The sequence below is a fragment of the Paralichthys olivaceus genome, chromosome 10, assembly GCF_024713975.1.
Source record: "Paralichthys olivaceus isolate ysfri-2021 chromosome 10, ASM2471397v2, whole genome shotgun sequence".
NCBI lineage: Eukaryota > Metazoa > Chordata > Actinopteri > Pleuronectiformes > Paralichthyidae > Paralichthys > Paralichthys olivaceus.
The window spans coordinates 3,531,446-3,598,627 of record NC_091102.1 but is presented as its reverse complement, the minus strand read 5'-3'; the positions used below and the strand labels follow the sequence as shown (position 1 = coordinate 3,598,627).

The 67,182-nt window shown below is 43.2% G+C and overlaps 4 protein-coding genes across 4 annotated transcripts; 3 read left to right on the top strand and 1 right to left on the bottom strand.

Moving 5' to 3' along the window:
• Window positions 1–6,755: 6,755 nt before the first annotated feature.
• On the bottom strand, window positions 6,756–19,711 carry fhip1b (FHF complex subunit HOOK interacting protein 1B). Its single transcript, XM_020105107.2, has 12 exons — window positions 19,384–19,711; window positions 16,692–17,155; window positions 14,936–15,340; window positions 14,434–14,664; window positions 12,877–13,122; window positions 12,506–12,673; window positions 11,808–11,887; window positions 11,521–11,690; window positions 9,958–11,355; window positions 9,487–9,665; window positions 8,960–9,122; window positions 6,756–8,719 (listed from the first exon to the last, which is right to left on the bottom strand). Exons 2-12 carry the CDS (start codon window positions 16,818–16,820, stop codon window positions 8,415–8,417), a joined length of 3,474 nt encoding a protein of 1,157 aa, XP_019960666.2. The 5' UTR covers window positions 16,821–17,155; window positions 19,384–19,711; the 3' UTR covers window positions 6,756–8,414.
• A 695-nt stretch (window positions 19,712–20,406) lies between these two features.
• cnga4 (cyclic nucleotide gated channel subunit alpha 4) lies at window positions 20,407–24,433 on the top strand. Its single transcript, XM_020105103.2, has 7 exons — window positions 20,407–20,709; window positions 21,105–21,206; window positions 21,291–21,397; window positions 21,550–22,133; window positions 22,234–22,479; window positions 22,565–22,730; window positions 23,419–24,433. The coding sequence occupies exons 1-7, from the start codon at window positions 20,558–20,560 to the stop codon at window positions 24,228–24,230; spliced, it is 2,169 nt and encodes a 722-aa protein (XP_019960662.2). The 5' UTR covers window positions 20,407–20,557; the 3' UTR covers window positions 24,231–24,433.
• Window positions 24,434–26,062: 1,629 nt separating this feature from the next.
• Window positions 26,063–42,911, top strand: trappc10 (trafficking protein particle complex subunit 10). The gene is made up of 23 exons (XM_020105102.2): window positions 26,063–26,253; window positions 29,742–29,823; window positions 29,963–30,098; window positions 32,372–32,571; window positions 32,668–32,863; window positions 33,054–33,165; window positions 33,312–33,559; window positions 33,745–33,891; window positions 34,133–34,247; window positions 35,217–35,293; window positions 35,522–35,613; window positions 36,033–36,173; window positions 36,520–36,629; window positions 36,774–37,306; window positions 37,418–37,559; window positions 37,835–37,993; window positions 38,240–38,469; window positions 38,752–38,852; window positions 39,036–39,159; window positions 39,610–39,774; window positions 39,903–40,077; window positions 40,277–40,471; window positions 41,042–42,911. Exons 1-23 carry the CDS (start codon window positions 26,193–26,195, stop codon window positions 41,287–41,289), a joined length of 3,789 nt encoding a protein of 1,262 aa, XP_019960661.2. The 5' UTR covers window positions 26,063–26,192; the 3' UTR covers window positions 41,290–42,911.
• A 1,503-nt stretch (window positions 42,912–44,414) lies between these two features.
• On the top strand, window positions 44,415–46,284 carry gdf3 (growth differentiation factor 3). The gene is made up of 2 exons (XM_020105095.2): window positions 44,415–44,844; window positions 45,280–46,284. Exons 1-2 carry the CDS (start codon window positions 44,550–44,552, stop codon window positions 46,131–46,133), a joined length of 1,149 nt encoding a protein of 382 aa, XP_019960654.1. The 5' UTR covers window positions 44,415–44,549; the 3' UTR covers window positions 46,134–46,284.
• Window positions 46,285–67,182: the final 20,898 nt, after the last annotated feature.

Genomic DNA, 67,182 nt, shown 5'->3' with positions numbered 1-67,182 from the left:
CTGTGGGCTGGGTTCGGGGAGTTGGGGTCGCAACCCAAAGAAGTTCCCACAAACATAATCACGGACAGATGGATGGATCTTTACTTCCTTCTAGCATTCAGTTTGAGTTCCTGCAGATGAAGGGGAAGAAGAAAAAAAGGATAAATGAACACAATTGTTAACATATCAAATACTTTGTTTTTATGCTGTTGTTTAACACTCAGTTGTACCAATACAGAGATATTTTAACCAAAGTTATTTCTCCTCCGACAATTTGAATGACTGAGCCACATCGTCTCAATGAATCGCAGAACTTTCAGTTTTCTTACTGACTCACGACATCAGTGTTAGATGAACCTCAGCTTTAAGCACTGGTGTTACTTGGCAACACCGGCTCAGCACCCTTATAAAAGGAATTCAAACCTTAACATGACTCACGTCCGACAATTACTCAGTAAATTATGAATTAATTATAATTTTGAAGTCGGTAGAATGGTACAGTATTCTTATATTCGTCACAGACGTGTTTAATCAGCTGGTTAATGTGAAGTGAACTCATCTAGTCTAAAATTAATTCAGTGCTCTAGTGATTTTATTCTCTCTCTCTCTCTCTCTATATATATATATACATATATATATATATATATATATGTATATATATGGTTTGCAGTAGCTTGAAATATCAGTTATTTCTATTGTTTTTAAAGTGTGAGGTCCTCAAATTACAGTCGCCAGCTGTGGGCCGATATATCAAGAGTGGCTCATTTGAATACTACAGTTAAATATCTTTGGTCTCATTTGAGGAACATTTTCAGACTGTATCTCGCGGTGTTGTAGTACAGGAGAAGTACAGTATGCAGTATTAATCTCAAGTGGCAGCGACATAAAATATGAAACATTTGAATACATCACAATAAAAAATACTTTGATCAGACTTTATTTCCTTCACGTGGAAATGTGTGACAGACACTTGAACAAAGAATGAAGCTTGATCAAACTCGACACGCTCGACTCGAGCCAGGCAAAGGTGATGGAGTTACAACATTTCTCTAACCAGATGGGTCTTTTATTAGAGCTACTGTTCCGCTGCCAAGTGAACAGATGCTTATGGAAAGGTGACAGAGCGATGAAGGAAGGTCACGAGAGGGACAAGTGTGTGGGCAGGACCAACCAGCACAGAGGAGGATGAAAGTTTTGGGTTTTGCACTGAGAGGCCATTAGCATTTCAAATGGTGGCGGACAGCCAGCAGCGTCCAGAGCGAAGGCTGGAGTGGGAGGTAAAGACGCAGCCCGAGTGTCAACACAACAATACTTCTCGACTCCCCACTTCTGGGAGTAGACGGCACTTTGATATTTTATTCATACGCGGTACAAAGTAGAGAAACCGCAGTGATAGAAGTCTCTGTGTGATTTATTGTGATAACACCGGAGCCCCAGGGCGACGTCACAAAATGAATACTAAGTGATTTACTGACGGGGAATACATTAAGAAATTTATGGCACCAAACCATTCACGCAGCTCCACCGAGGCCCCTCAGACCAAATCATGAGCCCCAAGTGGAACCACGTTTAAATCCACGATGTCCAGAATTTGATCAAGTCCCTTATGTTTTTAATTGTTTATTATTCCTAATAAATCAGGTCATTGTTAAAGAAAGTGATAAAACGTTCTGGCCTCCTCATTCAGATCCAGGAAATGTGATGGCTCCTTTCTGACCCCGACCACCGAGTTTGGTGGAAATCCTTCACAAACAACAACCAGGCCCCAATAAGAATGTATTTATTACCTCCTCCGAGAGGGTTATGTTTTCACCCCCGTCTGTTTGTTTGTCCACAGGATCACACACGAAACATGGGCCGAGGAAGAACTCATTTGATTTTGGAGTGTTTGTATGAATAGTGTAAGAATTTCTGTAGCCTTGTGTGAGTCTATGATACAGTTTAAGTTACCAAACACATTAATAATTAAGCTTAATGCGAAATAATCTATTCTTCATGTGTGGAAGTTCTGTAAACTTGCACTGAAGTAAAAAACACGAATGCAGAACTTTTCATTCTGATGGATTTCTTGTTTTATTCTTGTGTCAAAAGAATCTTGAAGAATTCTTCCAGCGTCACCGGCAGTGAAGTTATTTACGATGAGAGGAGGCGACAGGTGTTTCTGAGGCAGCGTTCCAGCCCCTTCTCTGTGTCACAGACCAGGTTTCCACTCAAATTACCAAACTACATTATAGATGAGGACGGCCCGGTGGCTCGGGACGACTGGGTCGGATCAAGAAGACGGTCAATTATCAATTATCAGCTCAGTGTGATAACTCTGAGTTTTCAAATGATGAAACTCACAAAACTAATTTAAAATGGCTGTTGACAATTACTCTTGTTATGTTTGAATTCTTCTTACAAAATACTCATGAAATCAAGATCGTTCACTAATAAAATCTACTTTATAGTAAATCTGTGATAATCGAATTTTGTCGAAAGCCGTAAAAACCAAAGTCCAGCTCTGTCTTACCTGTCGTCAGGTACGAGCTGCCACTGCCACGACCCCATCGCTCCACTCGTCTTCACCTCTTCTCATCACCGTCCACTTTTACCATCAAGCTCTCTCTCTTTCCTCTCCGATTGGCTGTTGCTAGGAGACGGACAAGCAGTCTCCGGTTTCCTCTTTGTGCAAACGCAGAAGCGTGTGCATCCACTCCTGACACTTTCCTCGGCCTTAGATCTGTGTGCTTTACACTTGACTCAACACTCGCTGTGTTTCACACGTCTGAGTTAATAAAGGAGGAAGACACGTAAATAAAAACTCTGTGTTTCACCCACGTCTCTGTGTGACCTCAGTTCTGCCTTTAATGAGCTGACAGCTGCAACTAACAGTTATTTACATGATTAGTTTAAATGAAGGATATTTTCTCAATTGATGAATTAAAGATTTAATTGCTAGAATATGTGAAAATGTTTAGTCTTGTAGTTTCATTTAATGTTTCAATTTGAGAAGCTTCTTTGTCAGTTCTTCTTTAAAAACATTTATCGACCGATTATCAGAAATGTTGCTGATTCATTTTTATGTTGATGGTCTAATTGATTAGCAGAATAATTATTTCTTACTTTAAATATCCCTTCATACGAGACTCTAACTCTACAGGAGCTGCAGCTCATGATATTAGTATCAACTGAATCTCTTAATTATTCATTCTTATGTTTTTATTCTCTTTAATATTAGAGTGAAAGTGAAAAATCTTTTTGTCCAGCCAATGGTTCAAAAGCCAAACAGTTTAATTTATATTATATATTAAAAAAAAAATCATCACCATCTGTCCTGAGAGAGCTGCTGATAAACTGATCTAAGATCAGACCCCTGGGTCAAAGGTGTACATGGCGCAGTAGCTTGGTTTCCATCAGATATTTTTCTTTCTCAAAATCAATTTTTACAGGAATCTGAAACCAGGATATTCAGTTTTATAAGCAGGAAACTTAAAAAACTGGAAACTGAGATCAGTGAGCAGGCAAACGTTCACTGGGCTCCAGCCTCCAGCCCCTAAAAGCATAAATAATAAACGAACACTGCTCAGTGTTTTTGCAGAGAGCATGCTAACGTGCTTACTAGTAACTGGGATCAGGCACAAGGTGTTTAAAAAGATTTAAATGTGTAACTGGATTTTTCTATTTCACAAAAAGTAAGATTATGTAATGTTCTAACTGCGTCTTACAGTTTTTTTTAAATACTGGAGATTAATTAATTAATTAATTCAAATGAAACAGCTGAAGGAGAAAACAGGAAAGAAAGGACACAGACACATGCGATATTGCTAGGCAAAGAATTTATAAATTAATAAAAACATTCCCTTTGTAGTGTTCTTCTGACAGCTTTTTCCCACTTTGTATTTTGTCCTTTTTTCTAATGATTTCAAAATATAGAAAAATATTTCTGACAACATTCAACATCATTACATTATTTTATCGTGATTTTCATTCTGACCCGTTGATTATTTCTCACACCTCGGCATTTCTGACCCATTGCTTTTTTCTTTCTTTCTTTTTTTTCATTTTTATAGTATTTACACATTAAATCAGTCCACATCATCTTCTCAGATTCAACCAGGGGACATTAGAGCATGTTTGCATAGATCACAGGGGAGAAATGTTAGTGGAAAGTCAAAGCTTTCCAAAGAAAGAAAGGAGGGAAGAAAGAAAAACGAGTGAAGATGCAGTACATCCCATGATAAGCAATACAAATCCTTGAATTGAAATAAAAATCTAAAAACATGGCACGAAGTGTTTCTGACATTGAGAGATCAGGAGTGAGAAGAGATTCTAGTGAATCGGTGAGTTGCTGAACTGAACGATATGTGCATTTAAAGTTTAGTGGCCTCACAACTTCGCCACATGAAGCTCAGCTGCTTTTAAGTTTTCAAAATGTGAGTTGTTTTTACGTCTGTGTGTTTCCATGTACCCTTGAATAAACAAAACACTGCAACTCAAAATTAAAATGCTCTGGATGAAAGAGCAACTAAAAAAAAAAAATGATAATTTTATATTCATCTGAAAAACTGTAGCGTTCAAGTAAATCCGTGTGAAGAGAGCGAGAAAGGTTTTTCTGAAGCGTAGCTTTGGGTTGAACTCTCAGCACCATCTTTGTCAGTTTATACAGTCGAAACACAATGAAACAAAAAGATTCAACAAATCAACAGTTTTATCAAAAGGATCATTTGGAGTCTTGAGTGAAGCTGAGGTGAGGAAACAAGGAAACTACTGAGGAACATCAAAACTGCCAAAATGTAAAATAAACATAGAAAAAAAAGTTGAAAAAACACAAATAAGTGATTAAAAAATAAATGATGGAAAATGTTGAAGCGTCTTTTCTCTTGAAAACTGAATTTCTGAATTAATTGAACTTCAGTTCTCTTCTGAAGAAAAAAGCTATTTATGTTTTCATGCCTTTCTTTCTTTCTTTATGCTTTTCTTTACTTATCAATTCATTTATAAATGTTCCTACATTAGATTTATGAATTACAATACTATTATTATTATTTAGTCATTTATTTATTTTGAATTTTGGCAGTTTAGTTCTTCAATAAACAGCAACCACCATGACTGAGATGCCCGTTAATCAAATCAACGTGTTCAAACTATGACTGTGCTCATCTCGAGGCCCTGTCTTGTTATGGTCCTCAGGCTTTATATTACAGACAACCTTTTTGTATTGAGTTCATAATTAGTTTCTGTGTCACTTCACTACAGTCAGATTTTTCTTCCGTGACAGTTTCTATTGGGGCCATTAGAGGAACAGCAGCTAGAAACTTCTGCTCTGGCTTCAGCGTCCAACTGTGATAGTTGCTGCTTTGTTTAAAATGTAAATCCCTTTGTCAAATGCAAATTTAAAACCGTTTCAGTTACTGTATTTCAAACAGGCTTTATTTCACTGTGTGAAGTTTGATTTTCTATTTTACTCTTCGCTTTCATCCGACAGCTCAAGTCCCAGGTAGAAATAATCCCTCGTAGAAAAATCACCCCGCTACAAACATGGTCACAATTATGTCTTTTCTTTTTTTTATCATGAAAAACAAGTGAATGATAAAAAATAAATAAATACAAAGAGTTCACAGTGAGAAATGACTGTGGAAAGTGTTGACATGCAAATGGACTAAAAACCAGAGAGATGTTCTTTCACACGGGATCAATGCCGACAATTGAACTTCTGAGAATCAGGGTCGCTGAGCAAAAACAAAAAGATTCCCTGTCCGAGCTTCACCTGGGAAAAATAATAATAAATCTGGATTTTCACAGATGTTCAGGGGATCCAAATCAAAATCCAGATTCATCTGATTTAAGTGTTTTCATTAGGGGGCTGTTGGGCCTTTGGCGGAAGTTTACGATCTACGAGGTGCAACGTATGAAACATAAACTGAATAAGATGAATAACTGTCAAGACCATGTCCCAAGAAACTGTCTGCGACGGGTTTTAAAGACACAGGGAGATTCCGATGTTGTCACAGAACATTGTCTTTGGCGTCTACACATGTGTACGAGTTACATACAAACCACTGACAGTGTGACCGAGCCACATTCACCAAGATGCTTCAAATACAAACTTTAACAGAACTCTCAGAGAAAAGAAAACACAATCTGGAGTGTGAAGACAGGGGGAAACTTTGATTACTGCGCCACCTGCTGGCCTTTTTTTTTTGTCCCTCCCCACGGACCGAGGGGGAAATGAATCTCGTTCTGAACACGTGGATGTACATCAGACTCGGTGAACAGATGGACGGACAGAAGGCAGCGGGTAAAACACAGAAGCGATTTCTCTACCGATTTGATTAGAGAGCAAACATTCAGTGTGAAACATGTTCATCGCCGTTGATCTCTGCAGGCGACCGGATGACTCACTGAAGAAACTACTGCATGGAAGCTAACGTTACCTCGGCGCTATTGCACAAACCAAAGAAAACTTACCCTACGCTATTTAATCCATTATTCAATCCTAAACCTGATCTTAACGGGCATGCAGAGACTCCCAACTCACTTATGGAAACAAACGCGGGGGTGTTACAAAATGTGTCTAGAAATCGTGTAGAAAAGTGATGAAGGACTACGTGTACAAACAGGATGATCACGGCTATGGCTTTGACAAGTCGAGGCGGCTTCAACTTGTTGAGAAAGAGGAAAGCTGTCAACAAATGATGTGGTAGTCAGTTTCAGAGATTAAGACCGAGCGGGCAGTTTCTCCGCTGCTGAGCGTTGAGAGAGGATGTGCAAAAAAACAAGTTACTTCACAAAAAGCTGGGTCATGGGCAGTCGGATTCAAACAACGCACTCACTCCGGTGTCGTGCTTCATTTCACAGGTTGCTTTCCGAATAATCTTCTAGAAAAATTACAGACCTGTAAAAATGAAGAATCACCGTCTCTTACAAACCCCCCCCCCCCCCCCCCCCCCCACACGCAACATTTTCCGAGCCTCGGCGTCGAACGAGGATATTTGAACTTGGCAAATTGTTTTTTCTCACTGTGACTGCAACTTCATTCAATCTCTGACACAAGATAATAAATTAAAAAAGCCGCTCACAATCACAGGCACGGACTCCTCCACATCCTCTACATGCATTTAATACTTGGTACCTAACAACGACACGAAGAGAAAGAATGATTCGAACAAAACTGGGTGTTAGTGTTTAAAAAAAGAAAAAGAAAAATAGCAGCATGTTAAATTTCAAGATGAACGTTTGGCCCGTCTCACCCGAAGAGACAAAACATTTTGAAGCAGATTAAAACCTTAACCTGAAAACCGACATTATAAATCGCTTCTTACGGAGCCTAATTCTTCGCTCAACTGTTTAAAGAAAAGTCAGTGAATGCCTCAGTAGGACCTTTTTCCGTCAGTTCAAAGTAAATGGAAATCATCAAAAATAAAAAAACGTAATCTTTCCCTTCTCGCCTTTTTTCCCTCCGCGACTCTAAAGTCTTTTGAAAAGACTAAACGACACATTAAAAAGGTAGAAACTGTAAAGCTGCGCTGCCTTTTCAATCCCGCTGACTTTGTTCATGGCAACAGGTGAATGGCTTCGCGACGGCCTGAAGACTCAGCGTCACCTTCCGGGGAGAAGAGGAGTCGCTTTACAAAACCACCACGGTCACGCCTGCTCCCACGTGCTGCTGATATGTCTAGAGAATGGTGCAAATGTAAAAAAAACGAAAAAACATTTCAAACAAAAAAAAGAACTTTTCCAGTACATTTGTGATGGTCGTGCTGATTCACAGGAAAGAAAGTGGCACTCTCGCCTCAGCTCTTCCAGTTCTCATCTCGCTCACTGAGTCTTTGCAGCCTTTTAGAAACAAAATGGACACTTGAGGTTCTTCAGAGTTGCGTCTTCTCTGCGATCGTTCTCTATTGGCCCGTCCTTGATGGAGGACGAGAAGCTGAGTGGATCACTTTGTATTTCACCGTCTAGCTCACACTTTCTGCAATTGCCGTTTTTTTTGGTGTTTGGTATAATTTCGTTGAGGATAAAACCCTCGTCTCCTCTGTGCCGCCTGAAAGCACCTTTCATCTTAAAATATAGAGTACTGACTAGCACCAGTATGTGCACCTATTTCTTTATCTGAGGCTTTTATACCAGGACATGGTATGTGTATGTACAAGCTCCCAAATCTCTAGAGACTTTGTGTGTATAGAATGTAAATATAATACATGATATGCACACTATCGTTAGTTTACAGGTGAGGACAGTACTTCTAGTCCTATAGGTTTCCTATAATGATTTTGGTACAAAATTTGCCACTGTTTTCCTCTGTGACTTTGCACACGACCTCATCAGTGACAGTCTCAGTGCTCCAGTCCGTCCCCTGGTGATGGATGAATCCTATGCGACTCTTATTTTACAGCCTAAACAAAAAGAAAATGGAGGCTAAGAGCTAGATTGGAGGAGTCTGTGTTTACCCTCTACTCCTCTGCCTCCTGACTCTGGGGGAAGGGCAGGGTGACGGCGTGCTCTTGAGCCAGGGCAGCCAGCTCCTTGAGGAACTCGCAGAAGATGACGGCACAGTAGACGGCGTTCTTCACTCGCAGTGCCTCGGCTTGCTTCTCCAGGCCAGATGCCCCCCCGCTGCCCCGGAACAGCGCGCTGGTCAGTGATTGGCCGCCGTCCCGTACGTGTGCTAGGGCCAGCTGAGCGGCGTGCCGGGCCCGAGTCGGGCTGTTGGTGTGACGAAGGATCAGGTCTCCGAGAGATGGCTTACGACTCTTCACTGGGAAAACAAAAACATTAGAGCCACACTTAGTAACTTTTGCTGAGCGGCAGCGACCTCTGTGGTCACAGGTGGGATTTATTTCTGTTCATAATTCAAGCAATGTAGTGGTTTTCAGAAACAGAAACAAAAATCGATCAAACATCGTTTAACTGACCTAAAGTTCGGCTTGACTCTGTGACTGACCAGATTCCAAACCTTTGCATGCGTAAGTGCAGTTGCTCTGGTTTCTGTTCTCACCTAATGAATCCGAGCGCCGCAGGGGGGGAACAGCTGCAGGCGAGTCGGTCCAGTCCACTTTGCCTCGGGCCACGAGGTACTGCTGGGCTTTCTTCAGCATGGCAGGGAAGTCCTCATGGGAGGCTGCGAACGCCTCGATGCGATTCTTCACAGAACCGAGAACCTGACGTGAATCAGGAAACAAAGCTTCAGACTTTTGATTGATCTTCAATGAACAGTTTTTTTTTTACTGATTACTGTATCTGAATATTTCATTTCTGACTTCACAGATTCTGGCAGAGATGTCCAGTCCAGTACTAGGTTACCATTTACAGTATCTTAGAATAGAACATGGAAAGAAACTCTATGCAAATGTGCCTGTGGGCCTGGTGCTTCTGGAACTGGAGCTTGCACAGAAGTGATGTGGGCTGGAAAACTACGCCTAAAAACAGGAACCTAAGAACTGTCATCACTTCAAGAGCAAACACAGACACTGTTCTCTCCAGTTTGTACTGAATACTTGCTACTGAACTGTAGTGCCTGCGTACCTGGATCAGTGACTTGACACTGGGCTGGAAGACCATGTTGGTGTTGAGCAGGAAGGACCTCAGGAGGGGCTGAGGGTAGCAGGCCAGCTGGGCCACGATGCCGGTGAGCAGGATGTTGACATACAGTGAGTTTTGGAGCATGTTCTCCAGCTTGGCAAACAGAACCACCATAAATGGACCTGCAGAGGGAAAGAGGAATGCGTCACTGGATGAAAGTGGACGGCTTGTGTTGAACCTGACTGAAGTCAGTATAAAATCCACGTCAAAAATTTTTGGAAGTGGTGAATAAATGAATTTCTCAAGTGGAAAAACTAACTTTGCCTCAGGTTTGTATCCTGTTAACACAGGGTCAGTATGTGAGCCTGGTGATCAGTGCGGTAGATTACACAGTGTATTGGTTTGTACGCACTAATGTGGACACTGCTGAGATCAATGAAACTATAACTTGTTTATCAACCGTGTGAGTCTCACCTGTGTATGGCTGCGAGGCCGGCTGGTTTAGTGGTCTGGCAGGACTACAGAGGCCCACCACGTTCCCTTCTGCTTTTGTGTCGCTGATCAGCTTTGGCTCCAGGGCCGAGGGCGGCTGCTGTTCCTCCTCCTGCCGCTCAGCTGTCAGGGACTCTCTGTTTGCTCCCTCCTGCAGACAGGCTGTTCTGCAGCGTTCCTTCACCCTGTCCTCCAGCTCCCTCAGTTCCTGCGTGAAGGCTTCGATGCTGATGCCCTGACCATTGGTGTCTGCGGGGACCTGGGGGTCCCCCGGCGCCTGCTCTAGCAGCTCCTCGATGAGGCTCTCGACAGACTGCTGTGTCTGGTTGGCTTCTGGAAGATCTGAGGTGACGCTGTGCGGGTTTGATGTGTCGCTGGTCAGCAGTTTGGTGTCAGACGTCTGTTGGGAGATTGAGCTCTGTGAGGGAATCTGTTTAGGGCACAGGGATTTTGCATCACTGATGTCACTGCTGTTGAAAATGGATTGGGGGAGACTGCTGTGGCTTTGTGAGGGACGTGTGACGAGGGATCCGTTTTGATTTGAATTTTCATCCAAATACTGCTGCTCCCCTAAATCTCTCTTCACTTTCTTTACCTCCAGACCTCGGTCACGACTGTCTGAGCATCCGTCCCCCTGTCCCATTGTTCCGTTATACATGGCCTGGTAGCTAACAGTGATGGCTGAGGTGGGAAGGTGAGGAGCTGGGGACGAGGCGCCGTGGGAACTTGTTAGAGGGGCGGCTGAAGACGAGGAAGACGGGACGAGAGGAGGTACTGGTTTCGGCAAGAGCTCCTCCCTCTGCAGGCTGCGTTTCTTGGAGCGAGGCGTGAGGCTGATGCAGCTGTTTTTGCCGATCGTAATGTCCCACTCTCCGCTGTCCCGCTCCGAGCTGCTCCACTCTGACCGTGCAGCAGCCACAATGGCTGCCCTCTGCTGGACCGGAGGGGTGTTACTGCTTCCTCCCTGATGAAAAGAGAAGTGCTCAGGCAACATGGCCATGGAGGGATTGGAGGTAGGGGGAGGTGGGGGTGGAGGGGCTGTGATTGAGGAGGGGTTTTCTCCATCATAGGGTGCTGACCAGTCTCTGCAGGCCCAGGAGCAGAGCTCGATGCCTCGTCGAGCGTCTCTGAGGTACTCCAGGTAACCCGAGTCCCAGTCCAGACACTCGGTGTGTGTCTGCAGCTGGTGCATCGGGCTTTCTGGGGACAAAGGGTGAGAGCTGGCAGGACCCGACTGCAGCGGCTCCATGCTGGTGGGCGTAGAGGGACCACCTCCTCCTGATCCTCCTCCACTGCTCTGTTGGCGGATGAAGAAGGCTAAGCGGGACGGGGTGCTGGGTCTTGGCGGGGCAGGAGACTCTGTAGTTGGGCTGTTCAGCACTGTACGATGGCAAAATACATTTTTAAAAAGTTATTTACTCTTTAACATCATTAGTAAGATTACATCATATAAAATTTACCAACTTTACAACATAAAGTGTATAAAGAAATTGATCTGAGCCGTCGTTGTTCTCTTCATATTTTCCTCTGGTGTTTGTCGCTCACCTTTGCCCCAGAATGCATTGTCCTCGTCTCGCTCTGCAGAGGGCGTCGCATCCAGCCGACAGCACTCAGGGATGAGCGAGAGGAACTTGTCTGCCGACTTTCCGTAAATGTCAGTCTCCCTGATGGCGCGACGCTGACTCAGCATAACATGGGTACAGGGCAGTAAATACCTGAGAACACGCACACACACAAAAACCACTGAGTACAAGGAACAATATTTACTACCCACTCTGTGTTTTGCATATTGAATGAGCCGAGGGAAGAGATGCTGAGATGTGCAAACGTACCTGAGAACAAGCTGCAGCATGATGTCTTCACAGTGCAGAGAGAGCAGAGTCCTGAAGAGGCTCAGTGAGACCATGCACAGCTGCAACACACACGTCAGAAATAATGGTGAGACAGTTAAATATCACTGACAAATTACATATGACAGGAAAAGAAAAATACCATAATTAGCTCAAAATTTTAAATCGCAAGGGTTTGATTTTTGAAACTTTTACCTTTAATGATGTCATAAAACTTTAACCAGCAGGTATGAAGGTATCCTTCATGACCCGGGGCTCAACTGTTGTAATTTTCTAAACAAATCATAATTCGTCAGTCGTGTTGCCACAGGGGTAATGGTATCATGCAAATTATGGCCAATGGAGTTTTTCTTTTCTTTTTCTGAAACACGACAGTATGATTGACTCAGAGAACAGAATGTTTTTATTTTGGAGGATCAGAAAGTATGAACCTGAAGATTTATTCATTTTCGATGTGTTTACAAAAATACAACAATGAGCAGCGCAGACTTGACATTTTCTATTGTTTGTTCTGAAAAAAAATAATGGATGCAGTCATTTTCAATCAACTTCTGTTCACAGCCCACTCACCACCCACACTACTGGGTTCATATGAGGGACTCGAGGCTCTATCACACACACACACACACACACACACACACACACACACACACACACACACACAGTATATACATACGGACCCTTGAATTGCTGCTGATGCGTGTGAGCAGTGTGTCCAGGATGGTGTCGTTGTCGTGGCAATGGAGCAGGATGAAGCGCAGGAAGGTTTTGAGGAGGGAAGTCTCTGTCACACTACGCAGGAATAGGTCCAGGTAGGCGGTGCTGGCAATCATCTCATCCACCGACGACTGGAAAAAAAAACATTCACATGGATGCTCATGATTTGATTCATCTATTACAATCCTCCCACAAACTCGGAGGGGGATTTAGTCATGCAGATAGTTTGTGGTGCTCAATGCGTCGTAAAATCTTGGGAAGAGTTTTTTTAACATAAAAATACTTCCAGAAAAACTGCTGACTGGTGGTCTGCAACTTTGATCTGATAATCTACCTTGTGAAGGGCGGGGCCCATGACAGGTACGAGGAAGCCATTGTGGAGGTAGTCCAGGAGCTGGTAGCGGACCAGGGGGTGAGCGACTTGCACCACAGCGTTGCAGAACTCCAGCGAGTTCATGAACAGTACGATTGACGACACGCCGATCCAGTCCTCCCGCCGCAGGGCGTGCCAGTCGTCTCCCCGAACCTCAATCTTTCTGGGCAGAGAGGAGTAGAGAGCGCTGAGGCCCGTTGCTAACACCTGAAGAGAGACAGAGAGGCATCAGATAGAACTCGTGATTCTCAGTAGCCACAGTGGCGCAAAAACTCAAAGTTTTAGCTCTTTTATATTAGTGTAAGTGGGTTCATAGAAAATGTTGTTCATTATGAAACTATGGCGAGACAAAGCGGATTTTCGCGTGATTTAAAACGATGGTCACATCATCTCTCATCAGTTCGTTGGTTAACAAAGGTGCAACCCTGTTCAGTGAATACACAGTTTAAAGTGCAATGAGTGAAATATGACATCTAGTGGCAGCTGTGGGGAACTACAACAACAAAGATCAACATGGCTCAATGATCTCGCTTAATAAACTCCCCTCACTTATTTACACTTCACAAATATGCATTACATTAAAAAAATGTTTCTGTGTTTTAGAAGAAAAAATCCATCGCCAAAAAAAAACTTGATTCAGTTTTAATTTAAAATGATCTTTGATTTCCACCAGGAAGTTTAGACATTATGGATTTGTGTTAATCAGCAGCGTCTGGGTGATACAGAGGGTTTTACATGCATGTGTTTATCTTATAGATTGTAAATGTGTGATGTTGACTGAGGTAGTTATTTTTTTTAAGACGTTCACAGGAAGAACACTAAGCTGAAGCTGAAAGATGCAGATAAGGATGGATGGTTTGTCAAAATGCAAAGTCATCTACTTCCTCATCCATTATCACACAGCATCACTGATGCATCAGAGTGAGATAGAGGAACATGAACACACACACACACACACACACACACACACACACACACACACACACACACACACACACACACACACACACACACACACTCTTTCTTAAAAGCAGTGTTGAAATGAAGCCAGAGTCCCACATTATAAGCTGTCCTCAGCTCACATCATTCTGTGAGGGTCAAAATCAACAATAAATAATAGAGTAAGTTAATTCAGATTATTCCAAAGTAGCAGTGAAGTAGTCGGTTGATGCACCAGTGGGATAAAACCAACATAGCATCAAAGAAAAATAAAAGGACGGAGATTTCCTTTTGAAAAACGCTCAGAGGGAATTATCTTAAAAACTTGACAGTAACTGGGGACGTTTTAAACCAAATGCTTAGATCTCTATTTTTCTTCCGAGTTGTAAGTAAGATGATTAATTGATACTTGAATAAGAGTAAAGAATTCAGTAGCTTTTCTAAGGCTTCTGATCCAAGTATGATTTCGACCAAACAGGTAGTTTGGCTCTACTAGTGTGTACTGGTGGGGGAAAAGAAGAATAAGACCAAGCTTGAGCTGGAGAAGTCACAAAACATATGAGATCTGGACTCACTCACCGGACAGAAATAGGAGTTCTCAGCGATGTAGCGTGCCACAGCCTCGTGGCTGGCCGAGGCCGCCATCACCAGCAACAGCGCATCTCTGGCCTGCTGTCCGATCGCTCCGTCGCGGTGGATGAATGGCACGAGGAGAGAGAAGATCAGCAGGTTGGTGGAGCCCTGCTGAGCTGGTGCTGCCCGGAACAACATCTCTAGAACCACTGGCTGCCGGGCCATGGTCACGCACACCTGGAGGATTCAATGAGTGGTGTGGTGAAAAAATAATACAATGTGCAAAATACGGAAATCTATCAAAGTAAGACTGATATAAGTTCAGTAAACAGCCCCTCTGTTAATTCCCCAGAGTTCAGTGCATGTCTGAAAGCAGGTTAAGATTGTAGCTTCAAGTTGGGACACTCTCGTCACGCTGCTGTGACACAATTAATCTACGAATGCGTCCAAAGAAGGATGCGGCCCCTAAACTGAGCTACAGCTTGATGTAAACTGGAGGTGACTTTACCTGGTTGAGCAGAAGTACCAGGCTGTTCTCCAGGACCAGAGGACAACCAAGATCTGGGTCAGCACAAGCTCCCAGCAGCCTCAGCAAGGGGTGGAGAACGCCTGTGTGCTGTAGCAGAGGCTGCTGGGACTGGCCGATGAGCATCTCAAACAGCTTGAGCAGCGCCCCCTGGCTGTCGGGATCCAAGCCGCGGCGAAGGTGCCACTTAACCAGGCACTCCAGAATATTCTCAGTGACGACCAGCTCCAGTATGGGGCCCATGGGGGGCACACTGGGGCCGCCCTCCGGGCTCTCAGCCGGCCTCTCCTCTGCCAGCAGACACAACATCTGGTCTGTGTGATTCCTCACTGCTGTCAGGTCGTCGCTGGACGATGAAGGCTCGTGCTGCTCCAGCACCCAAGAGACCTGAGTACAGGACGAGTATTATCAGTGTTTAACTCTTAGCATCATTGTCTTGATGAGGAGTTAAAAAACCAACGTGTGTGGCTTCTGATGAGCATTTAATTGTATTTCATCTGGGTGAAATTAAATGTTTTTTGATGAAGCGGGGTAACGAGCCTTGTTTCCTCACAGCAGACATGTTGATGACACAGTAGGTAAAGCATATGATTACACTAAACGGTGGCTGAATGTCTTTTGGCAGCTCTGGTCAAGGTCCTGGCATTGTCTGAGGCTCACTCCCAGAGTGGCTGTGTCCAAAATCAATATGGGGAGTGATGAATGAGTGAACAAGGGGATGATTCAGGCCAACACTTAATACTGGGGCACTTAAATAAAACCCAATGAGACTGTCCAATTAAATAAAACTAAATATAAACATAACAAGTGTGAATGTACACGATGAAAAAATCTGTTATTGTGAAAATATCATTTGACAAAATTCCTTTTGAGTTATTCACTGACTTATAAAAGGTACTGACAGATAAGAAGCTATCAGTGACAATGCAAGATGAGTTTTTAAGATAGAATTAAATGAATTGTGTCATAAGTGAGTAAAAAAACTGAACAAATAGAGAAGCCAGGGTTTTATCAACACCTAACAAGTGGTTCTGCAGTCAGCACGATGAATCTGCAGATCTGACAACAGGCTGTGGAGATAAGAGATGTTCTTCTTTGTGTTTTAGGTAATTAATCATCTTGTTGGGGCCACTGTCAGTTATAATCAGCTTCTTTTATAAAAAAACTTCTTCATGAACAATTAGTGGGAATCCAGGCAGAATCCAGAATCCGGTCAGAAACAGTTCCAAAGCTTCCACATTGTAAGAATCAGTCACACATCTTTTATTGTGTCAGAGCAAACTGACCAGAGAGACAGTGCCAAGGCTCTGTGACCTACAAACCTGCTGTCAGTGATTGGATAGACTCAGTCACACTGTTAAAGTCGACCAGATGAATGTGTGTGTAGTTCTTCTCTGGGTGTCAGGTAATCATTCACCGAAGGAGCATTCAAATTCTAACTGATCTCCACCCACGGAAACTCTGAGCTGTGTCACATCCACTGTGGACACAATAATCAACAATTCCCTTTCCTAGTTTTTTTATCTCCGTCTGCTTGTTTGTCAGTAGCATTGTGAAAACTTGGTGGAAGGAAGGGAGACGTTCCAAGATTTCTCCACCAATTTCTTAGGATGTGATTTATGAATTTAGATCAGTTTGTAAAAAAAAAAGGTTGAGTCGACAATAAGTACAACAGTTTAATGCAATAAAAAACTGAATTTGATTAAAATTCAAGCGATGAGGTTTGTCTTCGGCTCACCTGTCTCCAGTGGTTCTCAAACACCATGAGGCAGGTCTCTGGGTCAGCGGTGCAGGGGCTGGAGGGGGCGGCGCTCTGGCCAGACCGACTGCCAGAGCCCCGCGGGTTCAACCTGCTCAGCCAGCTCATATCGGAGCCAGCAGGTCAGAACTCAAAGAAGAAGGAAGGTGGTTCAGTAAATGGTCAAAGTATAACCGAAATTAGGAGGGAGAAAAAACAAAAGATGACAGAGGAGGGAGAATAAGAAGGGGAGGGGAGGTGGGAGGGGGGGGTGAAGAGGAAGGAAAGTGTATCCAGAGAGAAGGCGGCAAAGGAGGTCGACTTTATGGGCTGTCACTGCCAGTCACTGTGCGTCCAAGAGAAGCCCGCTGCTGCTTTAGAAACTGTGTGACCCTGTCCTCCCTGTAGACCCTGTCATCCAGTCTGAAGCCAACACCACTCCATAGCCGGTCAGGACGGGCACTCTGAGTAGACCAACAAAAAAACAAAACATAAACATGCAAACTTTATATTTCTATTAAAAAAAAAAACATTTTAAAATCAGTACAAGCACCGGCCTCCAAAACTCCACATCGGTCAGGCTCTAACCTAAAACAAGATGATTCACCACATGAATGGAAAAAATATGAATCCATTATTTCTTCCAGTTACCATTTCTACAAATTTGAAAAAGTGTGAAAGAGGTCGCTACACAAACTGGATGAGTAAATCTCCTCATCCTCCTCACATCCATCCCTTCAAAACAGCCATTTATTCACAAAGGAATTATTTTGGCTGAAGAGCTTTGACATTTTTTCCTCCGTGTTCTCCTAAACAACCACAACTGAAGTGTGAACCTCTACAGTATGTTGTTTCCAGGGAAACCATTCAGTCCACCTCCAGTTAGTCCACCTTCTGCTCATCATGGAAGTCACTGTCTATTAGGGATGCTCATTTCAGCCAATTCTGCTATTCTACCCATCTGCCGAGTTAATGACTGTTTCATATTTGAAAGCATTAGTGTCCCAGGATGACACGTCAGTTGTTTAATCTTTGGATGTGTGTTAGTTTTACACCGCTCAGTATTTGAGAGCACATGAGGTTCATAAGTTCAGTGTCACAGTGTTAATGGACATTATAAAGTAGTTGAAATAAATGTTTAAATGTAAATAAAAACTCTGTCCATTCCTTGCAATTAGGAAAACAAACTGTTCCTTCTGTTCTACTGTAGAAACATCGCAGTGCAACATGTCTGTAGATATGTATGGCTCATTCCAAGGTAACACAACAACGTGATCCCAGTTTAGGTCGTTATAAACTCATCAAAACATGATAATTAATATTCTATTACTTTTTCACAATTGAAAAATCCTTACACTGGTCCTTTAAGTCATGTATTTGTTAGTATTTGTGACTGCGTCTTGTGGACTGAAGTCATGAGACAGGAGTAACACATTTAATGACATCTGGTCCGACTTCCCAAAATCAATACGTGCTTTTCTTCACTGGATTTCTTAAACAGCAGCTGACAAAGTGATTCACCAGCTGACATTAGGTCAGACAAAGGTAAAAATAACATTATTTAGAGAAGATTCAGTCTTTTAAACTTTAAAAGACTGAATCTTCTGTTTAAAATTTAAAGCACTAAATAAATCCAGAGTTTAACCAACAAAGAGTCAAAGCAGATTAACTTAAACGCATGATAATAAGTAATAAGAGCTGTGCCACATATGGAAATTCAAATGAGCTTCATTTTCCAGTCACATAGAGCCTCATTAAAACAGCCATAAAGTGAGTTCAAAGTTCAACAGCAGATTCCACCGCAGGGAAGGTAAAGTTTGTCAAAGGTAAGCGCTCAAAACACAGCTCAGTAAGACTGTAAAATCTCAGAGCACAAAGTCTACAGGCCAAGAAATGAATACTGTCTCTGAAGTTCAGACACACGCAAAGTTTCTCCAAAAGGTTTGTGCGATTTCCTGCAACGTGCACAAGCTGAAGACCACACCTGCTCTCTGTGGGACATGTCCTGGTGTGCACGAGTTAAAACAGGCAGGGCAGCTCTGAAGTCTAATGTCGTCCATCACATTTTCTATTTCACTATTTATCTTTTGTTTTTGTTGTTTCCGTTTCTTTCAAACGCCACGTGTATCTACAGTGTTTATCAAGCACTTGGAGCTGCACCAACAATGTTTATTATTTATGGTCTGTTTCAGTTCAATGCACTTCATGTAGTGTGACTGATCTCCTCTATGTGAGTTCACTGAGATTGACTTTGACTTCACGTGAGCTCCAGGAACAACAGCATCCACGTATCTAAAGACTCCAGCATCCACACACACACACACACAATCAGGCCGGAGACAGCCATCAGTCACCGCGGTGCTGTGGGTCATGTGTCCCCCCCCTCAGTCTGACAGGCTGATCGAACAACACGAGCTTGGTTTAAAAACCCTCGGTTTTGTTGACACCGTGTCCTGAACATCAGCTCTTCACCTGTGATCACCTGTGATCGTCCTGCACTGGATCTCACGTTAGCCGCTCCTCCGCCCGAAAACAACAATCAATGCATTTCAATGGCGAGGTGATGTAGCGGGCTACGGAGCGGCGGACCCTGCGCGGATGACCCGCTGGCTCCGGGACGTCAGCCATGTGTGTGTGTGTGTGTACCCAGCTGGAGGTGTCTAACGCCGGGGTCGACGCAGGAGTCACTCACCTCGGGTTGTTCGTGTTTGTTGTGAACGGGGTGTCCACAGAAAACCTGCTAGCTGCCTGCTAGCGAGTTAGCGCTGCTCGGAGGCTAGCGGCTAGCTGCTAACGAATTCCACAATGTCAGCGCAGTGAAGGGGCGAGCGGCGACGCAAGGACCCGGGGACAACCGCTGGGTTTGACCGCACTGAGCCGGGGCAGCTGACGAATGAAGCGGGGCTGCTCTCGGGCCGCCGTGCATCCTGTTAGCGAGAGATAAACATCCCATCAGATGATTCCTCAGACACTCTCCTCTCTCCCGCAGCCATCTTGCTTTGACTCCGCCTACACGGCCCTGACTTCACGCGTCCACACCGCGGCTCCACGGAGCTCCGTGAGCGGCGCGAGGAGCCGGAGGTGAGCCGCCCCGCACCGCGACCCGCTTCCACAACCGAGTCACTGAACAGTCAGAGGAACGTTTACTCATAATACTCATAATTAAAAATAATAAATACTATATCAATGCCACGTTTCTCTTCCAATTAAAACAAAAAGTCAACAGGTTCCATTATTTATTGGTTTGTACCAAGTTTTTTGCTGTTCACTTAACTCTAGGATGCACTTACAGACTTGAGCATTTGTATATTAATGTTATGAAATGTGAGAGAGAGAGAGAGAACAAGCTCAGCGAGATGAAAGTCTCTCATTCAATTAGCTTAATATGAAGAAGCATGGGAAACCAGATAGCAGGATGCAGCTCACTCCATCAGACACAATGCTGCACTCCTCCTCTCTCGAAGAAAAACACATGGAAAGATGACAACCCGCTCTTTTAAATTGGGACTCCACTGCACAGGATTTATTTTTCATTGTGTAACTTTAACAACAACAGATGATTCATACTTCAGATTCTCTGGATGTGCAGAGGACCTCTCTGGTTCCCTCACAGGGAGGAAAGAACTCCCAGAGGACACATGACATCTGTTGTGCTTTTCCTTCCATAGTGACCAGCATCACCAGGCAGAGTGCACCTGGTTTGTTGTTAGGTGAACCACACAGTGCTGCCTTATGCACGTCTTGGTTGTTGTTATTATTATTATATGTCCAAGAAAGTGTGACACTCATGCAGGAGGGAAGAAGATCAACAGCAGCACTCAGCCTCATTCAGAAGCATGTGTTAGTCTCTTGCTAAACTTTGGAGAATGGATAAAACAGGTGATGTTAACGTTAGAGGGAACAAATGGCAGAGACTCGCCCGGTGGCATCATGGGCAGACAGTGAACGAGGAAGGAGAAGATGCAGCCAAAGATGAAGGGAAACGTAACATCATCCTGGATCTGAAGTTGAAAGTTAAGTGAGTAACTAATAATTTGATTGGATGATGTTGCAAAAAATATTTTAATTTTTGATGAACAGTCTTTATCTTTATATAAACGTCCCAGCTAATGCAATCTACGTAAACACTTCCCTTTTCCATAACTAGAACATTTCATCCATTGTATAATCATAGGCTTTTATAAATGAATAACCTCATTATTACCACAGAATAATATTGATATTGTGATATTGCTTTATTAGGTAAAAAAAACACTCAGAACTAATCTTTGAAGTATTTGCAATATTCTATAGATTCCAAATATATACACAGGTTTTCATATTTATATTTGCACATTTTGGTGAATTTAAATAATTCATTGTGATGTGAATGTACCTTGGGTGTGACTGATTAAGCTCTATTTTTCTTTTCAGTTGGGGAGAGTGGGTGGTTGATCCGGCAGAACGGTTTTATTACGTCTGGCTACAGGTCATGATCTTCCCCATTGTCTACAACTGGGTGATCATTATTTTGAGGTAAAAGCATGGGATGTGGTAAATATCATATATCTTTGCATGTTGCCTATAATCATTTGAAACTCAGTCTTTTGGTTTTCTCAGAACATGCTTCACAGGAATTGCACTGAGCTACCTGCCTGTGTGGCTGACACTGGACTATCTGTCAGACCTCATGTATATTCTTGACATGGTCATCACTGTTCACACAGGTAAATGTTCTTTTTGAATTCAATATTTGAAATAGAACAGAACTTAATAGAGGTCAGGTACATTTACTATTCTTAAAAAGTTAGAGCCAATTCAAAATTCAGTTTATGAAGTGTGCTGTGGGTCTTACTAAGTCTTGCTCTCCCCACTCCAGGTTACTTGGATCAGGGTATCCTGATAAAAGATCTAAATCAACTGAAGAAGCAGTACCTGCACTCTAAACGTTTTTTGCGGGACTTGACTTCCCTGCTTCCCACTGACCTTCTCTACTTTGTGTTTGGCATCCAAACACCGATGGTGAGGATCAACCGCCTTCTGCGCATGCCACGACTCAACGAGGCCTTGGATCGCATGGAGACAAGAACCTCCTACCCCAACACCTTTCGCATCACCAAGCTCATGATCTACATCTTCGTGTTGATCCACTGGAATGCCTGTCTCTACTTTGCGCTTTCCAACTACATTGGTTTCGGAAGTGATCTGTGGGTCTACCCAAACATCTCTAAAGCAGAGTTTGCCTCCATGCGCCGTCAATACTTTTACTGCTTTTGGTTCTCTGCCCAGATTTTCACCACAGTAGGAGACACCCCCCTGCCAAAAAGGGAAGAGGAGTACTTGTTTATGATTGCAGACCTGCTCATTGCTGTGCTAGTATTTGCATCCATTGTTGGCAATGTTGGTAATGTCATCTCAAGCCTACGAGACCGTGATAATGTATTTTTCCCCAACCATGAGCTGGTAAGTTGTTTCTGAATTTGGTATTACAGTCTTGTTTTAATATATGACCCCAAACGAATATAAAATGAAGATGGATGATGATTACACGATTTAATTTCAGGTGAAGGCATATCTACGTAGCCATCACATTAGCAAGGAGCTTCGTCAGCGGATCGACAACTGGTACCAGCATCTGCACATAAACAAGAAGATCATGCGAGAGAATGAAATCCTGCAGCAGCTGCCCGTGCACCTGAGGACAGAGATCGCAGTCAGCGTTCACCTGCCCACGCTTTCCAAAGTCACCATCTTCCAGAGCTGTGAGAAAAGTCTGCTGGAGGAGCTGGTGCTTAAGCTAACACCTCAGGTCAGGAAAAACATTGGCTCAAGTAGTTAGGGTAGAAAAGAATTGTTCAGGGATAAAAAACATTTCTAATGCCTCTCTCACGCAGGTGTTCAGTCCAGGAGAATATGTCTGCAGAAAGGGAGATGTGGGCCACGAGATGTACATCATAAAAGAGGGGAAACTTGCAGTAGTAGCAGATGATGGGGTCACAGAGTTTGCTGTGTTGACTGAAGGGAATTTCTTCGGAGAAATTAGTATCCTCAACATCAAAGGTGAGATAAGTACAATTCCTTGTACATTATTAATTAATGAAAGAGGTAAAGAGACTCAGAACTGTGCTAAAATGCAGAATATCACAATATTTCAAATGCATCAAGCAGACAAACACAGTTTGGTAATGAGAGAAGGGACATATTACTTTAGTGCTTTTGGTCGATGCAGTTACATTGAGTACAAATCAAGTAAATAAAGTACCAAGCCTGGTGCTCAGACCGATCAGGACTGGGAACTGTGACCCAGAGAATGGGCATGAGAAGGCAAATGAAGATAGTACTTTGGGGTGGGATAGTGAAACTAGAAAGCCAGAATGCAGAAGAAATGTATGTTTACATTGTGAGAAGGCATGATTTAAAAATAAGGAGTGATGTATGTGAAGTAAAGAAACGTAACATTAGTTCACTGTGTTGGCTTGGCTGTTATAAAGTTGACAATCGGAGTCCCACAGGGTTCACTGTTTGATCCTTTAACCTTTTGATTTGCTACAAAACAAGCTAGTTAGCTTATTAGTGCTATCAGTAACAATTGAATCAGTCTTTGTTCAGATTTGTTCATTCATTTGTATCAGCTAGCTAACAAAACCAGCATTGTGAGCATCTATATAGAAACAACAGTTAGATAGGAATACTTAAATATTACTACTAATAACCTTTGGGATTAAAGACAACTACTATTTCCTTTCAGGTAACAAGTCAGGCAACCGTCGCACTGCCAACATCCGAAGCATCGGCTACTCTGACCTGTTTAGCTTGTCCAAGGAAGATCTAACTGATGTGTTATCTGAGTTCCCTGCAGCCAAACATCACTTGGAGGAGAAAGGAAGACAGATCCTCACCAAGATGGGCATGTTGGAGCAGAGTGGGGAGGGAGAGCCGCGGGAGGAAGAGAAAGTGGAAACCAAGATTAAAAGGCTGGAGAGCAACTTGGAGGTGCTGCAAACCAAACTAGCTCGACTGATGGTGGAACTAGAGTCAAGCAGCCGCAAGATGAAGGCCAGGGTCGAGCAGCTGGAGAGGGAGGTGGCAGCACTGGAGACTCAGCTGCCTGAAGACGGGGAAGAGGCAGAAATAGCAGAGGGAAGAGGTGAAGGGGTGGGAGGGGAGTTTCAGTGGGAGCGAGAAGAGGCAGAAGGTAAAGAAGATGAGGGTTCAGATCCAAAGGTGAAAAAACAGGGACAGGGAGAAGATGGTAATGATGTGACGAAGGAGGGAGACGGAGAGAGCACGAAAAGCACAAAAGAAGATGTAAAGAGGCCGGTTGAGGGAGATAAATCTGGGCTGAAGGACCCAGATGACAAGGAAAAGAAAAAACATGATGATGGAGACATAACCATAGAAAAAGGAGATGATAGGCCCGGGAAGGGAGACGGAGCTGAGATCATACCTGAAGAAAAGAAAGAGGATAAAAGCGGAGAAAGAGAATCTGAAGTGGAGAGAGAAAAGGCTGAAGAAGATAAAAGAGGAAAGGGGCAGAAAGATGAAGACAAGAAAAAATAAATCTAAAATCAAAGGATCTCAGGATTGGTTGACATGACACGGTGTGTTTTTTAAAGATTGGTTTGAGACGACAGGTACACAGGGAAGGAAAAGGACGACTGATGACACCAGGATGAAGGAGACGAGGGATCGAACTTTTTTTTTTTTACCCGTGGTGAATCATTTGTTACCAGTGAAATTCACTTTTGTTGCTGGTGATATAGAAAAAGAACCTCACACACTTGTGTGACAAATTATTTGCATTTTACAACATCGGACTGACAGACAGTCACGGTTGTAATGGGTGCTGATGTTGCTCATAGCAACAACATTCATAAAATCTTTTCCTGTTTGGCAATTTGTTTTTAAAGTAAATTGTTTTAAGTTATTAAACAAGGGGAATTGGTGGAAGGGTTTCTTCTTTGTAAATTGTAAAAAAAATAAAAAAATAAAAAATCTATTTTATTCACATGACAAGATCCACAAATCCTGACATGATACTCTGAACTCCTGATTTCTTCAATGTTACATCTTGATAACAGTTCAAGTACAGCATCTCACTTTACCCGATGCAACAACTCCTGCTGTGAGTAAGCTGTAAACTTTCATCACATGAGTAGGAATAATAAGATGATAGGGGTCAGGAGCTACAGTCTGGTTAATTCATACTTAGGTTAATAAGTCTTTGAATCAATATCTAGAATATTGTTAAACAGATGAGGGTTATTTATTCTGAACACTTCCTGTGTGATGTGATCTGCTTCAGGGATCCTTTATGTGGCAGAATAGAGTGGAGTTTAGGGAGAAACGCTGACAACTGGTGGCAGCGCGGAGAAAAAGCATGTTGGATTTTATACAGTAGTTGCAGAGATGGAGGTGAGTTGCCTGTATGTGAGAGAGTTCCATTCAAGTATCACAGTGTCTATTTTCCTTGTAGAAAAAAGGTTTTATTTCAATTCTGTGTCAACTATAGTGAGGATATCCCTCAGGAAGCCGTCTTTGAATATTCCTCAAGATACCCCTTCCAAGAGGAGGCCACAAAAGAATCCTTAATATTTACAGAGGTGCACTTAAATCCACAAAGTTGGACATTTGTTCAATGTTCTACCTTTTTTCCCTTCTCAAAAATGAAATGAAGGACAGACTTTGTCAGAAGAAAGTTAGTAGAACCATGCACATAGAGAATTAAGTCTCTGCACTGGAACGTCGATTGACCCCAAACAGACTTTCTGGACCACGAGCGCTAAAGCTTAGACCCTCGCCTTTTTACGAGTTACTGAGTATTTATACTTTTATTGTATTGGAGTATTCTGTATGGTGCGGTGATGTGTTTAAGCCACATTGTGAATGCAGGTCTTTGACAAGTAATTTGGTATTTTTATAGTCTGATTGTACTTTTACTTGTAATTGAGTATTTTCATGGGGTGTTGACTACAATTTTCTTTGTACACTGTGATAATTATACTTAACAGTGTTAGACTTTTACCAGTTTAATTTATTGTTTATATATATATAGTGTGCTATTTGTACTTTACATGATTTTTAGTATAATAATGGTCGTTTTTTTAACAGTGTAATATTTGTGATTTCATCTGTAATCAAATATTTTTCACTGTGTGGTATTTATACTTTTATTGTATTGTGGAGTGATTGTGTTAACGCCGCATTGTGAATGCAGGTCTTTAACAAGTAATTTGGTATTTCTATAGTCTGATAATTGTACTTAACAGTGAAACACTTTTACCAGTAATTTATTGTTTATATATTTATTTATATATTTGTTCCTTGAAGACCTTGTCCGTTTAAAGGTAGGACTCCGGAAAAGCACGGGTCGGTCCTTTAATGACGCACAGACGACGTACTTCCCGGAAGTGCAGTGGGGACACGGGCCCCAGCGGTTGAACGCCAGTGCTCACATAAGCACTTACTAATAATAAAGCTGTGTTTGTATGTCCTCTTCATGGAGTCCCGCCGCTGACACATATGGAGAGTCAAGAGGAAAAACCCATCATCTATACTATGGAAAACAAGCCGATCGTGACATGTGAGTGCTGATGAGAAACAGACTCTTTATTTTCTCTGTGACAGTTAGCCTGCTAGCTGGTGTCATTAGCTTGTTTTAGCTAAGCTAGCAGGCACACTCACACCAGCCGGGTGGAGAGCACCGCCTGTGTGTCTGTGTGTGTGTGTGTGTGTGTGTTGGGACTGGAGGTTTATTTTAATTTTTTTACTTTTTAAAGATGAGATGTTTTCACGCTTCATCGCTGTGCAGCTGTCTGTGCTAAGTGTTAGCACGCAGAGCGGTGTCGCCGTCAGCTAGCTTTCTGCTACATTGATTAACAGGCCGAGCTAACGATGTAACGTCACGGACAGTTGCTGCAGTTTTTTTGGGGGGGAAGGACTTCACCTCGTCGTCGTCGTCCCCCGCCCCCATGTGGACAGACACCGTGTCTGTGGTCCGGCAGCACAGACAGTGGTCGCCACATGATGCTCGGGGCGGTGGGGTCGGTTTTCCATTCACAAATCCCCTGGAAGCGTCTCGGTGCAGGGTGTTTATTTTAGGATCCGGGTGACAGCTTGTCCTCCCTCCGCAGGCTGCTCCTTTTTTTAGGTCACACTGGTCCTGAGTGGCTCCGGAGCAGTCAGAACCATAAACATGGCTGTGACACCATCGGTAGATAGTCCCATGTGTTTGCACCTGAGGTCATCTCTGCGATAGGGTTGGAAAATCAGCAACTCGAGGCTTGTGTCACAAACAGTATTCATTATTATCTGTTGCCACACTCATCAGCGAAGCATCCTCTGGCTTCAGGTTTTCAAACGTCGTGTGTTTGCTGCCTGAGAAGTAGGAAAGGGCACCTGCAAATCAGAATATGTAATGAAACTGACAGTCTACGTTTGACAGTGTTTGTTATTTGTTGCACTGTGTTGTTGGATGCAGGAAACAGTGTTGTGTGAGAGGTGGGCTGCAGATCTTGGAAACCCTCGATCCACGATCTGTACCACTTGTCCATTGAGGGTCTCAGGAGGGCTAGAGCAAGAGGCATGGTACATCCTGGACAGGTCACCAGTGTATGGCAGGGCCCACCATTACCTCGTTATGCGCTCATTCATTAAAATGACATGTTTGTCTTAAACAAAGCATAATTATACTGAAGCTTTTTCGAACCTGAAAGTCTGAAGCAAGGTTCATTCCTTTCTTACATTGTTTGCATTCCATCTGGTTAGTTTTGGTTTCACATCGTAAGGACACAAGATTTTTTTCATGACATTCGTAGGTCGTGTCGTCATCACCTATCAAACTCCTCCATGCAATCCTGTGAGCCACTGTCTTTTTCTTCCATTGTTAAATGCTGCCTCACCTTCCTGCCATTGTTCAGAAAATCCAAACAATTAAAAAAATAGTTTCCACGCTGCAAATGAAACAAACCCTGGTTCTGATTGATCCTGACCGATGCCACCTCTTTTGGTTGGATTAAATTTTGGTCCGTTGGTCTGAACCGTGGTCTGAGGCACCTTTCACACCTGATGTTTAACAGCATCATTCAGCTGACAGTTTCACATGAAGTCACACCGGTTCATGCCAAATTAAACAGACCAAGAAACATTTTGTCACAATGTTGATTGGTCATGTGATGCAAAAGTTAAAATTCCACATTCCGGGATGTGTTTTTTATGTGTCCATGTTTTTATACAACGAGCAACAAGACTAATTGATTCACAGTGCAGTCAGGCTGTCAGCACAGGGAGCTGTTTTGGCTCAGCTTCACCACGCTGGGTTCAAAAAGAACTGACTGTGAAGTTTAAGTGCTGACTTTCCTTTTGCAGGATGTTTGAAGGTGTTTACATCCACACTGGCTGAACAGTGACAGACCAGCGTCCCTGTTTACCCTCAGGCGGTACTTACCAAAAGGGATTTTTACATGGTTTGTTCATTGCATGTGGTGAGGTTTGGGGAAGATTTAGAGGATGGATCAACCGTGGAAAGATGGATGGAGGGGTGGGTGAAGAGTTTGAGTCCACAAAAACTTCAGGAGTCTCGGGGTAAACAGAGTTTCAGCCAAGGTGACGTCTTTTTCAGATCTAATGAAACAACAGAAAAACTACAACATGCCTCCATACTGCTTGTGCGGTGTAATCCAAGTGTCCGAGAGTGTGTGAACCTGCCTCTGAGAAAGATATCAGAGGACGTTAAGGCTAAAAACATGATATGAATAACAGCGTTTTGAGTTAAATGTGAATGTTGGGGCTTGTGGACACTTCGATGATGCCACACGAGCAGTATGGAGGCATGTTATGTTTTATTACGTCTGAAGAAGAGGTCACGATTGACTTCTATTGTATTCGATCCGGCTGCAACAGTGTTTACACCTGAGACTCCAGAAGTGTTTTGTGGACTCAAACACTTTCATCCATCCCTCCATCGGCATGGTGGAGTATAGTTTTTCGGTGAACTGTCCCTTTAAGAATGACTGACGTGTGTCTCAAAGCAGGAACATTTGCAATCGAGAGCTAATGTCCAAGGGTTTTGAAATGGACATGAAGTTAGTGTTTTAAAGATCAGTTGTGTAATTCAGGTGAACATTATTATAATATCATTGTTCTCTGTTTCAGTGAAAATTGTTCTTCTGATTATGATACGCCACTTTCAGTGTAATCTCTTTAATTGGGCTGGAGCCTGCTGTAAATGAAAGGTCAGGTGATATCATTACAAAACTACAACAAAAAGGGAAGAAGAAATTTCAACAAACTCTCTCTGATTTTTGCAAACACTGACATATACATCGGCGTGTGGGGAAAGAAGTTTACTCAAGATTCAAGCAGATTCTGTACATTTGCCAGGCTGTTAAACATGAGAGATAAAGGCAGAGAGCACAACAGGACAGTGACCCTTAAAAGGTCGGGGCTGTATAAACCTTTACTACATCATCTAAAATGAAAAGCTTATCTCTGCCTCACCTTGTGTTTTAATATCTGTGACAAACAGTGTTAGTGGTCTTTTAGATTCTGTCTTTTGAAATACCGTTTACGTCAGTTTGTTCTTGATAATGCTGTTAAATGCATTTCCTGATATGGTTTCTTTGCTCAGTAATGCAACATATAACATGTAATACCTTCTTTGAGGCTCACTGCTGCTGTGGAACTAATCTATGTGGAGTTTGACAACATGATCTCTTTACCAATTTTACTAGGAGAGCAAAAGTAAAACTTCTGTTGTTTTGCATTTGCACTTGAGTTTTCAGGTTAGTTCTTATTCTTATCACTTCAATTATCTTGATTAACAATGCAAGCACTTTCCATGTGTTCATTTGTTTTGGCCCAAAATATATTTTGTCCTTTTGTTGCTCAAACCTCAAGTAGTGAAATGTGGAGATTTGGGGACTTGCTGATGTAACAAGTTTAGTTCAGTTCTCATCAGGAGGATATGAGATTGAGTTAACATTAGATTTCAGTGTCACCAGGAGGTGTTTGATTTGTCCACCTCTGACATCATTTTCAAATCTTTCTGTTGTCCTGCCCCTCCCGTCACAGGTGCTGGAGACCAGGGCTTGTTTACGTCTCTCTATACGTCATTGGCCCAACAACTTCCTAGGGAGCCAATGGAATGGAGGAGGTGAGTACTGCATCATGGGAATCAAATGGTATTAAATATCCTTGTGAAGCTTGTAATTTACAGGTCTATGATGTTTGTCATAGTAATCGTAAACACCATATAACTAATACTATAAATCTCTGCTCTCTTTTCTGTGCAGGACGTACGGCCGTGCACCGAAAATGATCCACCTTGAAGCTAATTTCGTCCAATTTAAAGAGGAGCTTCTCCCCAAGGACGGCAACAAGGCTCTCCTCACCTTCCCCTTCCTCCACATCTACTGGACCGACTGCTGTGTGAGTACAGCACACACTAGGGACACCACGGTGTGGAAATGTTCTCACTGGTTAATAAACTCGTGACGGCTCCGGTGTGACAGATAAAACATTTCACCAGAAGAGAGGTGTGTTGGTTCAGTGTGGAGCTCCGAGTGCAGCGTCTTGACGTGGGCGCTACCACTGAAGCACAAAAATGTACCAAATATGTTTTATTGAAATTGAAACAGCCAGTGGGCAAGTAATGTGATCAGTATGTGCCTGAACACAGTGTAACTACGGTAACACAACAGCAACCCTGGCAAACACACACCCTGCACAACAGCCTCAGTCATTCAGATACTCAGCATTTTAACTAACAACAGAGTGAGTGAAAATCAGAGAAGGAGGCCAGTTGAAAATTCTTGCAAATCACAGCTTTCATATTCTGGTAGAAATGTGGATTGTACGTGAATAAATTCTTCTTTACCTTAGAATGGACCCTTTATATTCAAATACTTTTTAATTACATAGGGAGCGGGTCCTATTGACGAAGGCCGCCATGTTGTTTTTACAGTAGCCTTTTACTGGACACACTAAACATCTTTTGAGTTTTTATGAGAAGTGAAGTTTACCACAGGTTGTCTTTATGTTTGGAAGGGGAGGGCGAGGTGAGATATCACTAAATTCTACACACTTGAAGTTGTCATGCATCATAAAAGCACAGAGAAATCAATGAGTGACGACTATGTTGCTTAATGTTGCTGTTAGTTGGAGAAACAGAATATTTGATTCAGTTTGTTGAGTCCATGTGTTTGCAGGACCGGGTAACGAGTGCTCGTCGACTCTCTAAGAATAGAGTCGGTCTTGCAGTTATCCTGTCTGGGCAAAAATAGGTCACAGATAGCTTCATATAACACTCAAAGTGGCGTACATGGGATATGCAAGTTCACTGAGTTCAGATAATGTTTGCATAATTCTGTTGACTTTGAAAATGTCATTATATAATGCTTCTAAACTATTGTGTGTGTGTAGTGTTTTTAAGAGCTCGGTTTGTTTAAAGATTTGAAAAGAAAATGATCTGCTCGTAAACGCTCCATGCCCCATTGTGCACACGGTCTGACTTGAGGCACTTTGAGGGGCTTGAAGTCGACATCAAAGCCAAGAAAAACAAGAAGGGAAAAAGGAACCTGGTGCTGCTGACAGAGCAGCTGGTTAGTAAGGAAGTGCTGTTATCGACTCATGACTCATGACATCTCCCAAGGATTATGCCTCTAGTGTGGGAGTAGTGAGTGTTGTTACAGGATGGAATCAGCAGCGTTTATGTCTATTACAGGCTAATAGAATAGATCTGTAATACAATTTTGTGACACTTGGACTTCTCAGTGTTTGGGGAAATCAAAACATCCACGACAAAAAGCTATTGTAATATTGTAATAACCAACAGAATAGTTAGACATCATCCCAAGGTGACAGGTTGTAGTTTTTCCTTAAACACCTAAATTTGATCAAAAACAGAACTTTGGTTTTGTAAGAGGTGTTAAATCGACCTGTCTGTATCTTTGCACAGGGACCGAGGGGTGAGAATCAAAAACCTCGAAACGCCTTATACACATACTTCCCCTGCTTATAGGTTGTGTAGTCCAGAATTTCATTACTCCGTCACAGCAATAAAGTTTTTTTTTGTTTTTTTTTAATGGGAGGGTGAAAATACAAACAGTTGGGTGTAAAAAGGTACAAGTTGTTCAGCTGGAAGAGTTTTCTAGATACATTTAGATTTAAAGACATGTCAGTCAAAGCACCAACACGCTGTCTGTTAACATTACAAGCAGACTGAATATGGTGGACGGGCAGAGCTGTCACCTCCTTGTCTTTTTTTTTACACGCGGCAGCAAATCCTGTGCAAACAGCAGGACAGCATCGCAGGTGGTGTGGACAGTTGGGCTTGTGGGTCAAACCTGCACAGGCTATAAAACTATACGAGCCATACTTAACATCTGTATTTGTATTGAAATGATGAGGTTACAGGCGGTTATCTTACTGCCAAAATATTTCCCATTTTAGCTTCTGCATTTACTTCAGTCAGCCAACTGTGGGAGGCACTGGCACCCATGTTAAGGACAGTCAGTCAGTAATAATAATCACTGGTGTTTACATAATTAATAAACAAATGATGATTAATACATTCATTTTAGCAACTTTTTACTGCAGCAGAATTAATATAATGATGCTATTTGGATCAAACTTATTCCATAGGGCTGTTACTGTCCCCCCTCTCATGGTCTTAATATTAAATGCACTTTGTGTCGTTGTAGGATACGGAGGTATATAAGGGCACAGTGAAGGAGGACGTGATGCGCTGGCAGAACAGCTTGCGGGGCCACGGCTCAGCTGACTGGGTCATCATCGTCGTGGAGACCAACGATACGAAGAAGAAGAACAAGACCAACATCCTGCCTCGCTCGTCCATTGTGGACAAGATCCGAAGTGATTTTTGCAACAAACAGAACGACAGGTGAGGAAACTCCTTCTTTTTCTTCCACCGTAACACTGTGGTTGTGTTTGCTCCTACAGTCCCTGAGTAAACAAGGCGTCTTGTCTTTCGCTGCAGGTGTGTAGTGCTGTCGGATCCTCTGAAAGACTCGTCTCGCTCTCAGGAGTCCTGGAATTCCTTATTACTCAAGCTGCGAACTCTCCTCCTCATGTCCTTCACAAAGAACCTGGGTCGATTTGAAGACGACATGCGGACGCTCCGAGAAAAACGCACCCAGCCTGGCTGGAGCTTCTGTGAATACTTCATGGTCCAGGTAAGCAAAAAAAGAAAGGACACATGTTTTTATTAGCAATGAAAGTGTAGTCGAGGTTGTGTTATGACTGAAAGAACATAAAAACCTGTCTGGCTCTTCACTAAAACTACAGATTAAACATAAACTGACTGATATTTAAATGTCAAAGTGCAGCTGTTTCTCATGTGAGTGTGTTTGTGTGATTGTGTAGGAAGAGCTTGCCTTTGTTTTCGAGATGCTGCAGCAGTTTGAAGATGCCTTGGTCCAGTATGATGAACTCGACGCTCTTTTTACCCAGTATGTCCTGAACTTTGGAGCTGGAGGTATGTGACACCTGCCAGTACAGTAGACATTTTCAATACGGCATCCTTTACAGTAAAATCAGCCAAATAGCTTTATTTACATGCGTTTTCTGTTAACGCTGTCAGAAAATGTTGGTTTTGTTCTCACGGTATGTTTCTGCCAACAGATACAGCTAACTGGCTCAGCTCGTTCTGCGCCCCAGTGCGCAGCTGGAGTGGCTTGCTGCTTCGGCGGCCCATTGACATGGAGAAGAGGGACGGGATCCAGCGAGGGGAGGCCAGCCTGTTGGATCTGAGGAGCTACCTCTTCTCCCGCCAGTGCACCTTACTCATCTTCCTCCAGAGGCCCTGGGAGGTCACCCAAAGAGCACTGGAACTGCTGCACAACTGTGTCCAGGAGCTACGCCTGCTCGAGGTAAGCAGACACCCCTACACGATGTTGTGGGGAAAAAAAAAGTTTGTAGTATGTTCGACAGAATATGATGGAATCTACAGATCGAGGGAATGTTCGGTCAAGCTGAATAATTAGAAATTATAATTGTTCATACTTGAATGGACGGCACTGACTGAACTGACTGTGCAACTCATTTTCTCATGGAGGTGTCGGTGCTGGAGGGGGCGCTGGACTGCTGGGTGTTCCTCAGCTGCCTGGAGGTCTTGCACAGGATCGAGGGTTGTTGTGATCAGGAGCAGTTAGCATCAAACTGCTCCCACACTGTCGGGCTGTGGGCTTACGCAACTGACAAGGTACGAAAATGAATTCTTGGTGACGCTTATTTCAATCAGGCTGTTAATAAGATCATGTTCTGATTAAAATCATGCATCTGTCTTCGTGTCGGTCTCTGCTTTAGAAAATGCTTTTTGGTTTTGCACCAAAACCAAAATATTTGTTTCCTTTTATGCATCAATTTAAATATCAAGCGGTAAATATTTGGTTTAAAAACATTTTCTGTAAATTAGATTTATTTTTCCTGTCTGCCTTCATCAGCTGAAGTCTCTGGGGGAACTCTGTGGCCTGGTGTCAGAGAAGGGACCCACATCCGAGGACCTGAACAGGACTGTAGATCTGCTGGCTGGACTGGGAGATGAGAGACCTGAGACTGGTGAGAGACTCTCCTGTTATATGGAACTAGCGTGAGTTTAGAAAATCTAAATGTGAGTTTCCAGGGACATTCAGCTTTTACCTCCTCCCATTTTTGACTTTTACCCTTGGGTTGTAATTTATGGCCCTGATGCACCAAGGTAACGGTCGATGCTCGCCTGCTGCCTGTAGTTGAAATGTATCCTGATCCACTGGCCTTACTCAGCCCTCATCAGCAGCAGTTTAGCTGATTCAGGACTTTGCACCGATTAGATGCAGATTCTCTTAATTTTTTGCTTCTGTCTTTTAATTTTTCCTCCACATGGAGATGAGCAGGCCACATTCAAATCTACAGGATTTGATTGGAGTCTGAAATAGTCTAATAGTCTCAGTAATCTGAATTTCAGGCTTTATAAAGTCTTAAAATATATGTGCTAGGTCGTAAACCTTTTTTAATTTAGAGCTTCCTTAGCTTGTGCTTTAAAATTAGATGTTGTTATTGTTTTGGTGATATTATACTTTCTCAACAATACACATTTTGAGGTTTCTTCTCTACGAGGCTTCTTCACCTTATCTCCAGTTATTCTTCGCTTTTTTCTTCAGACCTGTCGTACTTGACATTGCTCTAATATTTCATTTTAATTAAAAAGTCATTACATTTAACTTGATGAAATACAGCAGTCATTTACATACTTTAATCCCAAACATTGCGAACTGTTGTTTTTCTCCTGTTGAATTTTTGCTTTATGTATTTTTAGTGTCTTGGCACACACATGCAGCTTTTAACAGCGGACACGAAGCAACACAGCAGTTTGTCTATTTGAGTATTCAGTGCTGTGTGTCCATGCCTTGAGGGTTTGAATTGCCTTCTCTCTAAAATAAGTCTGAGCTTGTTAGACGAAGCGTAATGAGAAAGCCTGACTCTTATTTGAAAGACAATTATCAACAGTGTGCTCCTCGTTTCTAAGTCTTTTCTGTTTCTCCTCCTCAGTCAACAGTTTGCAGAGCCCTTACAAAAAGCTAAAAGAAGCTTTGTCATCTGTGGAGGCTTTTGAACGACACTATCTTGTAAGTCAAGTCCTCGCCACAGTTTGGTGTTTTAATTCAGGAGTTTTCAAAGCTTGGCATTAAATCCATTCCCTGAATTCCTGTACCAGTTTTTTTTAAGTCCACATGTTTCTGACGTAACCTCCTTGAAACTTGAGGCAGTTCATCTGATTATATTTCTCCTCTCTCGTTCCCGTCTCCCTCACCCTCCGCCTCCACTACCACCTTGTTGGCCACCTCTTGCATCAGGAACTCTCCCATGCTGCTATGGAGATGTACGGGGCCATTGGACGGCTACGGTCTGCCAGACTGGTGGGGAAAAGCCTGGCAGAGTTTTACATGTAAGGAAGGTTAAAGCTGCTGGTTCAAACAGGGCACAGGAAGGTTTTCAGTTATTCTTGCTGAATAAGGATATTTTCTCCAGAACCCACTACTTGTAAAAACACCCACACGGTCCCAGGGAGAGTTAAACAGTTTATGTGAAGCCGTAAAAGTCCAGTTGACGGAAACATTTCAAACACGTTTCTCAGAGGACAAACTCATCATGCAGTGACAGAACTAACTGTTTAGACGTAATATAGATTGAACAGATCCCAAAGATCCTGACGCAGAACAACCGCCAGATGCAGATGTGTATTTTATTATTCTGCTTTCACCGTCAGGTTTCACAAAATGTATGGAGTTAAAATGTTGTTATTTTACCGATATGTGATCTGAATTGTTTCATAATTTATTGTGTGTTTGTGTTTGTGTGTATTAGGAGGAAGGGCGAGCCTGAGAAAGCAGAAACCTTCTTACAGGAAGCTCTGAAGTCGTATGTATCAGAGGGGTGGAGCCTCCCTGTCACTCACACAAGAAAACAGATTGCGGCGTGTCGGAAACTGCTGGGCAGAACTGAAGAGTATCCTTCAAGGCACCAGGGTCACATATGTCAACCCGCCGCTGTCTCAGGCCAAAATATGTATTTAAGGTTCTATTTGACAAGGTTTTCTTTCGTTCTTAAAGATTCTTACACACATCTTTTTAATGGCAGTTACATAGAAAAAACACTCAGTTATCAAAATGGAAACTTTAAGTTAGTCCAGTCCGACTCTGTCATATTTTAATCAGGGTTGTTGATACTTGTTGTCCTACATCTTCGGGAAGATCACAGAAGAATCCATTTTCACCTCAAAGTGAGTGATTGATTCTTGTTTCTTGCACGAAAGCACCGTTTTCTTCTTCTTTTTCTTAACAACACACCACAGCTACCTGCAGACTAGTGCCTTGTTGGCAGGTGACGCAAATCTGACCACAGAGGAGAGGAAACACTTTTGTCAGGAAATTCTGACTTTTGCTGCCAAGTCTGGCGATAACAGTAAGTAAACAGGAAAAAGACCACCATGTATATTTAATCTAATCAGACTGTGATGGTCAGTCTTCAGGAGCATGTTATATGGTTGTTATTTGATCAGTTTAACCACTGATTATTTTACATTGATGTCGTTTTCTTCCTTCGCAGCCCAAAAAGTTACTCTCAGCATGGGCGTGTTTGCTCAACTCACACGGCTCCAGTTCCACCCAGCGACCGCGTCCGTGCACTCTGGAGCCGTCCTGCAGGTGGAGCTCACACTGAGATGTTTGATGCCCGTGTCGGTGCACATACAACAAGTAGCTGCTAGCATTCACTTTGACGTGGATCACGGGGGGACTCACGGACGGTCGAAGGCTTCGCAGAGACAAACAAACCCAGGGACAGTAGAGTTTAACCAAGGCAGCTCGTCGGCGGGCCCCCCCTCCTCCTCCTCGGCCGCGGGTCCTGCTTTAGAACTGGATGAAATTCACGACAGGAGTCCGTCAGACAATTCTCTCAGTTCTGTAGGAGTGGTGTGTAAAAACACTCACCTGATCATGCGTCGTCATGACAGCAGCTCGCCACCAGACACGCCCAACTGTGTCAGTCCTGCTGTTGCCATGAAGGAAGGAGCACAGATGCTGAAGGTGCAGGATGTAACGTTAGAACCTGGGAATAACAGAATCACCTTCACAGCACCAGTAAGAGAACTTCTTGTTTCTCCTCCTTTTCTCTCAACATTTGATTTATGATTCCTCACCTCGCACCTTTTGTTGCGTCACGTTGCACTTCTCTCTGTTTTTTCCGTGTAGAGTGGGCAGCCGGGGACTTACACATTGCGTCAGCTGTGTGCCACAGTGGGTCAGGTGCAGTTTGTGCTGCCTCACATTTACCCATCAGTCCAGTATGAAGTGTATTCTCAGGAGCCGCAGCTCACTGTGGAGCCTCTCTCAGGTCAGATTGGATTTTATATGACGTGTGATATTTACTGCTTGATGCTTGAGGATGTGATGATGTTGATACAGGACTGATTTTCCAACAATTGAGCACAAGATTTAGATTTAAAGATAAATTAAATACCTTTTTCTTTGTTTTAATGACGAGCTGTGATCAATTGTGCTCCTCCACTATCAAGGCTTATTTATGCCTTCCATTCAACGTCCGTGTTACTGTTCAGCATGTGTGTTAGTGATCCTAAATAACTGGAGCTGTTTTTTTTCTGTTTTCAGAGCCGCTGTTAGCCGGCCTGCCTCAGATGGTGAAGTTCACTCTGCTGACGGGTCACTACGCTGTGAAGAAAGGCGACGCTCTGCAGCTCAGCAACACAGACACCATGCCCATCCTGCCCTCCAGCAGCTGCTCCGCCCGCATCAGCAACCCTGCGGCGGGTCGGTTCATTGCAGTTTATGTCAATCTGACAATTACATTCATTTAGAAAGGTCGTCTTTGAGAAGTTCTTTTGCTGCTGCTTCTTATCCTGTCTGAAATGTTTTTTCTCCAGCGTTGGTATAACATTGTCCACCAGTTTTCTCTTTATCACCCCATTGTAGCCATGTCTCTTACATACTGTTTATAAGATGCATGCTGCTGTAAAGTTTTCATGACTTCTCGTTCTGTCGTCGTCTCGTGTTCAGAGTTGCTGAGTGAAAGCGTCCTCTCCATCCAGTCGTCTGAGAAGGTGACCAGCATCAGCCTGCCCCCGACCCCTCCCTACCACACCCTGGAGTTCCAGCTGGAGGTTCTGTGCATCATCCCGTCCGGGTCCGACCGGCCCGCCAACGAGAGGCTGACCAACGGGGAGGTCCGCCATCGACCACGCAGCTACAGTCATCCTGACACGCCCATGACCGCCATCGACCAGAGGGTGAGGCCCACACACAAATACACACTTTTAGAGTATAAGGGGTAGACAGTGATAGTGTTTTAGCATTTGAGACTATTGATATATATATAATACATTTAATTAAACCACTGAGTGTATTTTAACAGGGATTTTATTTCTCTTCTCAGATGCAACCAAATTATTAATGAGGGAAATAATCAGCATTTACTGTAACCATTATCATTCAGATACATATTCCCTCATTAGCTGTTTGTTACCATGAAGAGTTCAAAGATCGATGGTAACGTTTTGCTGTGTCCACAGATGTCCATCGACTGTCCCTGGTCGATTTACTCCACGCTGCTCGCCCTCACCTTCTACATCCCCTTCAAGACCAAACACTCACTGCTTTCTGCTGGAAACAGGTGAGTCTCCATTCAGAACTCACCTTCAACATTTGAGGAATCATGACGCAACTAAAATTATTACCGTGTTCATGAAGTGGTGCTAATTTGTATTGTTGAACCAACAGTAATAATCCATGTGAATGCATTGTCTCTACTGATAAATGTCAGGTCTGATCTGTTACCTTCCTCCTAATTCAACAGGAAGTACATCCAGGTGTGTGTGCAGAATGTGTCAGACGTGAACTTCACGCTGGCAGAAGTGAAGCTGACAGAGAAGCAGCATGCGTCACTGGAGCTGCAGTCGCTGACCACTAAAGCAAAACAGGTGAACCAGACAAATGTCACTAAGAAGAGAATACGTCAGTAAATAGTTTTATAATCATCTTTAAAAAGTGTCTTTGTTTTGTAAAATATTTGATGGTAGTTATTTTGATATTTGAAAGTCCCTAATCATGGTCATGAGTGCTGAGTAATGACAGAAAGAAGGATCATGTTTATCAGCAGTCAGAATGTTTCCTTGTTTCCTGAGTGGGTCTGAGCAATAGAGGAAGTGTGAGGAGCTCAGATATCTGCAGGGAAGTGAACTTCCAGAACACAGGATTAATGTGACGTTATCAAATACAGTGTAATGACATCAAAATGAAACTGTCAACCATGTGAGGACAGTTATACACTGGGAACATATTTGACAGTTTTACAGAGGATCTCTTGCTAGAAAATAGAAACTACATGAACTATTGTCTCATGTTGTCATCTGGTGTGTTTCTGTGTGCAGCCTTTGTGCAGTAAGCACAGTGTGTTCTGTTTGTGGGAGGTGAGGTGGAAGGATGACCTGCCTTCCTGTCTCCAGTGTGTTTTCTCTGCCAACTTCTCTCCAACCAACCAGGACGTCTCCTCCCTCAAACCTTTCCACTACCAGTTTCAACTCGAGAGAGTCACTGTAAGTGTTTTGCCCTAAACGCTCTGATTATGTTGACGTGGACAGAGAAACCAAACATGTCTGTTTTCAGTTTATTGCCACAACCAGAGACTCTGCCACTGTAAATAACCTCTGTTATATATTGTCAGACATTGTACAGTGTGAGAGCTGAGATCCTGCCCCCTGCTGGTGAACAGTACTGTCACTCTGGCCTCCTCTGTGGACTGGAGGTGTGTATAACACGACTGACTGAACCTGAAGAAGGGGAGATTGCAGAGGAGAGCAACACTGACGGACTCAGAACCACCAAACTCATGTATGAAGGTGAGTCTGGAGAAGAATGCATCATCTGAGCCTGTTCATGCAGCAGCAGGGACAGAAGTTCAGGTTTTGAGTTGTAGAACATTTGTGATCATATGATTAATCACAGGGATTGTATGCTCTTGGTCCAGAGAGACTGGAACAGACAAAACCTCAGCTCTTTGTGACTCCATCTTGTGTGTGTGTGTGTGTGTGTTCACAGTGGCTGACAGCAGCAGTAACTGGGCGGTGTGTGGGAAGAGTTCCGGGATGGTGTCGATGCCCATGACGGCCAATGCCACCCACAAGGTGCAGATCGAGGTGATGCCTCTGTTCGCAGGACATCTGCCCTTCCCCAAAATCAAAGTGCTGAAGTACCTGCCTCACACTGCAGCTGTGGCCATTCAGCCAGATCCTGGTAAGACCCTCTGAGTGTTCACCCACAGATCGTTAAAGAGGTTTAGAACTCAAAGAAGAAAGGGAAGCTTGGACCCCCTAGAAAACAGTAGATGGGAGTTTCAGATTCGCAGGGAAAATCACTTTAAGACATTCAAGCAGCAGGAACAGTGTCTGACAGCTGATGATCCACTAGCAGCAGGTGGCTTCACAGATGTGAGAGTGTTACTTATCAAGGAGGAGTTGTACGAAGACAGAATCACAAGTTGTTAACAAACTGAATATGATGATCAAACTTTTAAAGTTTAAATGAAGCTGAAAAATGCAACACTGAGGATTGTGTTTGTGTGAAGACATTTCACATTCACCTGCAACAATAGTTTGACAAATGAATTTAATATTTTTCACAGTTTATTTATCATAAATAACTTAATAAAAGACAAATACAACCAAATATAGAACTTTAGTCAAGAAATTAATCTTCTCTGCATTCTGTGAAATACAACATTTCCTTCAGTAAATCTTCTGGACTTGTGTCGATCTGTTTTCTCATCCTGTGGAAGCTGATTGGTTTGTTTGTTGCCCTCCTCAGACAGCTGCGTGGAGAACGACAGTCTGTCCTTGCTGGACAAGACGCTGGACGACCAGGCTGACACAGCGAGCATCCGGAGCCGGGGCAGCGTCCATTCTGTGGGCAGCGCCGACCAGCAGCAGAAAGGCGTGGCCATGCCGCGGCTGGAGCCCTTCGGCCCCGGACAGGCGTTCAACCACAGCCACGCACAGCAGGTCCTGGTGCTGCCCTCCACCGACGACCACATCATGGAGGTCAACGCCACATGACCCTGGTGGCGAGAACACTCCCCGTCCTCCTCTTACAGGACTGAACCGAAGCCCTGGATGGACTCCGCTGAGCTTTTGCTCTGGGGCAGATCGGGTCCATGAGTCCCTGTCGAAGACCTCTGCAGGTTGCCGGTACGGACTCCCGCCCTCCCTCAAGCATGAAACATTCACATCACTGGAGACATAACGGACAAGACAGCGAAGAGCCAACGACATCTGCTGATAACTTAAAAAGAAGACTTTTCTTTGCCATACTTTGTACATACGTCATTGGATGGATTTATTGTTATAAAGATATAAATATATATATGGACTGATCGATCAGATCGGCGCCTGCTGTGTTCTTTCGAACTGAAGAATAACACTCCTGATTGTCCCATGATGCACCAAAGCCCTGGATGTGTGTACGCCTCGATCAGCTGTTCAAGTGCTGTAACTTTGACTGAGTGTTTCCAGCTGCACGTGTCGTCACTGAGCCTCTCAGCTTGTCACCACTTTCAGATTTGAGAAGTCACTTGAAGGTTCAGTGTGTAAGATTAAGGTGAAAGGGATTTTTAAATTGAATATAAAATAATCCTAGTGATGTTTTCACTGGTGTGTAATCATCTCAATCATATGACTTGTTTTCTCTACCATAGACTGGACCCTTTATATTAAAAACTTTATATTTACATGGAGGGGGGGGGGTCCTCTCTGTGGAGGCAGCCATGTTTTTACTGTCCAAACTGGACAAACTCCAACCTTTTGAGTTTTCATGACAACTGCAGTTCACCACAGGTTCTCTATCGTGTTGAGGAGGGGAGGGTGAGATGAGTATCCAGCTGCAACATGACACTTCACCACTAGAGGTCACTAAATTCTACACACTGCACCTTTAAGTAAGCTGCTCGTTTTCATTTCAGAACTGAGGAGACGACACCTCCACAGTACTCACAGGAAACACTGTGAGGACTGTGTACTTATACACACAGGGAAATTTGAAGTAGTTTCTCTACATCAGCACAGACATAAAATCTCAAATATAAACCCAGTTATGACCTGAGAGGCTCGGGCTGAATCTAACAGTGTGTTGTGTGTGTGTGTGTGCGTGTGTGTGTGTAGATGTTCAGCTGTAGTTTAGTGTATGTGTGGAGGTCTGTGTGTGTGTGTGTGTCTGTACGAGTGTGTGTGTTAGTGAGATCAGATGAGACTTGTATAAGAATCATTGTGCACATTATTGTCTATCAATTGTCTTAACTATCAATTGGATTGTTTATATACTGTGTGTGTATATTTATTCAGTGCGAATGGTGTTTGTGCGTTTGTTTGTGGGTGGGTGTGTGTGTGTGTGTGTGTCTGAGCTATGCACACATGCTGTCGAATGAATGAGTGAAATAAGTTTTTTTTTTTTTTTTTTTTTAGATTTAATCATTTATTGAAAGGATGAGTGTCAGCTTCTTCTGCCCCCCCCCCCTCCTACACACACACACACACGCACACACACACACAGACACACACACAGTGTAACTACAGCGTCCTGCTCTCGGTTTGACCACTGTACATACTGACCTGTAAATAATGATTCAAATCAAAATCATCTTTGATTGCCAACTATATTAAAAAAAATCTTGGAACTGACAGAATCTTTGGCGTTTGTGACTTTGATGTATCTGTGCAGATTGTTTTCAAAAGCTGGGACGATGATAACGTGGAGGAGGTCCGACCCACAGTTTCCAGTTTGTCCCGGAAGGAGAAATTCAGTTTCACGTCACTGCACCTTCACATTCACGCCCACAAACCACGTCCCACGAAACCCACAACAGAGCGACACCCAGCGTGCAAACTGTACACGTCATTAAACCGCAACAAGATCAAACAAGGACGTCTCGTAAACGTTCAACCTCTGAGGGACGTTAAAGAGGCCGAGCCGGGTGAGGGACGGAGCTGCTGGGGGGAGTCATCCCTCCCCACTGTGATCTCAAGCGTTTCCTCTTTATGTTGAAGTTTATGGGAAATGATACTTTAATGTAAATGACTCAGGAAACATAAAATATGAAACACAGTAGAAGTACCTCCATTAGACACTAGGTGGTGTCATAACGTCACTGCAGGACCCAGAGGCACCAGAATTATACTTCAGACAGTATTTTGAAGTTCAGACAGTATAATAGTACTTCACACAATATTTTGTACTTCACACAGTATAATTGTACTTCAGACAGTATTTTGTAGCTTAGATAGTATTTTTGTAGTTCAGACACTTCAGACAGTATTTTGTACTTCAGACAGTATAATAGTACTTCAGACAGTATTTTGTAGCTTAGATAGTATTTTTGTAGTTCAGACACTTCAGACAGTATTTTGTACTTCAGACAGTATTTTGTAGCTTAGATAGTATTTTTGTAGTTCAGACACTTCAGACAGTATTTTGTACTTCAGACAGTATAATAGTACTTCAGACAGTATTTTGTAGTGTAGATAGTAAGTGTGTAGTTCAAATGTGTTTTTTAATTTAAAGTATTTGTAGTTCAGGTTCTGTTTTTGTACTTTAGACAGTATAACAGTACTTCAGACAGTATAGTAGTACTTCAGACAGTATAATTGTACTTCAGACAGTATACTAGTACTTCAGACAGTATAATTGTACTTCAGACAGTATATTAGTACTCCAGACAGTATAACAGTACTTCAGGCAGTATACTAGCACTTCAGACAGTATAATTGTACTTCAGACAGTATAGTAGTACTTCAGACAGTATAATTGTACTTCAGACAGTATAACAGTACTTCATACAGCATACTAGTACTTCAGACAGTATAGTAGTACTTCAGACAGTATAACAGTACTTCACACAGTATAGTAGTACTTCAGACAGTATAATAGTACTTCAGACAGTATAATTGTACTTCAGACACTATACTAGTACTTCAGACAGTATAACAGTACTTCACACAGTATAATAGTACTTCACACAGTATAGTAGTACTTCAGACAGTATAACAGTACTTCAGACAGTATAATAGTACTTCAGACAGTATAACAGTACTTCAGACAGTATACTAGTACTTCAGTTGTAGTTCTGAGGAGCCTCATGTGACCTGATATCAATCTCCACATGTCCCCGCCCCCCTCACCTTGTCTCCGCCCGGCTGCCTCCCTCTCACCTCCTCTCACCTCCTCATTATCTGAACTATGCAGCCGCTCTCCGGGAGGTGTCCCGCGTGGAAACAGACTCTGTGCGTGTCTGTGGAGCAGGCGAGGAACCCGCATCAGAGGAGCCATGAGGCCGGAGCTGACGCTGCTGTTGACGGCGTGTTTGCTGGATGCGTGTGATCTCTCACACGTGGAGGAGATGAGGAGCCAGGAGCGGATCTTCCTCAGCTCCCTCGGGCTCTCCGGGCCTCCCCGGGCCGCAGGGACCCACCTGCAGCCCCCGCAGGCCCGGGGCCACGTCCCCTCCGCGCTGTGGAGGATGTTCCGGAGGTCCGAGAACCTCCGCACCCAGGAGAGCGAGCCCTGCACGGTGTCCGAGTACGGAGTCCGCGGCAACATCATCCGATATGTGCAGGACCAAGGTACCTCTGAAGTGAAGTAACTGCTTTAAAGTATTACTACTCATCATTGTTCAGGGTCTGGAAAACATGGTCCACTACTGAGTTTATCAATTTAGATTTGAAAACGACTGTTGATGTGTAAGTGGCCTTGTTGTGTGAAGAAACCTTTCAGGCTTGGAGACCGACCATCACCTCTGATGAGTCCACAGCTAACGAGTTAGAGAACATTGTTAATGTTAAAGCAGAGCAAACAATCAAAAGTCACACAAAACCTTCATTTGATGGAAATTCGTTTTTTAAAGTGACTGAAGAAATGCAGTGTAATTGATCTGTGAACTAATCCAACAATAACTCAGTCAAACTGGATGAACTCTTCCACATTCAAGTAAAAACCTGAATAAAGTCCTGAAGCAAAGTGAAGCTCTCGCAGAGACTGATCCCTCTGATGTGTTGCAGGCCGGCTGGTGTCGGGGAGGAGCAGCAGCTGTGAGGCCTGTGTGGAGAAGCAGCTCTTCTTCAACATGTCCGTGCTGCAGCCTGTGGAGCTGCTGTCTCTGGCTCAGCTGGAGATCAACTTCCACTGGAAACCCTTCAGATCTGTGGAGCTCCTGCAGGCCCCCCGGGCGCTCGGCGTGTCGCTCTACAAAGTCACGCGAGCCACGTTGAGAGGAGCCGACCCGCAGGCCAACCGCAGACTCCTGCTGTCCCAGTCCGTCCAGCTGCAGCCTGAACCAGCCTCCATCACCATGGACCTCACCTCGCTGGCAGAGAACTGGCGCAAACCGGGACGCAACTACGGTTTGGTGTTGGAGCTGCTTCCTCTCAGTGCAGAGACGCAGGATCTTCTTCCGTTTCACCCGGGCAACTCGCTCCCACTGGAACCAGCCCTGGCCCTGCCGCTGATCCAGGCCTCGCTGGTCGCCGTGTCCCTCAACCCCCACCAGTGTCGCTCCAGGCAGAGGAGAAGCGCCGTCCACCTCCCGGTGACGCCCAGCAACGTGTGCAAGGCCCGACGCCTCTACATCGACTTCAAGGATGTGGGCTGGCAGGACTGGATCATCGCTCCGCAGGGCTACATGGCCAACTACTGCCACGGCGAGTGTCCGTTCCCGCTCAGCGAGAGCCTGAACGGCACCAACCACGCCATCCTGCAGACGCTGGTGCACTCCCTGGACCCGCACGGCACGCCTCAGCCCTGCTGCGTCCCCATCCACCTCTCTCCCATCTCCATGCTCTACTACGACAACAACGACAACGTGGTGCTGCGGCATTACCAGGACATGGTGGTGGACGAGTGTGGGTGTCGGTGAATGTGACCGACTGGCTCCTGACAATGAAACGTTGTTTTTAATGTTGAATTCTTTCTGTTAAATGAGTTTGATTTGTCGGATCGTGTTTTCAATGTTGGTTTTTAAAAGAGTGTAAAAGATTTAACATGTTTGTTCTCAGGGAAGGTTCGAATGATGTAATTAAAAAAATATTGCGTTAATAAAAGTACAATTCACAAAACTCAGGGAGGTTGGCTTCATGCTTATTTCAAGTAACTATAAATATTTTGTCTGTCCTAAATTCTTCAGGCAAACATTTAAATTTCTGCTGCTGCGTTTTTTTATGTTTAAAATGCGACGTTTGGCTTTTTGTGGATCTTCAAAGTAAAATTCAACAGTTTGCGCCTCGATACAAAGATCCACAGCTGTGAAAGATGCATCACTCGCATACTCGGATAAACTTTCGGGCCTTTCGAGCGTCTGCGTCGTTTCCCTGTGATATAAATGTTCCACTGACGGAGACCAGCTCCTCTTTTTATCTGCTCCATAAGAAATTAACTCTCTTATCTCACCTTCCTGCATGATAAGAACCCCCCCACCACCCAACCCCAACCCCCCCCCTGATCCCCATGCCCCCCCCCTCCCTCGCCCAGCCAGGCAGACCACTGGGGTTGCCATGACGACGGACAGTCGCCACAGCAACCGAGAGAGGCTGACAGGTTGTAGTAATTAGTGAGAGAGAGAGAGAGAGAGAAAGAGAGAGAGACATGGCGAGAGTTTGGGGTGTGAAGATGCAGAGAAGAGGAGAAACAGTGAGACGGGTTTTGGATCCTTTAACGTTCACAGTCGGGTTTTGCTCATTTTGAAAAACATGTCGGAGCAGATTTTTTATTTTAAAGGTTCCCAGACTTTTTCTTCCGAGAACATTATTGACCATTTTTGTTATTCATCAACTTATTTGATGCATTTTGTTCTTATCTGAAGGATCTTGACCCTAAAGTTAAAGTTGCAGATCTTAGTCTGAACTCTGTAATGTCGTTATTGTGAATATTCAAACTGTCCAGTACAACCAAACTGCTCACAGACTAAAATAACTTCAAACGTCTCTTATTATTAAAGAGGCTCGATCTGGAAGCAGTGATGTGTTTCCTCTCATTAGAGAGTTTGTTTTTTTTGTGTGCATCTTTTTTTTTCTTGATCTCTTCCTCTGAGCAGATCTGCCAGTTGCCTCAGTCCCGCGGGTCGATGTGTCTGAAGCGTCCGAACACTGAGCCTGAGCAGAAGATGAAGGAACGAGGGAGCGGGGCGGTAAAAAGAAGAGGAGGCCTCCGGCTCTTCCACAGAACTTTGCTGTCAAAGACAAAGTCGTTTCCACTTCAACCTCTGGGGCCAACGACACTCGCTCTGTCTCCCACAGTCACACTCACTGGTGTTTTCCCTCCTGCCTCTAAAAGTAAAAGTGTCTCTCCTCCCTGATGAATCTTCACTGTGACACAGTAAACGTGTTGAAGTTTATATTGGTGGTTTTGTGTCAGTCAGGTCTGAGGCTGCTGCACGCTCCGAAAACCACAGTTAGCCTAGAGGGGGAGGGGGGGGGGGGGGGGGGGGGGGGGGGGGGGATCCTGGTGTCTTTGGTGTCCCTTGACTGGGCTTCTAGCGCCACCATGAGGTTGACATTTGCGGTGTTGAGTGAAACATCTCGACAACTCTTAGATGTTGGTGATGAAAATCTAAACACTGTATTTTTTCATAAAATAAAAATGTTTGTTCTACACGTGGACTAAATGAGACACACACACACACTCACACACACGTTTGTTGAATCGTTGCTTTGCTCCGCTCATCGACTGTTTCCATGACCATGGTATAGATGTTATCTGACACAATGAATAATAGCTCCGCTCTCTCTCTCTCTCGCTCTCACTCTTTTCTCCTGCTGCTGCAGTTTGAGCTCAGTCAATGACAGTCAAATTAATAATCAATACCAGTAATCAGTACCAGAGGCTGCGCATGACTCAGCCCTCCTGAATGCATGTGGCACATTCTGTCCATCTGGATTTCCCTCCATCCGTCTCCATTCAACAACACAGCAGACGCTTATATTCTATTCTAGACAATAATGTTGTGATTGTGTGAAGACCTGATCCGAACTGAAACTCTGACGTCAGTACTGGATCAGAAATGTAATTGCTGCTGAACGGGACTGAATAAAGACGTGGTGTTGACTCATCAGACATAAAGACAGTGTCCTTCGTGTTTTTCATTTTGTTATTTAGCTTAATTGCAGAAAGCTCTCGTTAAGATCACGATTTAAAATAACCCTCGACAAAAACATTTACTCAAGTCCTTCTTTTATAATAATATAATATAAAGTTATATATATATAAATATTGGACTTTTGATCTGCAGTTTCCCATCATTGTACAGATTTAAACAGAGACGTGACTTTAGACTTTTCATCAATTCATTTTGAAAAAGGTGGAAGTAGGAAGAAGCAGCCGCTCCTCTGCAGCTCCTATGAGATCATCTACAACACAATGCTTTTTCTGGTTTCTGTATAATTTAACAGCCTTGAAAGATCCGTTCTTCATCATGAGCAGAGCTGCTGTGACACTCGACCACATTTGAAATAAAATGCTTGTTTAATTCTACATGAGTGGAGGAACAGAGGAGCTGCTTTTATTTCAGTGAGGGATCCAAACATCTCTGACCACAGGGAGGAAATGTTCTTCTATCAACCAGCAGGGGGCAATGTGGCTTCAGTCCAGTCCTGGCTGCTGTGTGGTTGTGTGTGTGTGTGTGTGTGTGTGTGTGTGTGTGTGTGTGTGTGTGTGTGTGTCTGTGTGTGTGTGTTTGAGCTGACCACTGCAGAGACCATCAGCAGTGATATGTGTGAGTCTGTGAGTCTTACACAGACTCACACATTAAGGTTTAGGTTACAGTTAAACACTCAATATACCAAACCTCATATCTCTCATATAACACATCTAATAATCCCAGAAGTTTCTGTCTCTCATATCATCTTATCAGCTTCTGTTTATAAATTACTGCAGGTCTCAGAAATTAACAGCAACCAGCGTCACCACAGGCCGAAGCAGCTCAGTCCAAACAGACAGATCACCTGCAGAGATGGTTCGACTGATTCTGATCTTCAAATCAAAATAATAAACTCGACTTTAATAAAACAATTTTGCCGTCAAACATATTTCTTTGTTGCAAAATTCTGGCCGCATGTAATTTATATATATTTAAAGATGTAATCAAATGTTTCAAGACTTAAAGCTGCAACAACCTGACGAGTAAACCGACAGAGAATTCCCTCCCTTAGCTGCACAGAGCTTTTTAAGCTCTTTTTATTATTGTGTAGTTGAGTCTGTTTTCAGCAAATGTTGCTCCGTGAAATATCAACTGAAAGGTTCATACTGTGAATCTGAGTGCACTGCTTTGTTTCTGCTGCCCCCAGGTGGCCAAAGAATCTACACTTTATCACGAAATTCCAAAAAATCCAACACTTGGTGATGTTTGTTCATTTATTTGCACAAATACTACAACACAAATGTCGACACACAGAGAAATGGAACTGATGTGTCCGTTTATGTGTATTTTACGATTAACAAACAGTTTTCACAAAGCACAACATCGTATACAGCAGAAAAGATCCGCTCCACATTTGAATCTCATGCAGCCTCAGGTGTCGTTGCTTTAAATAAATAACAAGTGGTAACAGTGAACGTGATGCGTACGAGTCGTTGTCGTCTCCTGCAGCTGAAAGTCGACGTTACTAAAGAGTTTTACTGTGAGCACGTTTTAATACGAGCAGACGATCATGTGAGCGGTAAAGACGACAGTGAAGCACTTAATTTATCCCAAACACACACACACACACACACACACACACACACACACACACACACATCGTTCCACTCAGGTCCACAGTGAGTACTGTAATACACTGTATAATACGACAAGCACTCTGACTAATGTTCTGTCAACACACACACACACACACACACACACACACACACACACACACACACACACACACACTTCTTGGCTTCCATGTTTCTAATCCTTTTACAGTCTATGTCACACTGACATACATTTGGCACACACACTCTGTCACCTAATCAATGGTAATGGAATCACTGTGTATCCTGCCTGGTAACACAAGCCGCTCTGTCATTAACATGCTAACCTACACCTTCGGTCACACGCGTACACATGTTTGCGTGTTGGAACATGTATGAACAATCGTCACCGCACTCCGCCAGATGTTACACTGGAGACAAAGTCACTGTGCCGCCAAAATCCCCACAAGAGTGGCGGATAATTAATATTGCACCACAAATTACGTTTTTTATATAATAACCAATTAATCAAATGACGGTGTTACGTGTGGGAACCACTCGTAGAGATGGAACCACAGAGGATTAACAACTCCGCACTTCTGCACAGTTTGTAGCCTCATTTAGTTCATGGTGTTTTACAGATGAACACTGATTCTCTGTCTGCACAGTTTTAACTCAGTTTCACACTGGCCATGTAAGAGCTGTGAACAGGAAGCAGATTGTCTACGCTGCAGGTGGATGATAGCTGCAGAAAATACTACGAACACGAAAGAGTCAGCAAGAGTCAAAAAAAGTAGGATAGTAAGAAAAGTATGAAAGCCCCAGAGGTGAGAGGTATCTCACTGTAAAACAGGTAATGTTGGAATCAGGTCTGTCACTTTAAACAGGTGAGACCCTGCATGTGTTTCCTTTATCTGATTGGTCCTCTCAGAGAGTCCCTCCCCTTATAAGAAGGTGATTGTTTGGGGAGGGGGCAGGACCAATAGAAACAGGAAGTGCAGGTAGTGTGAGAAACTGTGTTTTTAGAGCGTTTAGGTCACTGAACCTAAAAATTGTGTTCATCTGCTGCGTTAGCTGTGGGTTAGCATCGCTGCTAGCGCGGTGCTGACGATGTGTGTATTGACTCTGAGGCTCACCAGACAGTGTACGGGACCACATTTGGACAAGGTAAAGACACCGGCATTGAACTGGTGAGTGACCTTCTGTTGTTCAGTGAGTGAAGACATCATCTGCTCTGAGGTACCACACACACACACACACACACACACACACACACACACACACACACACACTAAAGCTGCAACATTTGTGTTTATTGCTGACTTTTGTTTTTAGCCGTGCTCAGTCGGAACCTGTCCGTCTGGAATGGGCTGTTTGCTCGTGGTTATGTTCTGGAGCTACTTCAGAGTTATTCATTGTTTTTAGAGTGAGTCCTCCTCAAACTGTTCTGCAATATACTGTCACTTTTTACTGTTTGCTGGATGTTGTGTGCAGAGTTTGTTATATGAAGCCTGTGGAGAGTGAAGTTAGAAAACTTTAAATTCATCCTGGTTTATCCGTAGTAAAGTTTAGAGTCAATATCTTTAATAAAAAGAAACAGAATATTCTCCGTTATTGTTCAGATGTGTGTGTGGGACTTTGAATGACTTACATAACTGCTGTTATTTTTTATACATTGCTATTTAAGAGGTTTCATAAACGATCACACAAACTTCAGGTCCCAACAATTTAAAATGACAGATCAATAATTCAGCAACAAAACAAACTTTCACTGTGAAGACAACTTGCCAAACAGGAAGTGATTCTGTTAATGATGTTGCCATGACACCGATCTGCACCGATGAATGTTTGTCTCGGTCCGAAATAAAGATTCAAAGACAACAAAGATTCTAAATGATCCGGTGGCGGTGCACGTTGAAACTCTGCACTATGACCAATAACTGAGTGAAATAGAAACTGCAGGAGACGTGTTGTTGTGTGCAGGATTTGATGAAACCGCTTTGGGATATTGTGATTGTTCTTGAAAGTGGGTTTGAAATAAACATTTAACAAACGTCTCCTTCTCTGGTTCAGTCGCACCAAAAGTTCTAACAATTAAATCAAAATCATTTTCAGTGGAATCACCAGAAGCAAAGTCAATTTGCACAGTGATTAAACATCCAGTTCAACTGAGGTGGACTCCTGCTAAAAAGGTCAAGGGCAGTTTTAATGATGGAGCACGTGTGGATGTATAAAACATGAATGTATGTGCCCCTGAGTGACGACTGCAGCGGCCTGGGTACCGGTTTCACTGAGAGATGGAGCAGATTCAGCAGGATAAGAAAAAATATCTATTTTTTTATTGCTCTGTCTTTAATAGTTCTCTCCATCCCTCCGTCAGAGTGGCTCCCAGCAGCTTTGTGAATGGGACTTAAGAGGGAAAACTCTTAGCTCAGAAGTTTTTGGTGCCATTTAGGAGCGATCTCCTGGTGGTAAAATAAAATGCTCAGTGAATGGCCCCTGGATGTCAGCGTGAGTTGTGGCTGGCGGTGTCCCGTAATGAGGTGACAGCAGGTTCCACCAACACACACACACACACACACACACACACACACACACACACACACACACACACACACACACACACACACACACACAAACACACACACAGAGGTGACACCATTACCCCTGACCCTTCAGCTTGCATCTGTGTGTGTGTGTGCAGGTGTGTGTGTGAGGGTTTGCAGTTGGCAGTTGGAGTTCATAATCAAAAGCGCTCACTGCTTCACAGTCGGACAGTTCAGTGCTTTCACATTAATTCTTACACAAATATGATTTTAACGAGCGTCTAACATCAGTGTCCGATATTAAGCCACATCAAGAGCTCGTGGTCGATGACCCTCCGCGGGTTAAGGTGCCGTATTTATGAAGAACATTTTCTGTTCAGTGAGGCGCCTCCGTGATGGGAAGTGGAAAGTCTGCTCTGACGTCCATTTGCTTAATTTGCAATTTGTGTAAATTTTTTTCGGGAGTCCTGTCGTTCCAGGTAGCCATCGGCCTCCATCCATTTGATGGCACTGTTTACTTGGCCCGTCGTGATGCCGGTTGCAGTTTTCTCTCTGGAACTGTAAAAGTGACTCGCAGTAATTGAGCTGCTCCAAGTCAAGACCAGCTGTGAGACTCTGTCCACAGAACCTGTGATGGACAACATCACCGTCATCGATGAGTCCCAGACACCACAGAGAGCTGGTCGCCTGCTTTGTTTATTAAATGCATATATTGAATATATCACTCGTTCAAACGGCACCAAATTCAATACTACACTTTATTGGGACCTTAACGATACACGTACCAAGTGTGATGTGGACAAGATGAACAGCTCTCCAGTTATGTGAGACACATACAGACAGTCTCTTACTAGAGACTGATTGTACGATGTCTCATAATGAGCTTCATCCTGCAGCAGTTTGTCAGTGTCACCTTTCAAATAAAGCTGCAATTGAGGTATTACCCCCGAATGATGAGAAGTAGACTCTGATTATAAGTGAAATAGATTTTCTTAGCAATTATTCCCATTAATGAACACCAATGGAAACCACTGAAACCAATGACATCCATGTAAACTAGAAGAGGAAGAATACAGGCTTTCATATTTCAGTGGTTGTTAAACCACTTATTTAGTTCTTCAAATGTGTCAGTTATGCATTTCTTTATTTTCAATGATTGCAGCCTCACTGCTGGAACAAGGCGAGAAAATTCAAACCCACACGGACGGGATTAAAATCCCTGATCAGACAATTTAATATTAAAATCCCAAACTCCCCTGGAGAAACAAATCCTGCTTGAATGAGGCTTTAGTCTGAGTGTGAGCGTGAGGTGACGCAGGGCAGCCGCTGCTCAGATCATCACACACCGAACCAGAGATACAACAGGTACTGGGAAGACCTATATATAGATGTGTGTCTGTGTGTGCGTGTGCGTGTGCGTGTGCGTGCGTGCGTGTGTGTGTGCTGCAGTGTTTTCTTCCCCCACTGGAACTTTCAGACCAGCAACCAGTCGGATTTACAGCATATTGATTAAATTAGCATTCGTTCCACAAACTGAATATTAACACACACACACACACACACACAGAGTAGGCGTACACACCAAGAAGTGATTAATTTCTCCTTGGAGAATGAAAATTGACTCTCAGAAAAAAAACCCTCCGTCATGAGGCCCGGGGTGCGTCTGGTTTGTAGGTCGGTGAAAAATGGCAGCAGGCGATGATCACCTGTCCGCTCCCCGAGGAGGAGAAGGCGGTTTTTTTTTTCTTCTTCTTCTTTTCCTCCGGGGATTATTGGCAAAGCTGTTGTACAGAAGCACCCATGTATGCAGGGGGCTGTCAGTGCTCGTCTAACGCTGGAATACATTCACACAAATGCACGAGTACACTTACTATTATAAAGGAGCAGATCTCAGCCCAGTGGCCGACCACTCTTGAGTCAGCAGCTACTTGATATGTGGAAGGAACTTCATCGATTAAACAACAACAGCAAACAACCTGTTTTTAATTCTCACGTTGTCCTTTGTCTTCTTTCCTTTTACTCTATAAACCAAAGCTTTAGTAACATTGAGCTGATTCTTCTTCACCAGTCTGATGTGCTCCACTGAAATCTACTGAAAAGCCTCATTCTCATATAATTAAAAACAATCTCATTAAAATTAATGAAACTCCTTGATATACCGGCCTAGCAGGAGACTAATGATATGCACTAATCAGGCTTTCAGGATCATTTGCTTCCTCGTTCATTTCACTGACTTTTTTCCTTCTGTCCCCGTTGACAGTTTTCTTTCAGGACTTTCCTTCATTATCATTTACGGTCATTTTGTAATTTCGTCATCATAGCTTTCTGTCCAGTGACGTTCCAGCTCCTCTCATTTACAAATCTAATGTATCTTCATCCATCAGGTAACCAGCCGACTGTCATCCAGACATATGAAACACCAATTAACGAAAGCTGCGTTAATTATTTTCTTGTTTTAAGAGCGCAGTGTGAGCACACACTGACACAGTTCTTCAAATTATAGTTAGTTATCCAAGCATCACTCCTGATTAACTATGTCAATACAGGATCACATAAAAGACAAAGATAACAGAATACATGTTGAGCAATATTCATTAAACAGCCTCAATCACACAGTATCACTATCTTACCGTCAAAATTGCATTTATTTCTGCAGCTTCACGGTAAAGCCATTATTACATATTATAATTAAATCCATTTCAAACGTCATCGTAACTAGAAAATGATGATTATACGATTGTTAGGGAGAACACGTGATTTCAGAGAATAAAGTTGTTATATAACGAGACTTAAGTCACAACGTTAGACTGAAGTGATGATCGTGTGAATATAGTTGTGATTTTACAAGAATAAAGTCAGAATTTAATGAGAGAAAAGAAATAAATTTGGAAATGAGCAGCAAGGGCTGAATCTCTGATATCCCCCCCCCCCCTAAAATTACACCTCGTCGTAAAATTACTGCTTTATTTTCATGATATTACAACTTTTATGACTTCATCATTGTAATATCTAACGGGACCATTTTCCATTCATTATATCAGAAGTTCATCGCAGTTAAAGGTGCAGAAAACACATTTTCATGTTGAACTCATGTGGGGTCGTTTTCTACCCCCTGCCTCTGCCCACGTCTAACACATGATGTTTGAAACTTTATATATATATAGACTGTCGTTTAAAAATCAATGGTAACTTATATTATTATTTCATTACTCATTCATTTTGAGCGTTTTCATATATTTTCATGAGGTTCCTTTTTACTCCATATTTTCTTATGTGCATGTTGCACAAACCAAATCTCTGCCTCCCTCCAGTCCTCCCCCTCCTCTCACAGCTTCCCTCTCTGCTATAAGATGTAACATGATGCGGTTATCACCATGGAGATCACTTGGAGACCGTCTCTGGACAGTGTCAAGAGTCTCGGCCTCCATCTCACTGTGATTCCAGCCTCGAGAGCCTCTGAGAGCCACAGCAGATGGACGGCTCCTGCGGACGCCTACGCTAGAATTGGACGAGTCAAATTCAAGGGCAGGATTTTCCGCAGCAGCTGCGCCTCAGAGGGAAAGTGTGAATGTTAAACGACGACGCTTACATAAACACCAGCTCAGCAGCTCTGTGTTACCAATGAGACTTTTGATGGAGGACCGGCATTTAAACAACAAAGAGCAACGCTTACTGCTCACAGTCGACAGAGCGGCAATATCCAGGCTTTTAAAATGAATCAAACTGAAAAGCTTGAGCTCTAAAATGTGGGGAACAAAGACGGAAAGCGGCCGTGGTTTAAAGAAACACAGCACAGCCAGTGTGGTTGTGTGAGCTTGTTTTTACAGTGTGAGAAACAGCGTGAACGTGGATATGCTATAACAGTGCTTTCCATATGAAGAGCTCTGGAGTCAACACTGACTAATTGTGAAGGATTAAACCTGCGGGATGTTTTTGTTTTGGATTGTCGGTGGTGCAAGAATGTTCTGGGTTCGAATCCGCCACTCGGCTGCTGTGTGGAGTTAGCGTGTTCTCCTTGTGTCTGAGTGGGTTTCCTCCTCAAGTGCAGAGCGATGTAGCTTCTCATCCCACGTTTGTACAAGTTCAGCTTCGACGCGACCCTCTAATGGAAAAAACGGTGAAACGTCCTGATCGACATATTGCACGTCGGTCTCAGCTGTCAAGATGTTTTAGCTTCATCGTGCAACAGGAGGATGCGGAGACGCGTCCTCCATCTTTGTGTACAGTGTCTGTTTGGGACACAGCTCAGTGTTGTTAACGATCGTCCTCTCAGAACAATGTCCAGTTCTCTTGTCCATCGTTTGTCCGACACAGCTTGAGTCACATCATGAGGAATCGTCTTTTCTTCCGAGATCATACAAACCTTCTGGTACTCGGGCAGAAAACTGCTTCTCACTTCTTGGCAGGTGTCCGTTAAAACAGAATCGTCTTCGGTGCGTTAGGAAGCGGTGTCGGAGATTTTATTCTGCTGGTAACCATGGCAACAACACTGATGCTTCATGCAGTATTATCAAGTTGTCAAATAAACACTTTTTGTTAAGTGGCTTTGGTGTCAGACTCTAATACTCTTATTTATTATTTATTATTATTATTATGAACTATTATAGTATTTTATATTATTTATACAGATATTATCATATTATTTTGTTAGTTAGTCTTCTGTGTTTGTCTGTTGTCTGTCATTGTGTCGTTAACCTGACTTATTCCAACTTCGGGTTTGGGTTGGAGTGATTTTTTTTTTTTTTTTTTTTGCTTTTGTTCCAGCTCCATTTCATAGTCTACTGTAACCCGAGCAGTATTATTAGATTCAATTAAAGACTATTAATGGTGCTCTGTGAGATAACGGAGCAGAGAGTGAGGGCTGGAGCATCTGTGAGCATGTTCTCGTAGCTCGGGGAGAACAGAGATGGAGACAGATTGAAAGAGAGAGGAGAATGAAAAGGAAATAAGGTCCAGTGCGTCCGAGAATAGAAAAAGAAAATCCATTTATTCTGAGAGGCCTGCAGGGCTGGAGGTAGCAGGACACACACACACACACACACACACACACACACACACACACACACACACACACACACACACAGGGAGAAAACCTCATCCTACTGGAAAAAAAATATTTTCCTCTTTTTTCCTTTTATCGTTTTACCTCTGTCAGTGCAACCACCATAACTACACACACACACACATGCACACACACACACACACACACACACATACGCACACACACACACACACACATGGAGCCACTCACCTGGTCACTTGCCCGAGGGGTTGTGATAGTGTTCACTCTTTGCAGGGGTCTGTGTTTCCTGTCTGCCCGGGCACAGAGAATAGGAGGTCATCAATAAACATGCTGAGAGGAGGGGAGAGGAGAGGAGGGTAGAGGAGGGGAGAGGAGGGGAGGCAGGGTAAATGGGAATTAGAGAGAAGAGGGAAAAAGAGGCACTACAGGGAGAGGAAATCCAGAACAGGGCTGAGAAGAAGACAAGAGGAGCGAAGAGGGGAAGCGATTAGATAACGAGGATGGAACAGATGAAATTAAGAAAATTGGGTTTTCTCCTGAATGAAACTCAAACTTTAACCGAATTTGGAGAAAAACCTGCAAAAGAAATTTCAAAAAGTTAATTTGCTGCTGTTATCAATACATTTCAGGAGTTGGTTCGTTAAGATAAGCAGATGGAGCGACTGAATCTCCAGTCGGGTTCCATTCACACGTCGCAGAAGAAGAAGAAGGTGCAACAAAATGAAAAGAAGAGCTATGTAGAAAACAAGAGGAGAAATAAGTGTCCTTTCTGCTCCTGATGTATTTATCAGTCACATCTTCACGTTCATAGTTTATTCTCGAAGTCCTTGTCGTATTTGCTTTGACTGAAACGCCCCTCGGAGGCTGCATCTGAAGAGCGATGGCGTCACAGCATCGCGACCAGGTCGCCCCATTTCAAAGGTTCCTTCAGACGAGGCTGACAAATGCAATGACAATGAATGAGTGACTCCTTCTTGACCTAACCTGTCCCAGGATTCATTGCATGAAGGTGACGAAGCTAACAAGCTAGCTATACCTGCGGCCGAGCAGAGTCGCTGACGATGGGGTAAGAGTGGGACGAGCTGGGGACTTGAACAGGTGACCAGACCACCTGGTTTCAGTTTGGCCTTCACGATCTACTTGGAGTGACCTTTTTAGTCTTTTGAAGGATGTGGGATTGGAACCATTGTCTGCGTGTATAGACAACATGAGGGCTCCCCAAAAGTCTGGATTGCCCCCTGGTGGCTGGCCACATGTGTGTAGGTGATAAACGCTGCTTTCTCCATGTTCACAGATGGGACATGGGTAAACTAAAGAGTCAAAGTGCACGTCAAATAAATTTGTCTCAGAGATGGTGTCTGTCATTCCGTTTTTGTAGAACAGTAGAAGAGACGCGTCCTTTATCTTTGGTGTACGATGAGGACACAGTTCTTATCCCATTAACTCTAGAAGACGTCAGTAAAAAAAGTTAGGACTGAACAAATGGTGTTTACTTTAGTGTCTAGAGTCATTAGGACCAAGGTCTAAAGTAAAAAAAAACCTCTCAGGACTAACAAGTACAAGATGAGAAGGACATAGTAATATACAAAAGGACAAATATTCAGTTTTTTTACCCTCCTCTTCATTACGCTCCTTGCTGAGACGATAACCCCCCCCCCTCCCCATCGCACCTCAAATCCTCTTCTCTCTGCTTCATCTTTTTCTTTCACCCCAACTAAATCGTTTCCCTCTTCTTCCTGCTTCCTTCTTCCCCATCCTCCTATCCCACCACCGCCGTCAACCTATTTCCTCCTCTAATCCGCCAACCTTCCAACCACCTCTATGCCTCGTTCCGAAGTCCAGAAATACCCTCTATTCTCCTCCGCTCACTGAAATATCTCCTGTCACCGCTGATATTACCCTTACCTGAAAGTCGTACCAGAAACCTCATGTCAGTCAATCATGTTTGTGTGTTGCTATCCACATGTTGTCCACCGACTCTCGTGCATATTTTCATTTTAAGCATCAAAACCTGCTGGAAAATACTTCAGAAAAGTTTTTCATCTCCAGCTGCCCCTGACAATTACTTTTCCACTCACGACCTGTGAAGTACAAAAACAACAGGAACGTCAGGAGTGCGTATTTCATCATATACATACGCTGGAAGAAGAGCAATGCACTTGTTACTGAATACTTTGTAATATTATAATTCTTCTGAAAACCTTTATTCATGAAGCTAGTTGATGGAAACAGGCACAGAATGCAAAGTACATTCAATAAATATTAAATAAATAAAACAATAAAATGCCTTTTACACATTAATGCAAAATTAAGTCTGAGTATCAACATCCGAAACTTTAATAAACAGTGTTTAACATTAAAAGTAGCTCTAAAACAGACATTCATGTTAATAACCCGACACCTTCAGTCGTGTTTTATTGGCCTTCGTGTTTCTGCTTCAGGTCAACCTCGGTATTGCTGACCACACTGTAAGTCCAGTCTGACGTCCACCACAGCCCAGCACATTGGGACTGGAGCTTGAGACTGATCATTTCATTTCTTTTGAGTCCCCTCTGGCTTTTGCCTCTAATGGAATCCTTTTGAGGTGCACTTCAGAAATAATTACCCTTCTGAAAGAAGAACTTTGGAGAGGATAAATGGAGCCCTCCACACGGCTGAGCATCCAGCAGGCTATAAACACGTCCGTCCACGTATATGACTCTCCCTTAGTTTCTTTTAGAAGAAAACTTAATATATACAAGAGGGACACATGATATAGTACAACTCAATGAAATGTCCTCGCTGTAAATTTTGTCTTTTTGAAGCTTTTAAATGTTCCTTTGGTGACATGTTGTGATTTTAAGTTATTTTGTTGAGCTTCAAAGCTTCTCCATGATTTCTGTGTGAGTAAAGTAGCCTCAAGGTGTGAGGGATGGTGAAGATCCCAAACTTATACTTTATCAAGGTGCTTTTCTTTCACTTCTGCGGAGCTGTCTCATCTTCCATCTTTATATTTAGTCTATGATTCAAAAACAAAACGTAAGTTCTACAGAGAAAGGGCCGCAACTTAGTTGGACCCTCGTTTTATTTCTCGTGCCCTTAAAGCACCTTGTTTTTGCTAAGCTATACATTTTAATAACTAATTAACTCACTGGAACCAGTGATCAGTGACCAGACCAATGATGAAGACGCTTTTCTCATCAATCAACTTGGCGTGAAAGGCAGAGGTATGGATCTGGGTTTAAGAAAATCCATCCGTCCTCCTATCATTCCATCATCTATCTGCTGGGCCTTCCATCATCTTTCCATCCGTCTTCCAGCTTCATTACTTTGTAAAGTGAGTAGAGAATAAAGCTTGGTTTGCATTGAGGCGTGGATCCCATGTGACTGACAGCAAGTCCCGTCCAGTCACAAACCAGCAGCTGACGTCCCGGTGGGTTGAGACTTGAGTGGAACCTGCGTCTAAAATTAAAAGCAAAAATTTAACAACTTGTTCAAGAGAAAGACATCGATGCAGACAAACACCAAGATATTCATGGTGGTTACCGACCTCGTTCGCCGAGTTGTAAGAATAACCACGTTGTCTGGATGTGATGGGGCAGTGTTTAACTACTGAGCCACAGCACTCTTCTGATTAACTGATAATTACTTGTTAATTAAAACAAATTGGCTAATTAACTAGAATTGTAGCCGGCTGTGTATACAGTCTCAAAAGTGCAATAAAAGTCATCATGAGAGAACAGAGCAATTATCAGCACCTTCATGCAGCGGGACCACGTAGGTAAGAAGAGACCCGTATCCAGCTCGACGCCTCGGGGGGCAGACGATATTTACTGTCTCAGGCCCCCAAATGAGCCGTTTCTAGAGGAGCCGAGGTTCCAACAATGCCCCTGTCTCTAAATATTAGTCTATGACTGCGGTGGGATTGAAAAAGATTATTACCAGTGACTAATATCAGAGGTAAGGAGGGCGGGAAAGTTTAATAAATCTATTTCTCCCGAGGAGTGATAACGACCTCTTAAAAATGACTAAAGTTGTCCCTTCTATCATGCTGCTAGAGCACTGCTGCAATCATTCCCAATGAGAGTGAAAGAGATGTATGCTCAAAATAAGTCACATCATTTCAAACACACAGACACAGACACACTGCTTCTAAATACCTCCAGAGGGGGAGAAAGGTGATTGGGGAAATAAAGTGAACTATATATGGGCAATTTATCTTATTACATTAGTGCAGTGAGGTAATATGAGATAGTGTTAGTAAAATTATTATCCATAAAACACAGAGAAGACTTAGTTGGGATTAGAGGAAGGGAGGTGGACTACATTGGGGCCACTATATCCTGCACCTACTGACACATTGGAGACGGGGAGGAATTAGGTCAGGGCTCGAGCGTAGAAGGTAATAGATGGCTACAGCGGAGATTTATGTGTGACACCCTCTCTCTAGAGAGAAATAGAGGGGGAGAGACAGAGGGAGAGAAAGAGAGATGGGAGGTTGGTATTGGAACTAAATCAGACTGTCAGTTGGTGCTGAATTCTTCCTGAGGCGACCAAAGGGAGGGAGAGGAGTGGCGAGGATGGAGGGGGGAAAGGAGAGCCGAGCCGAGGAGAGAGAACTGGGACATGGAGAGGGAGAAGAATAATGACGGGGAGGCAGAGAGGCTGAAAGAATGATCAGGGCGGAGGAGTTCATGGGGCAGAAAACAGCACAGCCGGAGAGTGAGGACACAGCCGAGATCGGCAGGCTTTTATATGATGTAACTTACTCTGCGGCGGCGGCGGCGGCGGTGGAGGAGGAGGAGGAGTTATCTCTGGCGCCCAGCGATTGAGAAAAAGAGGAAGTCTTGTTCGTTTTTTCTGTGCAGACACAAACTGGTGGCTGGAGATCTTCCAAGGTTTAAATCAACGTTAACGTCAATACAGAAGAACTGTGTTGGAAAATAAGCAGGTATATTATAAAAGGTCAAAGTCTGTATTCAGAAGGAAGTCAGCTTTTATCCTAATGGCACGTTATTCACTTTTCATATTCGGTGTTAGTTTACATAATGAACAAGCTTTCTGAAATGACACTTTCTATTATATCATTTGTCTTTGAGTAAAACTGAACTCGGTGTCAAAGAACGAGGAAGAAGTATCATGTGTGCTGGCGGTAACGCAGCTTAACGTTGGTCGGCAATCGCCAATAAACCGAACAAAGAACAAGAACCTTGAAAAAAATGTAACTGGATCAATTCAGCTCAAGGTCCCCCACACAAGACCACCCAGTATTGATTAGTTTCACAGCGGCCTATATATGTAATTCAGTACACTGCGTCCCATCCATCATATCCAATGGGACATTATCCATGTTGAATACACACCACGTCCCACGCATGTGAATCTCTAACATAGAACACGTTTGAGCTGAGAAGACGCAACTACGGCTCATAGACGGACAAACACTTGTGCTGCAAGTAGAGAAACACAATTACTGTTTCTCAGACACACACACACACACACACACTCACACACACACACTACTCAGTGTTGCCTTATTGAAGGGTGTGTTAATGATGACTTAAACAGTGTGTCTGTAGATCTGGTCAATAACTCTAAAGAGCCATGAGTCACATCACCCATTACAATTAGACTGGAATTATTAGAAGTGCTGCCATTGCACTGTGTGTGTGTGTGTGTGTGTGTGTGTGTGTGTGTGTGTGTGTGTGTGTGTGCGTGTTTGTGTGTGTGTGTGTGTGTGTGTGTGTGTTATACTACAGCCGGCCATCAGGGGGCGATCAAGACGCATTGGCTTCACATTTGGGGAGCAGTCACGTCGTCCATCTTTAGATTCTTTATATACAGTCGATGGTCCTCAGCAGATCTTGGTTGGTCAGGTTAGTTAAATCATGTCTTGATTTTCTTTCATGTTAAAAAAAAGAAACCTAAAACATAAAGCATCATTATTTTCCCTCCAATTCCATGAAAGTCAAAAGTAAACTGAAATATCTGGACAGTAGAACCACGTTGCATTATTTATTTCTTCGTGCTCTCAACACAACCAGTGTTCTTGTTTCCCTGTTCAATAACCTGTTGCAGTGAATAATGGTTGTTCAGTCTGCTCTTTGCAGCAAAGACAGAATTAGATGCAGAACCATAAAGTTGTATTCAGGTTGGACGTGAGGTGAATTTTCGAGGCTGTGTGATTGAATAAAACATCGATAAAAAAGACCAGGGGACACAAACAGATGTAGATTTGCTTCTTAAGTGTTTTTATTCAATTATGTCCATGAAATTCAAAAATGTTTCAACTGGAAAAGAAACTGTGATGTGGCAGGAAAATGGAGGAAAATCAGCAAAGAACTGACAGAGTACGGATAAAGATTTACTCTCTGGCTGAGTTACAGCCTCCACATGGAGAGGGACAACAGAGGAGGTTTGTGGGGAGAAATGAAAAACTCGGGACCTGCACTCAAGTCTGACTTTTTCCAGAGGGGCTGTATGTGGGAACTCGGATGTCAGAGTCAGTTGCTCCGGACATTTTCCTGCCAGCTCTGAAGTAAAATGTCCAGGAAATGTCCGAGTGATTCAAGACAACAGGATTCAAGAGCTTTTAGCGATGAGGGCCATCGTTGGTGTGGATGTGCTGTAAACAGAACCACATCACGTCCTGCCTCCTGCATAATCTACCCAGTCTCCATCTTTTCTTTTTTTTTTTACTCTTGTTGTGAACATGTCTGAAACTGACAATCTCCTGCTGTTTTATACGAACATTTCCAAATCCAATTTTCTGGAGCTCATGTCTGAGAAACGACTTCAGTCTGAAAGCACATTTGTGGAGGAAGGTTTTGTGTGTAACACGTCCTTTCAGCTCAGGTCTGTGTCCTCCACCAACATCACAATAAGTTCCTGTTAACCACACGTCATCCGACCTGGACTCTTGTGTCATGACTCTGTGCTGTTGTTAAAACCTCTGACAGACTTTTTATCTTTTGTAATTTACTTCGACTCCTGTTTTCCATTGAAGTCACTTTGCGTCTCTTACTTTCCGTCTTGACTCTGTTCCCTGCCCTTGTGATTGTGACTGCACCTTATGTGTTTCCCCTGTGTTCAATTATCACTTCCTGTTTCTGTTCAATTCAGTTCGCCTGCCTTGAGTCGTATTTCTTGAGCTCTAAAGAGCCCGTTCGCTTTTTGGACTAATTATTTTTCCTGCACCTGTGCTCCTCTCCAAAACATAACAGAACCTTTGTTTGGCTTAAGTTCAGGTGAGAGATCAGATCACATGTTTTCTGCGGATGTGAGACTCTGATAAACGACCTAGTTGTCGTGTAGCTACAGTTTGAGCAGGTTACTTAACAAAAATTACAAAAAGACATGTTCCCAGTTGTCTCTTGTGATATTTAGCCGTGTAGAAGCTTTGGTTTTATTTTCCAAGGTATCTGCTGCTGAGATTTTTGGATTCCCCTTCATTAACATGGAGTAAATGTAATTCGGTGTGTGGAGTCTGAGCGAGTTACTCAGAAATTAAAGAGTTTCTGCTCAAAGTAATAATGACGATCTGCTCTGCAGAAGGTCTTTAACAAGGTCTGTGGATTATTCTGAATAGCTGGAACGCTCTGCTTCTGATAAGACACATTACTGTTGAGGTTTTAAATTATTTGAATGCTCCAAGTAAAATCCCATTCAGCTCCTCTGTAATGGGTATGTGGCAGAAAGTCTCCGAGATGGTTATCTGAAAACCTTAAACTGCAAATAAAAGTCTAAGGATCTGCAGGACTGGAAACCACGGAGGCTGAGTAGGGAAGTATGTTGCTGGTGTGATTCGAGAAGCCCTTAAAGGAAATCTCTACATCTGTGTGTGAGGATGTGATAAAGCTGCAGAACAGTCTCAGTGCACTCAGTGTTTACTTGGCCTCCATTATCTTGTATTTGTAGGCTGATAGTGTCTCTTGGCAGGAAATAAACGGGCTGCAAATCAGAAATGTGTTGGAGCATGGGTATGAAGGAATTCATACACACAGCAGGCATAAATATGCAGGTGAGAAACAGGAATGCGAAAAAGCTCTTTCCATTTGATTTGACTGTGTAAAACTGAGGAAAAAAGGCTGAAAACAGCCGCTCTGATGTGTCCATTAGCTGCGCAGAACAAAACAAACCCTCCCTGTGAATATGCACATTAGAGAATCAGCCGTAGCAAAACCTTCACTCCTCAACACATTTGAATATGCAAATGTTTCCCGGCACAAAAAAAGCCTTGACAAGCTGTTATTACACGAGTGCTGTGGGTGCAGAGACAACAGTCTGAGGAGATTCTGGAGGGGGCAGAGCAGGAGAGGGGGCAGAGCAGGAGAGGGAGCAGCGAGCGGCCTCAGACAGTTGCTGGGGAGACGTGTGCACGTCGCTCGCATGTTTTTTCGGAACGTAATTGTGCCAGTGATGACCAGCATATGGGATGTGCACAATGGACACAATGGAAGACAGCAGAAGAACAGTCAGCTGTGACTCAGATGTTGTTTACAGACCATGTTGTTGTAGGAGAAGAAAGTCTAAATCATACAAGTCAGCAGTGGTTCAATGTTCAACTGAGGCCGCAGCCCACAAAGGAGGCGGCCTTAAAACTCTGAGCGTCCTCAGCAGGCAGACCTCAGTCTAACACGAGTGTACGTCAACGTGCAGGGTGACGAACTTGTTGTATCTGACTCGTTCATTTAATTCTTAATCACAACCGTCAGTGCGATACCAGCTGAGCCAATATATAGTAATCTGGTCTGAGGAAGCATCTTAACAGCATGGATATCAACCCTGTCATAAAACAGATTCTGTCGATTCTCTTTGTTTTGTAAAGAGTCACCACATCCTGGTAATCCTGCGTCTTCCATTATTTCATCCTAAATTCTAAAGACCACCCACCAGTGGACGACTCCTCTTTTTAAAAACGGCAAAGATCAGTTAATGTTGTTGTGAAAGTCTTTCTGAGTTGTAATTATTGAAAAACCACAACCTTACTTCCAGGAGATTCATTACAGGAGTTGTGTTATATATTAAATCCCAGCTCCAATGGATGAAATAACGTTTTTAACAGAATGGAAAAATCACAAATCTTTATTAACAATGCAAATTGCACACTGGTTAATAAACGAATACTGTATTTACACTGAGTAATATACAGAGATACTTCTAATCACACTCATGGTATTTGTTCATATTTAGGAAGTAAATTCCCAGGGTCCTCTCTTTCAACCCTGTGTGTTGACTACATCCTCCTGCTGGGGCGGAGGAGTCGGACAGCAGTGAAGGTCAAATGATAATTTGGAGGAAGAAGCAACAATGTGAAAAGGGAAATCACTACACCTCCCATTCGATGGTCATTTTGTAAAGGTCAGCGGGAAATGTTAAAAATATGAAGGGAATGAGAAACTGCAAATGGCAATGAATTTGGAAACGTGTTTGTATTCCGAAGGTTCAACTTCTTCTGTTTAACTGTTGGCGCTGGTTTAGTGGCATTTTAAACTATTTTCCAAGGTCAGGTGACTTCACCATCAGCATGAGTAAAAAACAATCTGATGTAAACTGAGATCTGCACTTTGCAGAAGTTTATAAAGTCGAAGTTTATAAAGTCACACAGTGAGTGAGGGATCAGATTCCACTGCCAGGCACTAGAAATGACATTTTACTACGATGAAGCCCGAAGCATCTTGATTGCCACCTGGTGA

What these genes read in the sequence shown, in the direction of transcription:
- fhip1b (XM_020105107.2), bottom strand. Translation starts at nt 16,820, where the DNA reads ATGAGCTGGCTGAGCAGGTTGAACCCGCGGGGCTCTGGCAGTCGGTCT. An exon ending in TGGTACTTCTGCTCAACCAG is followed by an intron (nt 14,665 to 14,935) that starts GTAAAGTCACCT and finishes TGAATCCTCCAG; the next exon opens with GTGTGCGTGACCATGGCCCG. An exon ending in GCATCAGCAGCAATTCAAGG is followed by an intron (nt 11,888 to 12,505) that starts GTCCGTATGTAT and finishes TGTGTGTTGCAG; the next exon opens with CTGTGCATGGTCTCACTGAG.
- cnga4 (XM_020105103.2), top strand. Translation starts at nt 20,558, where the DNA reads ATGGATAAAACAGGTGATGTTAACGTTAGAGGGAACAAATGGCAGAGA. An exon ending in GGTCATCACTGTTCACACAG is followed by an intron (nt 21,398 to 21,549) that starts GTAAATGTTCTT and finishes TCCCCACTCCAG; the next exon opens with GTTACTTGGATCAGGGTATC. An exon ending in TAGTATCCTCAACATCAAAG is followed by an intron (nt 22,731 to 23,418) that starts GTGAGATAAGTA and finishes ATTTCCTTTCAG; the next exon opens with GTAACAAGTCAGGCAACCGT.
- gdf3 (XM_020105095.2), top strand. Translation starts at nt 44,550, where the DNA reads ATGAGGCCGGAGCTGACGCTGCTGTTGACGGCGTGTTTGCTGGATGCG. An exon ending in CCGATATGTGCAGGACCAAG is followed by an intron (nt 44,845 to 45,279) that starts GTACCTCTGAAG and finishes GATGTGTTGCAG; the next exon opens with GCCGGCTGGTGTCGGGGAGG.
- trappc10 (XM_020105102.2), top strand. Translation starts at nt 26,193, where the DNA reads ATGGAGAGTCAAGAGGAAAAACCCATCATCTATACTATGGAAAACAAG. An exon ending in TCTACTGGACCGACTGCTGT is followed by an intron (nt 30,099 to 32,371) that starts GTGAGTACAGCA and finishes GTGTCGTTGTAG; the next exon opens with GATACGGAGGTATATAAGGG. An exon ending in AGGAGCTACGCCTGCTCGAG is followed by an intron (nt 33,560 to 33,744) that starts GTAAGCAGACAC and finishes TTTCTCATGGAG; the next exon opens with GTGTCGGTGCTGGAGGGGGC.